Genomic DNA, 71,346 nt, shown 5'->3' with positions numbered 1-71,346 from the left:
GTTCTATTTCTAACTTTTCAAGGAAGTGCCAAATCGATTTCCAAAGTGGTTGTACCATTTGACATTCCCACCAGCAGTGTAGAAGTGTTCCAGTCTCTCCACAGCCTCTCCACCATTTATTATTTTGTGTTTTTTGGATTAATGCCAGCCTTGTTGGAGTGAGATGAAATCTCATTGTAGTTTTGATCTGCATTTCTCTAATGGCTAATGATCGTGAACATTTCCTCATGTATCTGTTAGCTACCTGAATGTCTTCTTTAGTGAAGTGTCTATTCATATCTTTTGCCCATTTTTTAATTGGGTTATTTGTCTTTTTGCAGTTGAGTTTTTGCAGTATCATGTAGATTTTAGAGATCAGGCGCTGATCAGAAATGTCACAGCTAAAAACTTTTTACCAGTCTGTAGGTAGTCTTTTTACTCTTTTGGTGAAGTCTTTGAATGAGCGTAAGTGTTTGATTTTTAGGAGCTCCCAGTTATCTAGTTTTTCTTCTACGTTCTTTATAATGTTTTCTATACTGTTTATGCCATGTATTAGGGCTCCTAATGTTGTCCCTATTTTTTCTTCCATGATCTTTATCATTCTAGATTTTATATGTAGGTCTGTGATCCATTTTGAGTTAGTTTTTGTGCGTGGAGTGAGGTACGGGTCTTGTTTCATTTTTTTGCAGATGGATATCCAGTTATGCCAGCACCATTTGTTAAATAGACTGTCTTTTCCCTCATTTAACTATTTTGGGGCCTTCGTCAAATATCAACTGCTCATATGTGGATGGATTTATGTCTGGATTCTCAATTCTGTTCCATTGGTCCATGTATCTTTTGTTGTACCAGTACCAGGCTGTTTTGACTACTGTGGTGGTATAATAGGTTCTAAAATCAGGTAAAAGTAAGGCCTCCCACTTTGTTCTTCTTTTTCAGTAATGCCTTATTTATCTGGGGCCTCTTTCCCTTCCATATGAAATTGGTGATTTGTTTCTCCATCTCATTAAAGAATGTCCTTGGGATTTGCATCAGAATTGCGTTAAATGTATAGATCGCTTTTGGTAGAAAAGACATTTTTATAATGTTAAGTCTTCCTATCCGTGAGCAAGGTATGCTCTTCCACTTAAGTAAATCTCTTTTGTTTTCTTGCAGAAATGTACTGTAGTTTTCTTTGTATAAGTCTTTTACATCTCTGGTAAGATTTATTCCTAAGTATTTTACCTCTTGCGGGCTACTGTAAATGGCATTGATTTGGTGAATTCCTCTTCGATGTTCTTTTTGTTGGTGTAGAGGAATCCAACTGATTTTTGTATGTTTACCTTATATACCGATACTCTGCTGAACTCTTCTACTAGTTTCAGTAGTTTTCTGGAGGATTCCTTAGGGTTTTCTGAGTATAAGATCATGTCATCTGCAAATAGAGATACTTTGACTTCTTCCTTGCCAATCTGGATGCACTTTATTTCTTTATCTAGCCTAATTGCTCTGGCTAGGACCTCCAGCACAATGTTGAATAAGAGTGGTGATAAAGGGCATCCTTATCTGGCTCCCGATCTCCGTGGGAATGTTTTCAGGCTCTCTCCATTTAGGGTGACGTTGGCTGTTGGCTTTGTATAAATGCCCTTTATTATGTTGAGAATTTTTCCTTCTAGGCCTATTTTGCTGAGAGTTTTTATCATGAATGAGTGTTGAACTTTGTCAAATGCCTTTTCTTCATCAATTGATAAAATCATGTGATTCTTGTCTTTTGTTTTATGTGGTGGATTACATTAATGGTTTTTCTAATGTGGAACCATCCCTGCATACCTGGTATGAATCCCACTTGGTCATGGTGAATTATTATTTGGATATGTTGTTGAATTCTATTGGCTAGAATTTTGTTGAGGATTTTTGCATCTATGTTCATGAGGGATATAGGTCTGTAATTTTCTTTTTTTGTGGTGTCTTTACCTGGTTTTGGTATCAGGGATATGGTGGCTTCATAGAATGAGTTTGGTAGTATTCTGTCCTTTTCTATGCTCTGAAATACCTTTAGTAGTAGTGGTGTTAACTCTTCTCCGATAGTTTGGTAGGACTCTGCCGTGAAGCCGTCCAGAGCAGGGCTTTTTTTTGTTGGGAGTTTTTTGATTACCTTTTCAATCTCTTCTTTTGTTATGGGTCTATTTAGTTGTTCTACCTCTGTTTGTGTTAGTTTAGGTAGGTAGCGTGTTTCTAGGAATTCATCCATTTCTTCTAGGTTTTCAAATTTGTTTGAGTATAGTTTTTCATAGTAATCTGATATGATTCTTTTAATTTCAGTTGGGTCTGTTGTGACATCGCCCATCTCATTTCTTATTTGGGTTATTTGCTTCCTCTCCTGCTTTTCTTTTGTCATTTTGGCCAATGGTTTATAAATTTTGTTGAGTTTTTCCAAAAACCAGCTTTTGGTCTTGTTAATTCTTTCAATTGTTTTTCTGTTTTCTGTTTAGTTCAACTCTAATTTTTATTATTTGTTTTCTTCTGGTGCTTGTGGGTTTCTTTTGTTGCTCTCTTTCTATTTGTTCAAGTTGTAGGGATAGTTCTTTGATTTTGGCCCTTTCTTCTTTTTGGATGTGTGCATTTATTGATATAAATTGGCCTCTGAGCACCGCTTTTGCTGTGTCCCAAAGGTTCTGATAGGAAGTGTTTTCATTCTCATTAGATCCTATGAATTTCTTTATTCCATCCTTAATGTCTTCTATAATCCAGTCTTTTTTGAGCAGGGTATTGTTCAGTTTCCAAGTGTTTGATTTCTTTTCCCTGCTTTTCCTGTTACCGATTTCCACGTTTATGGCCTTATGGTCAGAGAAGATGCTTTGTAATATTTCAGTGTTTTGGGTCTGCTAAGGCTTGCTTTATGACCTCATATGTGGTCTATTCTAGAGAATGTTCCATGTGCACTAGAAAAGAAAGTATAGTTGGCTGCTGTTAGGTGGAGTGGTCTGTATGTGTCTATGAGGTCAAGTTGGTTGATTGTGGCATTTAGGTCTTCCATGTCTTTATTGAGCTTCTTTCTGGATGTTCTGTCCTTCACTGAAAGTGGTGTGTTGAAGTCTCCTACTATTATTGTGGAGCTGTCTATCTCACTTTTCAATGCTGATAGAGTTTGTTTTATGTATCTTGCAGCCCTGTCATTGGGTGCATAAATATTTAATATGGTTATATCTTCTTGGTGTATTGTCCCTTTAATCATTATATAGTGTCCTTCTTTATCCTTTCTGATGGATTTAACTTTAAAGTCTATTTTGTCAGAAATTATTGTTGCCACTCCTGCTCTTTTTTGATTGTTGTTTGCTCGATATATTTTTTTCCATCCTTTGAGTTTTAGTTTGTTTGTGTTTCTAAGTCTAAGGTGTGTCTCTTGTAGGCAGCATATAGATGGATCTTGTTTTTTAATCCATTCTGCCACTCTCTGTCTCCTTATAGGTGCATTTAGTCCATTTACATTCAGGATAATTATGGATAGGTATGAATTTAGTGCTATCATTTTGATGTCTTTTTTTGTGTGTTGACAGCTTCTTTTTCCCACTTGATTTTATGTGCTGAGTAGATTTTCTTTATATATTGTCCTTTCCTCATATTTGCTGTTGTTGACTTTGTTTCTGCTGAGTCTGTATTTTTGCCTTGTATTTTATTTTGATGAGTAGGATAGTTTGTCTCCTTTGTGGTTATCTTATTATTTACCCCTATTTTTCTAAATTTATAACTTTTATTTCTTTGTATCGCCGTATCTTCCTCTCCATGTGGAGGGTGTATGATTACATTTCTTAGCCCCTCTTTATTATTTTAATGTTGTCTTCTTTTATATAATAACATTGCTGTTACCCTGTGTTGGGCTTTTTTTTTTTTTTTTTTAATCTTGCTTTTTTTTTTTTTTTTTGGTTTTCCCTGTCTGGGTTGACTTCTGGTTGCTCTGCCCAGTGTTCTAGTCTTGGGTCGATACCTGATATTACTGATTTTCTAACCAAAGAACTCCCTTTAGTATTTCCTGTAGTTTTGGTTTGGTTTTTACGAATTCCCTCAACTTGTGTTTATTGGGAAATGTCTTAATTTCACCTTCATATTTAAGAAACAGTTTTGATGGATATATGATTCTTGGGAGGCAATTTTTTTCCTTCAATTTTTAAAATATGTCATTCCATTGCCTCCTTGCCTGGATGGTTTCTGCCGAATAGTCTGAGCTTATTCTTATTGGCTCTCCCTTGTAGGTGACTTTTCTTTTATCCCTCGCTGCTCTTATAATTGTCTCTTTATCTTTGGTTTTGGCAAGCTTGATTATAATATATCTTGGGGACTTTCTTTTAAGATCTACCTTATGTGGAGTTCAATGAGTATCTTGGATAGATATCTTCTCATCTTTCACAATATCAGGGAAGTTTTCTGCCAATAAATTCTCAACAATTTTCTCTGTATTTTCTTTTATCCCGCCCTGTTCTGGTACTCCAATCACTTGTAGGTTATTTCTTTTGATAGAGTCCCACGTGATTCTTAAGGTTTCTACATTTTTTAAAATTCTTTTATTGATATTTCTTTGAATATATTAGTACCAAGTGATTTATCTTCGAGTTCAGAAATTCTAGCTTCTACTTGCTCAATTCTGCTTCTCTGACTTTCTATTGCGTTATCTAGTTCTGTAATTTTATTGTTAATCTTCTGAATTTCTGATTGCTGTCTGTCTATGGATTTTTCCAGCTTATTAAACTTTTCATTATGTTCCTGAATAATCTTTCTGATTTCTTCAGTTGCTTTACCTGTGTGTTCCTTGGCTTGTTCTGCATATTGTCTCATTTCCTTCCTGATGTCTTGAATGGTTCTGTATATTAAACTTTTGTATTCTGCATCTGATAATTCCAGGAATACACTTTCATCTAAAAGATCCCTGGATTCTTTGTTTTGAGAGTCTGTTGAGGTGATCATGACCTGTTTCTTTATGTGACTTAATATTGACTGTTTTCTCCGAGCCACCTATAAGTTATTGTATTAGTTTATCCTTGCTTACTGTGTCGTAGCTGCTTGCTTTGTTTTGTTTTGGTAGACCCCTATGGGTTGCTTGAGTGAGCTAGCTTGATTATTTTTGCCTTTGGAGCTCTGGCGTCCTGTCCCCAGCTGGCTAGAGCTGTTGTCAGGTATATCAGTCTATGAGTCCATTCAGTTTCCTTGTATGAATCCAGCTCAGGTTCCTAGGTAGCTGATATCAAGTGTGTGGTACAGGCTCTGTCCTACAGTCTTAGAGGGGCAGGGGTGATTGGGGTATATACCGGTATCTGATTGCAGCAGGGGGTCACACTCTGAACAAGGCAGGGAGCTGAGAACCAGCCCTCAAGTGTCTCTGAGGAAAACACGTCTCTATTCCCTAGAGCATTCTGGTGGGTGGGCTCTGTGGAAGGACCATGGGCACCCAAAGTTTTTGTTGTAAGGACTGGGAGGTACCAGTCATCCCTGGACCCCTGTCGTGGGTGGCTGGGCGACCCAAGTGGAGCCACCAGTCCTTAGGTCCCTGTTGTGGGTAGATGAGGACCTTGTTTAATAGGCAAAGCAATGTCATACGTCAAATACCCACCTCTTCACCGCACCGCTGAAATGTTTGGAGTTTGCCAACAAGGGCCTATTCTCCTGAGATAGGCCCACAGAGGTCCATGCAGAAGGGAAAGGTGCTCAAGGTCCATGGATGGTTTATGCCTGGACAGGAGCCACTTCTGTCCTGAGCTCCCCCAGTTAATGAAGCTAGCAAATTACCTTTTCCCCCCAGTTGCAAATTTTTTTTCTTCCCTAAGGCTGGGAGGATAGCTCCAGGTGTTCATCAGGGTCTATCTCAGGCCTAGGGATTCATCCACTGAAGCCGACTTCGGGGTTGGGGGAGCATGGTAAAATATGCACAAGTACTTAGCTTTTGCCGAAAGCGCCCTTCTCCTCAGATTCCAGAGGTGTGAGTGGGCTGTGTGGCTGGCTGCTTCTTCCTGAGGAAACTGCGGCCTAACTCTAGGATCAGCCCGCTGCCACCGCTGCCCCGGGAATGGTGCCTGAGGGCTCCCCGCGATTCAGGTCCGGTAAGCCCTCTCTGCTCCTGAATGGTCTCTTCCTTCCCCTGCCCCTCAGTTCATTGTCTAAGCTTGCCTTTGATGCTCAGGGCTCCCAGCTTGTCACAAATACCCTCGTTTCACTTGTTTTTTTGGGTCTTTATTGTAAAGAGGGCTCGAGGGAAGCATCTGTCTATTCCGCCATCTTGGCTCTGCCCCCCGCTACTGATTCTGCTCAAGAATTTTTAAAAACCTACTCAAGTCCTTTGTTCTGGGAGACTGGAGAAAGCGTTGCCTAGGCCCTCCTCGTCTCCACTTGCAAGCCTCTTTTAATAAAGCTTTGCTTGTGTGGAAAACTCTCCACGCCTTACCTGTTCATTCTTGGCCAGCAAGAGGCAAGAACCTTATTTAATTAAAGGCGTAGAGGCGCCCAGTAACAGAAGGAAAGTCAGGAGTAGGAGGAGGGTATGGAATAATTGTGTAGAGCCCTGGTGGCACAGTGGTTAAGAGCTTGGCTGCTAACCCAAAGGTCTGCAGTTGGAATGCACTAACCCCTCCTTGGAAATCCTATGGGGCAGTTCTACTCTGTCTTACAGCATCGTTATGAGTCGGAATTGAATTGACAGCAATGCGTTTGGGGTTTTTTGGGGTGGCTAATTGCCTCCATGAACAACTGCCTCCTTTCCCATGAGACCAGAAGAACTGGATGGTGCCCAGCTATCATTATTTAACATTTTGATCAAAGATTCCATAGAAGAACCCAGATCAAAAGGGGAAAATGCAGAACAGTTTTTCAAATTCTCATGGACTCTAGCCTTCCTAAAATCATAAAGGTTGGATGAACCCCTGAAACTACTGCCCTGAGATGATCTTTAAACCTTAAGCCAAAAATGTCCCCTGAAGTCATCCTAAAACCAAGCAACAGTTTAGCTTAACTAGTAAAAATTGCCTTGAGCATTATGCTTTTTTAACAACTGTCTGTATGGGATCAAGCTGACAACAGAAACTCAAAAGATTAGATAGGAACCTTAGGGGGCAGTGAATTTATGTCAGTGGGGGAGGAGCAACTCAGAAAAGGAGGGTGAGAATGGTTATAGATCTCGAAGAATGTAATCAATGTCACTAAATGATACATGTAGAAACTGTTGAAGTGGTGTATGTTTTGCTGTGTATATTCTCAACAACAACAAAATAAATACAATTATACATTTAAAAAAGTTCAGTTGTATAGTACTTAACTGTTTGCACATATATTAAACCAAAAAACTAAACCCACTGCTGTCCAGTTGATTTTGACTCACAGCGGCCCCATAGGGTTTCCAAGGCTGGAAATCTCTTTGGAAGCTGACTGCTACATCTTTCTCTCACCAAGCCACTGGTGGTTTTGAACTGCCAACCTTCGGATAGCAGTTGTATGCCTTAACCAGTACACCACCAGGGCTCCTTTGCACACATATTAAGTCTTGTTTATTCACACAACCCCATGAGGTCAGCATGTGGGGAAATTGAGTTTCAAAGAGGCTCAATTCAATGACTTAGCCACACAGGTAGCAGATGAGAAAATCCAGACCACAGCACTTACTGCTCTAAGTTCAGAACTCTATCCAATATGGAAACATGTTTTTCTCCCTTTCTGAACTCTCCACGGAACACAGGAATGGAAACATAGGCAGAGAAGTGGTCCAAGATGGCGCAGACTAGAAGAGTGCATGAGTCATAACTGAGGCAGTAGTATCCTGACCCAATGCCCTGCCCTGCCTCATGAGCTTCCTCTGTCAACCCATGACCCCTGATGCTCCTACATCTGGACGGTAAGAAGGCTAGGAAGCAGGTTTGCAGGCAGCATGCATGCTGCTAAATGTGTTCTCAGCCTCTATGCCAGACAGCGTCACTGACCACTCCTGGAGGTAGATGTCGACCAGGGATTGAGAGATCATTTAAGTAGGGAGGTGGTGTTAGGGAGGGAGAGGACTGGATGCATTTACAGCTCTTTTCCACCCCAACTATAGATTGGGGTCACCTGGGCTTGGTCTGACGTCCAAGTAACTGTCATGAGAACTGGAAAACCCCATGATGCTAAAACTTAAGACCCAGTTCCCAGAGGCAGGCATGGTTAATGACAGGCCATTCCTTGGGCAAGAGATCTCCCTCAGGTGGCCCAAACCTGCTCCCAAGAGAGCAAAAGTGCCCATGGAGACACTTGCTTATTTCCTCCCTCTTTGCCTCCCTCCCTTCCATCCTTTTACATTTAATAAATACTGACTCTGCTGTGTCCTTATTTTTTTTTTCCAGTTGCTGCCAAGTTGACTCCAACTCATGGTGACCCCATGTGTGTCAGAGTAGAACTGTGCTTCACAGGGTTTTCAATGGTTGATTTTTCAGAAGTAGATCACCAGGCCTTTCTTCTGAGGTGTCTCTAGGTGGACTTGAACCAATAAAATTGTCACTAGCACTTTAACCATTTGGACCACCCAGGGACTTTGCTGCTGTGTCCTAGGCCTTTTAAAGTACATATATATAAAATACTGGCCTTACCTGGCTCTACCTTCAAGGAGCTTGGTTGCTCAGAAAGAGTGGAAAATCCATAAAACTGTAATTACCCTTCAGTGTCACCTCACTGATCCATGTCAGTGGCATCTCTTGCCTGAACCACCGAGGGTCTCCTAACGGCAGCCTCTCCTTCCTCATCTCCCCCAGGGCTACCACATTTCTCTCAGTAACCCACAGATGTGATTGTGTTGCTCTTCTGATTATGACTCTCTGAGAGCCCTGCCTTCCCCACCACTGCCAGCCAAACCTCAGTCATTTTCCACCACCTTTGTGATTCTTGTATTAGCAGACTTTCTCCTTGCTGAAATCAAAAGAAAGTAAATAAAATTGAAAAAGAACATCTTCACCATATTATTCAGTGTTACCCACTGCCGTTGAGTAAGTTCTGACTCATACCAACTCTACAGGACAGAGTAGAACTGCCCCGTAGTGTTTCTGAGGGTGTAAACTTTACAGAACTTGGCTGCTACATCTTTGTCCTGTGGAGAGGCTGGTGGGTTCAAAATGCATTCTCTTGGTTAGCAGCCAAGAGATTTAACCACTGAGCCATCAGGGGTCCTATTCAGTATTACTTCATGCCAAGTCTATGAGTTGAGTACCATTAGGAAGGTATTCCATCCCATATTTTGGGAAACATTGCTTTACGGAAGAAAACCCAGTCTTTTTTGCATGGCCTTCAAGGTTCTTCAGCACCAGTATTTTTTAGCACTTTAATAAACAGTCATTTTTATTTAAAAATACTAAACATGCCAGACACTAAGCTATTCATTGCAGCAACATGGAGTGGCCACTCCCCAAGCATCTCATTTATACTCTGTAATGCCCCCTGGGAAACCCTGGTGGCATAGTGGTTAAGAGCTACGGCTGCTAACCAAAAAGTCAGCAGTTCGAATCCGCCAGGCAGTCCTTGGAAACTCTATGGGGCAGTTCTATTTTGTCCTATAGGGTTGCTATGAGTTGGAATCGACTCAAGAGCAATGGGTTTGGTTTTTTTTTTTTAATGCCCCCTGAAGAAGAAGGATTGGTAATTGAAAAATATGACCTCAGTGACAGAAATAATGCTGGGGATCACATGATAGAACTTTGCAAGACCAACAACTTTTTGATTGCAAATACCTTTTTTCAACAACATAAACAGTGAATGTACACCTGGACCTCACTGGATGGAATACATAGGAATCAAATCAACTACAGAGATGAAAAGAGATGATGGAAAAGCTCAATATCATCAGTCAGAATGAGGCCAGGGGCTGGCTTTGGAACCGACCACCAGTTGCTCACATGCAAGTGCAAGCTGAAGCTGAAGAAAATTAGAAAAAGTCCACGGGAGCTGAAGTATGACCTTGAGTATATCCCACCTGAATTTAGAGACCATCTTAACAACAGATTTGATGCATTGAACACTGATGACCAAAGACCAGATGAGTTGTCAAATGACATCAGGGACATCATAGACGAAGAAAGCATGAGGTCATTAAAAAGACAGGAAAGAAAGAAAAGACCAAAATGGATGTCAGAAGACACTCTGAAACTTGCTCTTGAACATCGAGTAGCTAAAGTGAATGGAAGAAATGATTAAGTCAAAGAGCTGAACAGATGATTTCAAAGTGGCTTAAGAAGACAAAATAAAGTCTTATAATGACATATGCAAAGACCTGGAGTTAGAAAACTAGAAGAGGACAACATGTTTGGCATTTCTCAAGCTGAAAGAACTGAAGGAAAAATTCAAGCCTCGAGTTGCAATAGTGAAGGATTCTATGGGGAAAATATTGGTCAACACAGGAAGCATCAACAGAAGATGGAAGGAACACACAAGGTCACTGTACCAAAAAGAACTGGTCAACAATCAATCATTTCAGGAGGTAGCATATGCTCAAGAACTGATGGTGCTACAGGAAGAAGTCCAAGCTGCACTGAAGACATTGAAGAAAAACAAGGCTCCAGGAATTGATGGAATATCAATTGAAATGTTTCAACAAACGGATGCAGTGCTGGAAGTGCTCACTCATCTATGCCAAGAAATCTGGAAGACAGCTACCTGGACAACTGACTGGAAGAAATCCATATTTATGCCTATTTCAAAGAAAGGTGATCCCACTGAATGCAGAAATTATTGAACAATATCGTTAATATCACATGTAAGTAAAATTTTGCTGAAGATCATTCAAAAGCAGTTGCAACAGTACATCAACAGAGAAATGCCAGAAATTCAAGTAGGATTAAGCAGATGTGGAGTGAGGGATATCATTGCTGATGTCAGATGGATCCTGGCTGTAAGCAGAGAATAGCAGAAAAATGGCTACCTGTTTTATTGACTATGCAAAAGCATTCAACTGTGCAGATCATAGCAAATTATGGATAACATTGTGAAGAATTGGAATCCTAGAACACTTAATTGTGCTCAAGATGAACCTGTACATAGATCAAGAGGCAATTGTTTGATCAGAACGAAGGGATGCTGAGTGGTTTAAAGTCAGGAAAGATGTGTGTCAGGGTTGTATTCTTTCACCGTATGTCTTGGGCTGGGTTCTCTAGAGAAGCAAAACTAGTAAAGTATATATATACATACATATATGTAAATATATAGAGAGAGAAAAAGAGAGAAAGAAGGGTTTATATCAAGGAAATGGTTCATGTGGTTGTAAAGTCTGGAACATCTGACGTCCATGGGTCAAGATAGAGGCTTCTGATTCATGCAGCTGCAGGGGCTTGCAAACCCAAGATCAGCAGGTCAGAGAGCAGGGCTCCTGCTCACAGGCTGTGAAGATCAAAGAATACCAAGATCAGCAGGCAAGACTGCAAGTAAGCTGCTAGCTCAAGTCCCAAGATCTGGAGGTTAGATGAACAGAAGCCAGCTGAAGGATCCAGCATGAGCAAAAAGCCCCCAAGCCTTGCCAGAATGTCTACTTATATTTAATGCAATAAGCTTCCAAGGAAGCTCCCTTTCAACTGATTAGCTACTCACAGTAGATCCCATCATGCGGGTGATTGCATATCAGTTCTCAACAGGGAAGTGATCACAACATTATACAACTGCCAAAACACTGAGAATCATGGCCTAGCCAAGTTGACACACAATTTTAACCATCACACCATATTTATTTAATTTGTATGTTGCACAAATAATCCAAGAAGCTGGACTATGTGAAGAAGAACAGGGCATCAGGATTGGAGGAAGACTCATTAACAACCTGTGTTATGCAGATGACAAAACCTTGGTTGCTGAAAGTGAAGAGGACTTGAAGCACTTACTGATGAAGATCAAAGACTACAGCCTTCAGTATGGATTACACTTCAACACAAAGAAAACAAAAATCGTCACAACTGGATGAATAAGAAACATCATGATTAATGGAGAAAAGATTGAAGTTGTCCAGAGTTTCATTTTACTTGGATCCACAACCAACACCCATGGAAGCAGCAGTTAAGAAATCAAACAATGCATTGCATTGTCCAAATCTGCTGCAAAAGACCTCACACTTGGTAAAGTGGAGGGTCCATGAAAAAGAGGAAGACCCTCAATGAGATGGATTGACACAGTGGCTGCAACAATGGACTCAAGCATAGCAATGACAGTGGGGATGGACAGGAGCCATTTAGTGTTTTGTTCTGTTGTACGTAGGGTTGCTGTGAGTCAGACCAACGCGACAGCACCTAACAACAATGCACTCTGAGAATAACATCTTGTTTCTCTGCTGGAAACAAAGTTCCTGGAGAATTTGTTCTCAAGCCTCAAAATCCAGTCACCTTCTCGGTGAAACTGTGCTCCACTGTTCCCTCAGCTCCCTAGCATCTCACCCCAGGCCTGTATGAGCATAAGGATTCCTGGTGGCAGAGTGGTTAAAGCGGTCAGCTGTTAACTGAATGGTTGGCGGGTCAAACCCACTAGCTGCTCCTCGGAAGAAAGATGTGGGAGTCTGCTTCCATGAAGATTACAGCCTTGGAAACCCTATGGGGCAGTTGTACTCTGTTGTTTGGGATCTTTGAGTAGGAATCAACTGGACGGCAAGGGGTTGTATGAGCATTTACCATTGTCACACGCTAAGACTTAAGTGCATTTCTCCCCAGCTCTAGGGGGTGGAGCACGTCTTAGTCATTGTTAAGGGTCTTCAAGAAGAGCTCTCAGTGCATAGTCCTTCTCTTCCTGCCTGGTTTCCGGACACACTCAATGCCTTAGTTATCTAGTGTTGCGATAACAGAGATAGCACACGTGGATGGCTTTAACAAAGAGAAATTCATTTTCTCACAGCCTAGGAGGCTAGAAGTCTGAATTCAGGACACCGGCTCCAGGGGAAGGCTTTCTCCCTCTATTGGTTCTGGGGGAAGGTCCTTGTCATTGGTCTTCCCCTGGTTATGGAGCTTCTCAGTGAAGGGACCCTGGATCCAAAGGACTCTCTCTGCTTCCGGCTCATCTTGCTTAGTGGTGATGAGGTCCTTCTCTCTGCTCCATTCTCCTTTGTATCTCAAAGGAGATTGACTCAAGATACAATCTAATCCTGTAGATTGAGTCCTGCCTCATTAATATAACTGCCTCTAATTCTCCCTCATTAATATCATAGAGGTTAGGATTTACAACTCATAGGCTAATCACATCAGAACACAAAATGGTGGACAACCACACAATACTGGGAATCATGACCTAGCCAAGTTGACACACATTTTTTGGGGACACAGTCTAACCCATAACACTCAGAAATAAAACGAAAGAGAGGGAGTGGTGATCAAACTTTTTTTTTTTCAGGTGAAGTTTAAATTAAAGGACTTAGCTTTTGCTTGAGACCAAATGGTCCTGCTAAATGAATCCAGAATCAGTAGCATCACCCACCACACATAGACTTCCTAGGACTAGTAGACCTCCCCACGTGAGGAAGAACAGCCTGCCCCTAACGGAATGGCCCAGGAAGGCAGCTCTCTTCCAGGGAAAAAGTGCAGGCTGTGCTCTATAGGCCAGGGTGTTTAGGGAAAATCCCTCCTCACCCAGCCAGCCATGGAATGAGAAAGAAGTGTTTTACCTCCTAGAATTAAGTTCTCAGATGGCTTAGATCACAAAACTTCAGAAAACCAGAAGGATGGAACCTCAGGCATTAGCTATCTTGATCAGTCTGTCCATTTTACATACGGGAAAACTGAGGCCCAGGAAGAAGGAACTTGCCCAAGGTCACTTAATCCTTAACTGAAAATCCTGGTCATTTAAATCTGTAATTTATGTGACACATAATATTAATTAGGACCAGGCAGTGTTTTGTTTTGTTGTACATAGGGTTGCTATGAGTTGGAACCTGCTTGGTGGCACCTAACAACAGCATAATATTAATACATGACACAACTCTCAAGAGCAAGAAAAAGACAAATTTTGCCCCTGGCACCTTCTCCATGCTGCTGGACTTTAACAGGCCCATCCTAGAAGGATGTTTACTCGCACAGAACCCTGGGTCAGAGCCCTGTGAGGGTCTGCCCCAAGAATGCCTTTGCACAGGGCTATAATGGTGGGTTCAGAAAACCAGATCCTTGGCTAATACAATTCTCTCTGCATAGTTAAAGAGGGAGAAGTGAAATGTTGGGAGAAAATATGCATTTAATACATTTTAAAAAGCCCTGCTCATTTTTGAATCCTGGCTTTTTTTTTTTTCTGACAATTCTCGGCTGCTGTAGGGTGGCTATGAGTCAGACTTGACTCTATGGCAATGGGTTTAAAGGGTAGATTAACCCATAAATGATTCTGGAATAGAAAAGGAGCAGAGAAACTGTCCTTAACATTTCATCTTCCCTGGCATCATTTTGGAGCCCTGGAGGCACAGTGGTAAAGAGCTAAGGCTGTTAGCCAAAAGGTTGGCAGTTTGAACTCACCAGCCATTCTTTGGAAACCCTATAGGGCAGTTCTACTCTATCCTATAGGTCGCTGTGAGTCCGAATTAACTTGATGGCAATGGGTGGTTCGCCTCATTTCAGATTTTCATTTTGAATTGTGGCAAGGATGTGCCAAAGTCTTCAGGCCACAGATGAGCAAACTCGTTTTAAAATTAGGAATTTTTTCCCTTATCTTCCCTAAAACTACTAAAGAATGAAGACCTCTCACAGTGCGGATTAGAACGGAAGGCATTTCTAATTCCTCATTAAGCAGGAATACAAACAAAAATATTTCAAAGCAAGTTCTTACTTGAATTCGCTGCTAAATCCACTACATCAAGCTGCTCGTGGGGAAAAAGCACTGACGTTAACGTCATGTTTGGGAAATATCAGTTAAATGCTTTTGTAACATCATCACCATCAACTCAGGGGAAAACATCACCATTCAAACTTATTTGTCCGAGTCAGGAGCTGCTACACCAAGAAAGGAAGAAACCAGAAGCGTTTTTACGAGCTCCTTGAACCACTGGGAGCAGAGCATGTTTGTGACCGCTCTGGGGCAAACGCTGGGCGCCTTAACCACGCTCCGCCGAGGTCAGTCTCCCGCGCCCACTAGCGGAACGGTGCGGTGGCTCAGCTCCAGCTTCTGGCTGCAGAAAAGCCGGCCACTGGCAGACAGCGCCACATCCCGACGCTGTCCGCGCGCGAGCAGCCTCGGCGCCGCTTCTTGCACTCCTTCTGTATCCATCTGGAGCCCAGGGCTGGGGGACTCCAGCCGAGGCGCCAGGGTTCGAGACTACGGCATAGCGTAAGGTGGAGATCCCGCAGCCATTTGGACCTGAGCCGGGCGCACGCGTCTCTGGGACGGTCAGCAGCAGTGCAGCTTCCCCAGGGAGCCAACTTTAGGGATCAGCCTGCCGACTCCGTGCAGGTAGCCGGGTCCTGCACGCGGGTTGGGAGTGTGGCTAGGGATGTTGGGGCCGTCGGGATCCGAGTTGGTGGTGGTGATGGTGGGGTGCCCCGCGCTCCTGGTTTCTGATGCGCATGGGGTGTACTGAGAGATTGTAAAGTGATTGTTCGGGACTGAGGCTCCGAGGTCTTGACGCTCGTCGAGTTCCTGAACGTTTGAGACTGCAGGCTTGGGGAGCATCCCTGCGGGAGGTGCCTAGGCTTGGGGTTCTGGAGACCGAGGTTGGGCGTTCTGGGTAGTTACTGAGGCAGGAGGGACTGCTGGACAGGGGTCCCCAGAAGCAGTTGTTAAGGAAGTTCAGGGGATGCTGGCTGAGCGCCTTACAAACAGGAGGTTGGGAAGGAGGGGGTCAGGGGCTATGAATTCCCAGGCAAGTGGCTGATTGGGAATCTCTGGAGGAAGTAACTGGACTATTTATTAGGAGAGGTAGCTGGTTTGGGGATGCCGCAGGAAGTGGCTGGGCTGAAGGCTCCTGTGGGGAGGTAGCTAGTTTGGGAGTCCTTGGGGGAGGTGTCTGGGCTCGCAGTCCCAGTCCTGGGGGAAGGTGGCTGACTATGACCCTCCCTTCTACCTCGGTGGAAGCGGCTGAGCATCTCAAGAACAGGCGGTCCAAGAGAGGGCTCCCACTCAGTTGCAGTGGCTCAGAGGGGGTACCCCAAACAGGAATTCCTGGGGTGGCGGGAGAGCGACCTTAGGGCCAGCAGTTGTACTCTGGGGTCCAGATGATTGGAGCTTTCTGGGAAGGGGCGCTCGGCTCCGCCCGGTCGCCGACAGAGAAACCGGGCTGCCTTCTCACGCCCCCTGGTTTGTTTCAGGATCAGAGTCAGCACATCCGTCCGCGGGTCTCCGGAAGTGGAGCCCTAGGCGCCCCCAGGCACCCAAGACTGTGCGTCGAACTCCGCCCCGCCGTGCCACGCCTTAAAGGGCGCGAAGGCTAGGGGCGTATGGTGGCCACTATCATGGAGAGCGCCCTCGCAGCCAACTGGAGCGCCGAGGTGGTCAACTCGAGCTGGGCCCCGCCAGGGGCCGAGGGCAACCTCACCGCCGGGCCTCCGCGGCGCAACGAGGCCCTGGCGCGGGTGGAGGTGGCCGTGCTGTGCCTCATCCTCTTCTTGGCGCTGAGCGGCAACGCGTGCGTGCTGCTGGCGCTGCGCACCACTCGCCACAAACACTCGCGCCTCTTCTTCTTCATGAAGCACCTGAGCATTGCCGACTTGGTGGTGGCGGTGTTCCAGGTGCTGCCGCAGCTGCTGTGGGACATCACCTTCCGCTTTTACGGGCCGGACCTGCTGTGCCGCCTGGTCAAGTACCTGCAGGTGGTGGGCATGTTCGCCTCCACCTACCTGCTGCTGCTCATGTCGCTCGACCGCTGCCTGGCCATCTGCCAGCCGCTGCGCGCCCTGCGCCGCCGCGCAGACCGCCTGGCCGTGCTGGCCACGTGGCTTGGCTGCCTGGTGGCCAGCGCGCCGCAGGTGCACATCTTCTCCCTGCGCGAAGTGGCCGACGGCGTCTTCGACTGCTGGGCTGTCTTCATCCAGCCCTGGGGGCCCAAGGCCTACGTCACGTGGATCACGCTCGCTGTCTACATCGTGCCGGTCATCGTGCTCGCCGCCTGTTACGGCCTCATCAGCTTCAAGATATGGCAGAACCTTCGGCTCAAGACGGCCGCAGCGGCGGCAGCCGAGGGGCCCGAGGGCGAGGCCCCCGGCGGCGGGGGGCGCGCGGTCCTGGCGCGTGTCAGCAGTGTCAAGCTCATCTCCAAGGCCAAGATCCGCACCGTCAAGATGACCTTCATCATCGTGCTGGCCTTCATCGTGTGCTGGACGCCGTTCTTTTTCGTGCAGATGTGGAGCGTCTGGGATGCCAACGCGCCCAAGGAAGGTAGTGTGGGGCGGAAACTCGGAGGCGGGAGCGCGGCGGGGCTGGGCGGGGCGCTGGTCTTGCTGCTGCCGCACGTCTAGAGTTATACGGACCTCAGGAGAGTAAGCGGGTCTTGGAATCCTGCAGAGCTGAGTTTGAGTGGCGGCTCTATACCATCCACTGGCCAAGTGACTTTGGACAAGTAACCTCCCTGAGCTTCCAGTTTCTCTTCTGTAAAATGGCAATAATGATTTTTTTTAAAAAAGTACTAACTCTCATTAGGCAGTAGGGGAATGAAATGAGAAAGATGCAAGTAAAGTCCTTAGCGCAGTCCTTGGGCTACATATGGGGGCGTATGGTTAGTGATTCCAGTAACCCAGTGCCGACGAGTCGATTCCGACTCATAGCGACTCTGTAGGACAGAGTAGAACTGCCCCGTAGAGTTTCCAAGGTTAGTGATTAAGGACCAGGAAACTGAGGTTCAAGCGGCACGTCTTTCCCACAAGGTTAGCGATTGGTGGAGGGAAGTTTCGAACCCAGGCGTAAGCTCAAGCTCCTTCCACTTTAAGAGGCTTCCAAGTTAGGGTGTCTCTGCCTAAACTCTAGGGGTTTGGTTTGGATGGGGGGACAGCCGCAGAAGATGGGTGATTCGCCCAACCAAGCGCCGAGAAGGTGCCTGGCGGGGCGCTTTGGGGAGGTGAAGACGGATTCTTGAACCTCTGGTCCGGTGGAGGCAATGAGCCCTACAAGGTAGGGAGGTGAGTACAAGGGGCAGCAGGCAGACTGGGGGCACTCAGGACTGGGGTTGGCAGCGCTTGCACTTGGAAAGGGGGAAAGAGAAGGGAGCAGGGAACCGGACGGGGAAGTTCCGGTTGAACCTGGGAGGCAGGGTGATTTCTGGGAGGGGATTGGGGATAGTGTGTGGAGGGGACGTGCCTTCCAGGTTGGAGGACTGCGGAGGTAAGGGCTTAAAGGTGGAACTGTGCTCCTGAGCCCTGTGGCTGCCGGCCCCTTCTCCGCCCATGGGCTGAGGATGGGGCGATTGTCAGAGCTTGGCCAGTGTTGGGAGGCTGGGTGAAGATGGTAGGGTTGGGGACCAGGTGGGATGGGGCCGGGTGGGGATGGAACTCAGGGGAGCAGAGAGCACCCGGGGCTTGAGGCTGGCTGCGGGGGTGGGGGTGGGGGGGGTTGGGGGGAAGCGCCAAGCAGCTTTTCCTTCCCTCCCCCCAATTCCAGAAATTCATTTGGAAAGTGGGGGAGGAGTGGTCGGTGTTCCCAATGGTACTGGGATGATGAGGACCTCAAATGCTTATAAGGAAAGACCAAGGGGTGTGCTTCACCCTTTCTGCCCTACAGACAGCAAGAATATCCTGTTTCTGGATATGACCACTGCTGCTCCCAACAGTCTCAAATACACAACCACCCTTTTGAAGCTGAAACCAAAATCCCAGCACAAAGCTACCTTCTTTCAGTTTGATAACTTCTCTTTGCTCGCTTCCTGAAACCACAGACTTTTGGCTTTTTGGAGCCTTTTCCAGTTAGCCTAGTGTTTGCTTTTGTGGTCAGGGCACTTGCCATTCAGTATTTATTGAGTGCCTGCCCAGAGAAGTGCTGGATGAGGATTGCTGTGAGGACTCAAGAAGAAAAGCCAGGCTGGCTTCATAATGCAGTCCTAGGCCACACCTTGTGGGGGGAGGGGGTGGGGGGGATGGATTCCAGGGCCCAGGGGAGGGGAAGGCACTTGCCTCAGGTCACACAGCAAGTTTGAGTTAGAGCAGTGACTAGAGTCAAGGTTTTCTGACCCCCTTCTTATGAAGGGTACTCTGTGAGGAAGAAGGATTGGTCGAAAGCCAGCAAAGAATGTTTCTAAGTGAGGTGTCAGGCCACACCTGTCTCCTGAGAGGCCAGACCCAGGTCTTGAGAAGCTCACACACCAACTGTTGAGGAAATGAGAAGATGCTTGCTTAGGGCAGACACTGGGAGACCTGGGATCTAGTTCCTCCCTCCAGCCTCACTAGCTGTGGGACTTTAGGCGAGGAAGCCCCTTTTCTGGTTTGATCCTTAGTTACTTTTAAAATGAACACATTTCAGCATTTGGCTTATTCGTTCCATGAGCATTCCAGCTTCTCTGTGCTCTGTGCACTCCCGTCACCTTGTCACCTCTCCTGTCTGTGAGTCCCTAGTGATTTTCTCCCTCATCCCTTCCCCTGTCCCTCCTCCTGGGGCTTCCTGGTGTCCAGCCCCCTCTCCTGCCCTCCCCTTTCTCACACTTTCTCTCTTCCCTAAAGCATGAGAGTGTATGGTCAAAGCACAAGTAACACTCCCTGAATGACATTTGTTTTTTTTTTTCTACTTTTAAAAGTACACCAGACAATTCACTTTTCTATCTGAAAAACAAAACACAGAAAAGAAAATACCTTAAAAAGGGAGCTCACGAGGGCTGTGGGGACCTTGGCCTCGGGGAACACCTAGTTCAATTAGCATAATGTAGTTTATAAAGAAAATGTTCTACATTCTACTTGGTGAGTAGCATCTGGAGTCTTAAAAGCCTGTGGGTGGCCATCTAGGATATTCCACTGGTCTAACCCCTTCAGGAGCAAGGGAGAATGAAGAAAACTAGAGACACAAGGGAAAGATTAGTCTGAAGGACTAATGGGCCACATCTACCATGGCTTCCACCAGACTGAGTCCAGTACAGCTAGATGGTGCCCAGCTACAACCACTGACTACTCTGACAGCGATCACAGTAGAGGGTCCCTGACAGAGCTGGAGAAAAATGTAGAACAAAGTTCTAACTCACAAAAAAAGACCAGACTTACTGGTCTGACAGAGACTGGAGAAACCCCAAGAGCATAGTCCCCGGGCACCCTTTTAACTCAGTAATGAAGTCATTCCTGAGGTTCACCCTACAACCAAAGATTAGACAGGCCCACAAAACAAAATGAGACTAAAGGGGATTACCAGCCCAAGGGAAAGGACTAGAAGGCAGGAGGGGACAGGAAAGCTGCTAATAGGGAACCCAGGGTCCAGAAGGGACAGGGTGTGGGGTTGGTTACCAATGTCATAAAACAAAATGCATACTAACTGTGTAATGAGAAGCTAGTTGGTTCTGTAAACCTCAACTAAACGGCAGTGGGTTTTAGTGCGTTAAAGTACAATAAAATAAAATTTAACATAAAAAAAATAAGGAGCCCAGCTGAGGTGGGAGCTGTGGCCCTTGTGCACACATGGTCCCCAAGGATCTTCCCAGGCTTGAGACCTTGAGTAGAGATGAGGCCCCGCCCACGCTCTAGGGGCAAAGAATCAATCAGTGGACCTTAGGAATGTCAGACCCTAGTTCCCTTTGCTTCTTTGCTAATTCCGAGGAAAGGGTGTGTGTCACAGGCAAAACCAGGGCTCCTCTGGGTCCTGCTTGGCATTCTTTATTCGGGGGAGACCAACACGGGGATTTATGACCCTGTTGCTGTCAATAGAGGACCCCCTGTGTCCTCGAGTGTTTGCCAGGAGCTGGAGCCCCATCAGGTGTGAGAGATCTGTGAGCACAGAGGTGAGGCGTGGGGCTCTGGTCACCAGCCTGGCCAGGAGTCAGGGTGAGGGTGGCCAGAAAATACGCCCTGTGCCCACTGGGTATTAATTTGCTTAAGTGCCAGTAGTAGGCGGGGCCATCAGAAATCTGTTTGCAGTCACTTAGGAGACACACACAGTCAAGAGAAACACAGTGGGGCTACTCAAGATTCTGGTCGGGAGAGTAGAATGAATGGCCAGCTCCCCTTTCCTCTTCAGGAGAAACAGCCTTTGCAAGAGATGCAACAGCTCTAGACCAGGGCACCTTGCTCTGCTCGCCTCCTGGGGAGTCAAAATTGGAAGTTCGTGGAGCCCGCTGGTAACCAGGAGACGTTATTTAGGGAAGCCCATGGGTGGAACAGGCTCAAATGGAGGCAGGAGAAAGGCGAATGCTGGCTATCTTCCTGCCAGCAGCTTCATGATGAAAGCCTCTGGGAGGACTGGCTGCTCTGCTTCAGATGAAGGGGTGACAGACAGGTGGCAAAATCACACTGGCCTTAGCAGCAGACCCCCTGGCCCATGGCAGACCCCTAAGTCCCACCCTGTATCAGCATTCATCCACTAGTGCTCTCTTGAAACCCAAATGTTCCTTTTAACATGTCTCTCCCTTGAAACACATTCTCCCTGTATACCTTCACTCATACCAAGCCAAGCACTGTCTTTATGGATTTAGAGCTCATCTTGTTCCAAAAATAATCTGGGGGGAGGGCACAAAATTTAAGGTACCGTGACAATAAAAGAGATATGAGAAAACTGGGATGAAGTGGGAAAAAAGGAGAAGAGAATAAAAAAACCAAAACTTTTGCCATTGAATCGATTCTGACCCACGGCAACACCATGTGTTGCAGAGTAGAACTGCTCCATAGGGTTTCCTTCGTTGTAATCTTTACAGAAGAAGGTGGCCAGGCCTTTCTTCTGCAGTGCTGCTGAGTGAGTTTGAACTGCCAACCTTTAGGTAAGTAGTGGAGCACAAGGGATCTGCACCACCCAGGGACCTTAGGAAAATAATAATATTATAATAATAGTAATAATAATAGGACAAATAACGGTAATAAAGATTCTGTGGATAGGTGGGCTGCGCCTGTAGCTCTGAGGCTCGCAAGAGCCAAAGCAAAGGGGAAAACTCTCAGTTTCAGTATTTACATTGTTTAGAAGAAAAAAGAGTGAGAGAAGAAAAATCTAAGAAGCATCCTAGTGATTTCGGGAGTTTTCCCTCTATGGTGCAGTGGTTAAAGTGCTCATCTGCTAACCAAAAGGTTGGGGCTTCGAACCCACCAGCGGCTCTATGGGAGAAAGATGTGGCAGTCTGCTTCCATAAAGTTAACAACCCTGGAAACCCCATGGGAAAGTTCTACTCTGTTCTATGGGGTGGTTACGTGTCAGAATTTTTTTTCCCCCCTTCAAAGTAGCCAGGTTGCTGTTGGGGCCCTGACTTGGTGACATTGGTAAAAGGCACTGCAGAAAGAGGTTGTGGGGGTCAGATACCCCCTGGCAGGTTTGACGAGCTCTACACATATCCTTCTGAATCAACTTCCACAGCCAAAGATTGACACCAGCCCTCTCCCTTGAGCTCAATGGAATTTTCTTTGCTGCTAGTCCCAAGGGTTCTGACTGTGGGATGGTTCTGACTGTGGGATGGTTCTGACCGTGGGATGGTTCTGACCGTGGGATGTTTCTGACCCTGGTGTGGTTCTGACCCAGGGGTGTTCTGACCCGGGGTGACCGTAGGGTGGTTCTGACCCAGGAGTGATTCTGACCCGGGGGGTTCTGAGTTAGGAGGGAGGTGATAAAAGATGAAATGGGAGTTGGGTGGGGAGAGGAGGGTGTGTTTGTTTTTCCAGGGGTTGGTTGATGCTAGCTGGGTAAGGTTGGGGAAATTTGTGTCTTTGTCCCAGGTTTTCCCCTTCTGCTGTCTCCTCTGTGAAATGCCCAGTCCAGTGGGCAGGGGTAAGAAAGAGGGGGCAGGTGAGTATGTGGTGTGGGCCAAGTGTGCGGACTACCTGTCCGCAGCAGAGGGCCAAGTGTGGTTCCCATCTGTTCACTCTTCTCAGATGTCAGGAGCCTAGGGGAGAAGCTTCTGGATTAAAAAAAAAAAAAAAAAGAAGAAGAAGAAAAAAAAGCAATCTCATTTCATAGGTGAGCCACATCTGTCTTTCAGAATACGTAGTGTTCTTTTCTCTCAAGCTTGTTGATTTCCACTGGAGTAGGAAATTGCCCAGAGAGTAATAGGCTGGGAGCTCTGCTGGACAAAGACTGGGGAGGGCAGGGTCTTTCTGCCTGGCCAGGAGGGAGTCTCCCTGCAGGTCTGGCCCTGGAATCCCTGCAGTTGGAGCTGCTCCGCCCCTTCCTCCTGTGTGTCCTTGGGCAGGTTGCTTCGCCTCTCTGATACTCGGCTTCCTCCTCTGTATAATGAGACAGCAAAACCCACCTTGTGGGTTACCGTGAGGATTAAATGGTGTGGCCTGTGGAACTTAGGGACACATGATCAATGTCACTCTTCCCTTCATCCCCCTCCCTTTCTACTTTTTAAAAGTTTTGTATGCATCTTTGGGTTTGAGTTTGAGGATCTCAGCAATTACTCCTCGTAGAAGGGATGGACATTTTTCTCTGGAGAGCTTGGATGGAGGGGGATGGGGAGATAGCAGCTAGAATTACTGGAAAATAGGTGGGTGTCTGGGGAGGTTTGTTTGTGCAGGAGAAGCTTGTGATGGCCAGAGAGGTGGATCATGAGCCCTGTGATGACAGGGTCCCTGCCTGTCCTGTTCACTGGTGTGTTCTCTGTGCCCAGCACAGGGCAGGCACCCACGGGGGCTCAACCAGTGCAAGTTGAACAAATATTTGGAATATGGGAGGAGGAAAGGGCCCTAGATGGTCAGGGATAAGGATGTAGAGTTCGACCCAATAGAAATAAGGACTTTTTAAGCAGCCGTCCAACAACAGACCTGGCTGCCTGATGAAGTAGTGAGTACCCCATCACTGCGGGTAACCAAATGCCTCTCAGGGGTTTTGTATTAGAAGGAAGGTTGGAATGCACAGGAGACCCAGTTTGAAGCGCTTCCCTATCTGTAAAATGAACTTCCCAACCCCTTCTTGTTTCTGTGGAACTTGGGACCCTCTGGAGTGGCCTGCTTACTACCTGTTCATGGAAGCTGGGCCTGAGGGGTGGTGGGACCATGCACCTTGGAGAGCAGTGGGAGACAGTGGGCTGGAGGGAATTGAACAGATTGTTCATTCGTGGCCAGGAAGAACTCTGAAGCTTGGCCCTCCTCGCTGTGAATTGCAATTAGATGGACAGTTAACGACCACGCTCTTGTCTGATTAAGCGATTATGCAATTGTGAGTTCTTTTATGCTCTTGGCTAATGCTAATATTTTCCCTTTGGGCTTCTGCCCCAAGGTGACTTGACTTTTTTTTTTTTTTTTTTAAGGTTTGATTAATAGCAACTAAAAAATCTTTTGGATGGGATTTGGCTGCATATTTTTCCCCCCTTGGATGGATGTCTGAGTGGATTGGAGAAGGGGCGGGGTGCGAAGAGGGAGTTGCAGGGAGGTGAAGTAGAGGGTGTGGGAGGGTCTGGAATGGGAGTAGAGCAGGCCTCACCTTGGCTGCTTTTAGGGGCCAGAGGGGCTGAGCTGGGCCTGGAGCATGGGAGGCATTTGTCTGTGCTGTCAGTGGGGCTGGCTACCCTGTGGCCCCACCTCGTCGCACTGGCATCTGTTGGAAGCAAAGGGAGCCCACAGCCTCACTCCCAAGGAGCTGGAGCTGGGTAGGGGCTGAGCTGACTCTGCCAGAGCCTATGGAGAGGGTACAAGGAAATGGCAAGAGTCTCCATCAGAGTCCTGGTCTTGTTGCCACCTGTGCAATTTCTAATGTGTCTCTTGATGGTCTCTGGGCGTCTGTCATTCCCTTCTGAGCAGTGGGGATAATAACTCATGAGGGGCATCAGTTTTTGTGAAGTGAGCAGTGGAATTCATAGATAACAGCAGTCACCATCTGTTGAGTGCTGTGGAGCTCTGGTGGCACAGTGGTTAAGAGCTCAGCTGCTAACCAAAATGTCTGCCATTTGAATCCACCAGCCACTCCTTGGAAATCCTATGGGGGCAGTTCTACTCTGTCCTATAGAGTTGCTATGAATCGGAATTGACTCGACGGCAATGGGTTTGGTTTGATTTGGTTGAGTGCTGTGTGCTAGACCCCACGTCCAGTACCTTCTACACATCTCTGACTGTCACCCAAACACAGCAAGGTAAGGTGGCATTATCCCCATTTTACAGATAAGGAAACTGAGGCTCAGAAAGGCAAAATTTGTGCAAGGTCACTGTTAGGTATGTAGTGGAGCTGGGATTTGAACCCAGGTCATCTCAAGCCTGAGACTGGCAGATTTCACTGGCCTTCCTTCCCCAGGTCAGCATTTTTCAAAGGGTGGTCCACCACACTCCACACTGGAACTTCCTGGGGAGCATCTTAAAAAGCTGATTCCTGAGCCCAACTTCAGAATCAGCCTGTACCCTCTCTGTGGCCCCAACATCCCGACATCTGGACCCTCTTCCCCATAACATATAAGTGCACACCCAACCCAGCAGCACCTCCCTGTATATCTGACAATTCCGTCATTCCAGCTGCACCATGTCTCTCTTCCTTCTATTACCACCTTCTTGTTTAGAACAAAGTTTCTCAACCTGGGTGCTATTGTCAGTTGGGGCCAGATAATTCTTTGTTGGGGGGAATCTCCTGTGCTCTGTAGAAAGATTAGCAGCATCCCCAACCTCTATCCACTAGATACCAGCGGCATCCCCCCTTCTCCTCAGTTGTGACAACCAAAAGTGTTTTCAAACATTGCCCAGTGTCCCCTAAGGGGCAGAATCTCCCTTTTGAGAACCATTGGTTTAGACCCATTGTGTAGGCCTGCCTGAACTAATATCTGAGAGATGAACCACCCCCTCGTTACCTCTGCCTTGGATGCTGGACAACTTGCCTAATCTACTCCCACACAGGCTACATGATTTATGTCCATTACCCACTGCCGTTGAGTGAATTCCAATTTATAGCGGCTCTATAGGACAGAGTAGAACTGCCCCACAGGGCTTCCAAGGCTGTAATCTTTATGGAAGCAGACTGCCACATCTTTCTTCTCTGGAGTGGCTGATGGGTTCAAACCACCGGCCTTTCAGTCAGCAGCCAAGTACTTAACTGCTGCGCCATCAGGGCTCCTTGATGACTCACTCCTTCCCACAAATTCCTTTTGCTTTGCCACCTGTCTTAGTTTCTTAGTACTGCTATAATAGAAATACCAAAAGTGGGTGGCTTTAACAAACAGAAATTTATTTTCTCACAGTTTAGGAGGCTAGAAGTCCAAATGCTGGGCACTGGCTCTAGGGGAAAGGTCTTTCTGTTGGCTCTGGGGGAAAGTCCTTGTCTTTTTTCAGCTTCTGTTCCTTGGTTCTTTGGTGATCTTCATGTGGCATGGCATTTATCTTCCCCCATCTGTCCTTCCTCGCTTTTGTGACTAATCTGCCCCTTTCATATCTCAAAAGTGATTGGGTTTAAGATACACCCTACACTGATATGGCCACATTAATGTAACAAAGAAAACCCTATTCCCAAAGGGGGTTATGTCCACAGTATAGGGGTTAGGATTTACAACACATATTTTTTGGGGACACGATTCAACCCATAACACTACATTTACACCTCGCTAATACTGTTCCCACCACAGGAATGTCCACTCCTAATCTCTTCTGTGGAGATCCAGCCTTTGAAGGCCAAGTTTAATGCCTAGGTTGCTTTGTGACAAAACTCCAGAGAGCGCCATTAACATCACAGTCTGTGAGGGTGGAGCCCCCAGGAGTGCTGCGGTATGCACCCTGAACAGCTGGACATGGCAGTGCTGTGTGCTTACCTAATGCTCCCTTTCCTGAATACCCCCCTACCTCCCCAGCTGGGGGACTCCCTTCTTCCTCTGGACACCAATGCAGTCATTCCACAAACTGTTGTTGGCTGCCTCCCGCAAGGCTTCTGTCCCTAAGACCTCTGCTTTGACCTGTCAGCTCTCTAGTGAGGAGAGTTTGCAAGGAGCCATCCCCAGTCCCTCGCCCGCCCTCCTGTGGCCAACAGCTGGCATGTGTAAACGGGGAGTATCAGACCAAGGTTGGTCACAGGGTTCTAGGTCTTTCTCAGGCTTCTGGGAGGGACACCCCCAGTTTCTACCACAACAGAGTCAAGATCTTGTGTTCCAAGGGTTGCCAGGTGAGCACAGCAGCCCTAGGGACACATGGTGGGAAGGAGAAGTGACCAAGGCCATTTTTGCACTAAATGTAGGTAGAGAAGTGGTCCAGATGGGAGTGTTGTGAGTTAGTTTACCTGCGCTATAAAAAAAAAAAATTTATTATTTTTTTTATCGGGGCAGATTTATGACAGGTCTCCCACTCACGGCCTGTGTGAATGTGCAGGGACTGACCTGCCCTGGAGCCCAGTTTTCTGGCATTGAGAGTAGGTCTTGAGTTGTGGGGAGGGTGAAATGAGCCCATAGTCCAGTGTCTGACACTTAGTAAGTCCTCGATAAATGTTTGCCTTAAAAAAAAAGAAAGAGAGAAATTTCAACAAGGGTCAGGGCCCTGGTGTAAGTCAGTGCAGCCAAGGGATGGAAGGCATTTTGAGCACCAAACCCATTGCCACTGAGTTGTTTCAGACTCATAGCGACCCCATAGGACAGAGTAGAACTGCCCCATAGGGTTTCTGAGGCGCAGCTGGTGGATCCGAACTGCGGACCTTTTGATTAGCAGCCGAGCTCTTAACCACTGCGCCGGGGCCCCAGGAGGAGGGATTGTGGAGGTTTGGCAAAGAGGTTGCACTTTTAGTGGAGGAAGGGGGCAGCAAGTCTGACGGTGCTGGGGACGAAAGTGCTGGGAGGTGAAGAGAAGCAAATGCCTTACCTGGAGGAGAGGTGGGAAGGGCCTAGCTCTGAGGTTTTAGAAGTGCCTTGGAGGGGACCCTTACATGATGTGTGGGTGGTAGAGAAGTGTAACCAGGTGGTCTGCAGTATCGCAGCCCCAAGGTCGTAATGGTCCTGTGATCCTGAATCCTGGCTACTAAGGGGCAGCCTGGGTCAGTGCCTCCTTTGGTGCTCAGCAGGGACCTGGTGCCCTCATCCTTTTCCCAGATGTCTTCAGTGACACGGGCCTCTGCCCTCCTGGGCCCATACCTCGCATCTTAAGGGTCACCCTTGTTCGTTCTGTGTCTCTCTCCACCTGACCTTGATATCTGAGCATATACCTAATTTTCCTAGATGGAGTTGCATTTGGCTTCAGTGATATTGTTAGGGTGCTATCTCCTATTGTGGAACAGGGAAATTGTCTTTTTGCCTTTCCAACACACCAGTGGTGGTTGCTGATTTACCAGGACTTCCTGTCTGCTATTTTCATTCTTCACTTCAACTCAGTTCCTTCCTGAGCTCGTGTTTTCCAGGCATTCTGCAAATGGCCAGGGACAGAGCCACACAGGAGACACAGTCCCCGGCAGAGGAGTGTAAACATAAAGAATGATAATTTAACAGGCTGGTGCTGTAATAGAAGTTGTACTTATTTATCACGTACTGTGAGGGCCTCAAAGAGGCACCATTGATTCTGTCTCTCTGGAAAAGTCAGGAGGATTTCACAGAGGAAGCAACATTTGAAAAGGGTTTGGAAGGGTGAGTAGGAGCTGGCCATTCCAAGAAGCAAATGGATATGGAAATTCCATGTTGAGATAGTTGGATAGTAACTTTATTATCTTTCCCCTTAGTCTCCATCTGTACAATTTAAGCTGGTTGGAGGAACGTTTCTCAAACTCTAATGTGCACTTGAGTTACGTGGAGATCTTGTTAAAATGCAAATTCTGATTCAGTAGGTTTGGGTTGGGGCCCAAGAGTCTGCATTTCTGGCAAACATCCGGGTGATACCCATGCAGCTGGACCCCTGGTTACACATTGAGTAGCAAGGCTTTAATATATTACTATCTCTTTTACCAAAACCCTGTTTGCCTTTACACACGTGGCCCAAATTGGCCGCAGGGCCCTGTAGTTCCTTGCAGGGTATGAAGAGCTGGCTGCTTGTAGTAAGGCCCCAGTATCCAGAACGTGGTTTTTCCTCACATCCAGCTCAGTGGGTCCAAGATGCCCCTCACATTTGAGCAGTGACTTTTTTTTTTTATTGTTCATTGCCGTGGAGCCAGTTCCAACTCATGGCGACCCCGTGTGCAGGAGAATGAAAATGTTGCCAGGTCCTGCACCGGCCATGCTCTTGGTATGCTGGAGTCCATTGTTGTGGCCGATGTGCATTCTGAGTGCCTTCCAACCTAGGGGACTCATCTCCCAGCACTATGTGGGGCAATGTTCTGTTGTGATAGGTAGGGTTTTCACTGGCTGATTTTCAGAAGTAGATCCTCAGGCCTTTCTTGCTACTCTGTCTTAGTATGGATGCTCCACTGAAACCTGTCCACCATCGGCAGGGGTAGGTTATCCAATAGGTAAGGTAAGCACGGTAAGATCATCAGTAGTGAACAGTTTCACTACAGATTAGTAGGTAAGCACAAGTAAGATTGTGCTTACCTTGCTTACTGGGTCATCTGCCCCATCAGGGATTGAAAATTTGAAAAGAGGCTTTAAATCTGCAGGAAGGTTCTATGGGGCTGGGAGAGAGACATGTGCCAGCCATACCTAGAAGCAGAATCTCTGATGTGGTGAAAAAATGTGAAATTGTTCACTACAGATGATCTGGTAAGTGAGGTCAACGCCATGCTTACCTTGCCTATTGGATAACCCACACCAACGTGGGTAGCCCTGCTGGTATCTGAAAAGCCAGTGGCATAGCTTGCAGCGTCATAGCAACACACAAACTACCACAGTACAACAAACTGACAGACAGGTTGTGGAGTGACATGCTGGAAGCCCATTTTAAGCTCTGTAGCTCACAAATTTAGCTCTTAATCCTGACATTTTGATACATAGGGCGATCACACAACTGTGATTTTTAGAACAATCACAATATTGTGAAATTGGGATTGAATCTTTACATAAACATAAATTCCCCCGATTTTTCTTTAAGGCCTTTCTTAAACCATGGGCCCCAAGTTCCTACAAAGTCCTCATAGGAGTAAGGGATTGGAGCTAAATTCTTGATACCATTGGGAGGAGGCTTTATATGAAGCAAGGGCCTCTTATAAAAGTTGATGGGCTTGATTTAACGCAGATGAAATCAGACAAACGTCTTTGAATTGTATATGAAACACGTTCACTGCCTCAGGAACCAAACAGCCCAGAAAGGCTGTGGCCGGTGGCCAGTCAGCTGTTCTGGGCTATTTTGGGCCTTCAGTGAGCTGGGAGGGTGTGCCGGGAAATCTGAACAGGGGAGTTCTCTTGAAGTTTGAGTAAAGCCAGGCTAATAATCAGATGGAATCTCAGTTCATACTGTCCTCCTGTGGCCCTCTGCCTCCCACCCCTCCATGAATCTTGACTCTGCGTGGAAATACAGCGTTGTTTCTTGTCTCCTGGGGGCAAAATTGCCCAATGGGTGATGTTTGCTTTTGGTGAGTGGTCTTCTGTGCTCATGTCCCCTGCTTGGCACCTTGGAGCCTTTACTCAAAGGACCACCCCTCTTCTACCTGCCCCATCCCCTCCACCAACCCCGCCCCCAAATGCTGTAATTCCCCCATTTAATTTTGTGTTTGTCTTTTGCTTGTCTCTTTCCATCACAAGTTGTAAATAAATCCTCTGAGGACAGAAACTCAGAGTTCCCCTAAGTTTCTAGTGTCTGCTCAGTGCCTGGAGCAGAGTGGAAACAGAATGAAGGGAAGGATCAAAGTCTGCCTCCTCTCTTTCTCTCCTTCCCCGCCTCCTCTTGATGCCTAAGTGAGGCTGAGCAGGAGCAGAGCGGGCGGGCAGGGGTGAGGGCAGATTCACAGTGCCGACCCACAGTCACACGTGGGAGGTGTTACTTTTCTGGGGGGCTAGACTAAGTGGGAGAGACTTGATTAGAATTGGCTCTTCAAGTGAAGACCCTAAAACCCTTCTTTTGCCCAGGGTAGGAGCTGCCTTCCCTTTTGAGTTTCTTAGGTCACTGGCAAGGAGCCTTGGTGGTACAGTGGGAGGGGATTCAGAACCCAGGCATTTGTCTGTCTCCTCATTCCCTGCCTCAGAGGTAATGTAAAGGATGCCCCCAGCAATGACTCAGACGAAAGCTCTTCAGACACAGCTGGGTTAATCTTGTCAGATGCGGGTAGAGGGCATAATGGTTTTACTAGGGTGGGTGGCCTAGCAGACAAAGATGGAGTGGTTCCTTCTAATGGGAGTAAGAGAGTTGATTCTGCTGGCAAGAGTGATTCAACAGAATTTAGTGCCTCAGTGTCCCCAGCTTCTTCATTATCTGCCTATATGTCCCCACGTCAAGTTTCAGGATCCCATTTCTTCCCAGTCAGTGTCCTCACTTTAACTTCAGATACCATTCGAGGTTGGGAATTCAGTTGGCATTGTAATTCAGCCACCCTTACAATAAGACGTTAGTTTTGGTTTTTGGCAATATCAGTTCTGTAACTACAAGAAATAAGGCTTTCAGGGCACAAATGGCAACTTTTGAGTCTTTATATGGCACTTGAACTGTGACTCTGAAGCTCTGAGCTCATCTCTTTCTTTCACTACCTTGACTAGTGAAAGTAGGACCGACCAACCAGCCTCCCTATACTTCTCATTCTGACAAAATTGTAGAAAAGTATCAAATATGCAATTACCCAGAGCCTTCTTTCCCACAAATATTTGATCCTTTGGTGGTGATATTTTGTGTATTTATATTGCCACCTCATGCCATGGATTGGCACTGCATTCTTTATTACTGGAGGCAGAGTTATCGGCACCTTTAAGACTAGACAGACTTGAGAACCAATTCAGAAAACTCATCCTTATGATTTTGTTCCTCTGGAACCTCTCTTGGTACCAAATGTCTTAGGCTGGGTTCTCTAGAGGAGCAAAACCAGTGAAGCATATATATACGTAGAGAGAGAGAGAGATTTATTTCAAGGAAATGGCTCATGCAGCTGTGGAGGCTGGCATATCCCAAGTCCGTGGTTCAGATATCAGGCTGGAGGCTTCTCCTGACTCACGTGATTGCAGGGGCCAAGAAACCCCAAATCAGCAGATCAGATGGCAGGCTGCTGGCTCACATCCCAAGAACCACAGGTCAGAGAATGATAAGTCAGATGCAGGATCCAGAGAGGACCAGCTTTGCCAGAACATGTATATGTATTGGGTTCAGGCCACACCCCCAAGGAAGCTCCCCTTTCAGCCGATTGGCTGCTTACATAAGATCATAAAATGGAGGATGATTACGTACTATCTGCTAAACCACTGGGAATCATGGCGTAGCCAAGCTGACACACAACCTTAATCATCACAAAAAAAGTCCTGGATGTTCAGTTAGCTCAAACGAACAACTGTTAACAGTAACTAATTCCGCACAGGCATCGACAATTGTTTATCTAATTTCACCTTAAGGCACTCTGGAACTGAACACTTCTGACACTTTTTTCAATCATCTTTTTTTTTTTTTTTTTATTAACTTTTATTAAGCTTCAAGTGAACGTTTACAAATCCAATCAGTCTGTCACATATAAGTTTACACACATCTCACTCCCTACTCCCACTTGCTCTCCCCTTCTTGAGTCAGCCCTTTCAGTCTCTCCTTTCGTGACAATTTTGCCGGCTTCTCTCTCTCTCTATCCTCCCATCCCCCCTCCAGACAAGAGTTGCCAACACACTCTCAAGTGTCCACCTGATATAATTAGCTCACTCTTCATCAGCGTCTCTCTCCCACCCGCTGACCAGTCCCTTTCATGTCTGATGAGTTGTCTTCGGGGATGGTTCCTGTCCTGTGCCAACAAAAGGTCTGGGGACCATGGCGGCCGGGATTCCTCTAGTCTCAGTCAGACCATTAAGTTTGGTCTTTTTATGAGAATTTGGGGTCTGTATCCCACTGATCTCCTCCTCCCTCAGGGGTCCTCTGCTGTGCTCCCTGTCAGGGCAGTCATCGATTGTGGCTGGGCACCAACTAGTTCTTCTGGTCTCAGGATGATGTAGGTCTCTGGTTCATGTGGCCCTTTCTGTCTCTTGGGCTCTTAGTTGTCGTGTGGCCTTGGTGTTCTTCATTTTCCTTTGCTCCAGGTGGGTTGAGACCAATTGATGCATCTTAGATGGCCGCTTGTTAGCATTTAAGACCCCAGACGCCACATTTCAGAGTGGGATGCAGAATGATTTCATAATAGAATTATTTTGCCAATTGACTTAGAAGTCCCCGCAAACCATGTTCCCCAGACCCCCGCGCTTGCTCCGCTGACCTTTGAAGCATTCATTTTATCCCGGAAACTTCTTTGCTTTTGGTCCAGTCCAATTGAGCTGACCTTCCATGTATTGAGTGTTGTCTTTCCCTTCACCTAAAGCATTTCTTATCTACTGATTAATCAATAAAAAACCCTCTCCCACCCGCCCTCCCTCCCCCCCTCGTAACCACAAAAGTATGTGTTCTTCTCAGGTTTACTATTACTCAAGATCTTATAATAGTGGTCTTATACAATATCTGTCCTTTTGCCTCTGACTAATTTCGCTCAGTATAATGCCTTCCAGGTTCCTCCATGTTATGAAATGTTTCAGAGATTCGTCACTGTTCTTTATCGATGCATAGTATTCCATTGTGTCAATCATCTTTGTCTTCTTGCTTTGCACTGAATTGTATTCATCCACATGGCAGGGCTTCACGTGCCTCTCTAAGTTCCCTGCGTGGTCTGTATCCATATCTGTGTTGCTAATTTTACATATGCTTTTATTTATAACCTTTTCATACATGAAAAATTCTTGATATGAATTCAAAGACTCAAGGAATAAGAAGTAATATTAACATTATTGTTGTTAGGTGCTGTCGAGTCGGCTCTGACTCATAGCTACCCTATGTATGACAGCACAAAACACTGCCCAGTCCTGCGCCATCCTCACAATTGTTGTTATGCACGAGCCCGTTGTTGAAGCCAATATGTCAATCCATCTTGTTGAGAATCTTCTTCTTCTTTGTTGGCCTACTACTTTACCAAGCATGATGTCTTTCTCCAGGGATTGATCCCAACTGATAACATGTTCAAAGTATGTGAGACGTACTGTTGCCATCCTTGCTTCTAAGGAGCATTCTGGTTGTACTAGATTTGTTCATTCTTTTGGCAGTCCGTGGTATATTCAATATTCTTCCCCAACACCACAATTCAAAGCTGTCAGTTCCTTTTTGGTCTATCTTATTCATCATACAGCTTTTGCATTCATATGAAGTGATTGAAAACACCATGGCGTGGGTCAGGTGCACCTTAGTCCTCAAGGTGACATCTTTGCTTTTCAACACTTTAAAAGAGGTCTTTTGCAGCAGATTTGCCCAGTGCAATGCGTCTTTTGATTTCTTGACTGCTGCTTCCATCGGTGTTGATTATGGATCCAAGTAAAATGAAATCCTTGACAACTTCAATCATTTCTACATTTACCATGATGTTGCTTATAGGTCCAATTGTGAGGCTCTTTGTTTTCTTTGTATTGAGGTGTAATCCACACTGAAGGCTGTGGTCTTTGATCTTCATCAGTAAGTGCTTCAAGTTCTCTTCACTTCCATCAAGCGAGGTTGTGTCATCTGCATAACACAGGTTGTTAGTGAGTCTTCCTCCAATCCTGATGCCCCTTTCTCCTTCATATAGCCCAGCTACTGCTGTTATTTGTTTCACATACAGATTGAATAAATATGTGAAAGGATACAACCCTGACGCACACCTTTCCTGAATTTAAACCACTCAGTATCCACTCGTTCTGTTTGAACGACTGCTTCTTAATCTATGTACAGGCTCCTCATGAGCACAATTAAGTGTTCTGGAATTCCTGTTCTTCACAATGTTATCTGTAATTTGTTATGATCCACACAGTCGAATGACTTTGCATACTTGATGAAACATGGTAAACATCTTTCTGGTATTCTCTGCTTTCAGCCAGGATGGATCTGACATCAGCTGTGATATCCCTGGTTTCATGTCCTCTTCTGAATCCGGCTTGAATTTTTGGCAGTTCCCTGTCGATATATGGCTACAGCCACTTTTGAATGATCTTCAGCAAAATTTTACTTGCATGTGATATTAATGATATTGTTCAATAACTTTCACATTCGGTTGCATCACCTTTCTTGGGAATAGGCATAAATATGGTTCTCTTCCAGTCGGTTGGCCAGGTAACTGTCTTCCAAATTTCTTGGCATAGCATCTCTTTGTTGAAACATCTTGATTGGTAGTCTGTCAATTCCAGGAGCCTTGTTTTTTGCCAGTGTCTTCAGTGCAGCTTGGACTTCTTCCTTCAGTACCATGGGTTCCTGATCATATGCTACCTCCTGAAATGGTTGAACGTTGACCAATTCTTTTTGGTATAGTGACTCTGTGTATCCTTTCATTTTCTTTTGATGCTCCTTGCTTTGTTTTATACTTTCCCCATAGAATCCTTCAATATTGCAACTCGAGGCTTGATTTTTTTCTTCAGTTCTTTCAGCTTGAGAATCACCAACTCCACTTTGAGGAGGCAGCTTTTCCCCAGTCATATTTTGAGTGCCTTCCCACCTGAGGGGGTCATCTTCTGGCACTGTATCAGACAGTGTTCTGCTGCTATTCATAAGGTTTTCATTGGCTAATTCTTTTCAGAAGTAGAAAGCTGGGCCCTTCTTCCTGGTCTGTCTTAGTCTGAAAGCTTAGCTGAAGCCTGTCTGCCATGGGTGACCCTGCCGGTATTTGAATACCAGTGGCATAGCTTCCAGCATCACAGCGACATGCAAGCCCCACAGTATGACAATCTGAAAGACATGTGGGGGATATTAACATTAGGGCATTTTTTTATAGTCACTGTATTACATTGGAAACTCTGGTGGCGTAGAGGTTAAGTGCTACAGCTGCTAAGCAAAGGGTCGGCAGTTCGAATCCGCCAGGCGCTCCTTGGAAACTCTATGGGGCAGTTCTACTCTGTCCTATAGGGTCGCTATGAGTTGGAATCAGCTCAACAGCACTGGGTTTGGTTTTTTTGGTTTGGAGACCTGGTGCTCTAGTGGTTAAGAGCTCAGCTGCTAACTAAAAGGCCGGCAGTTCAAATCCACCAGCCGTACCTTGGAAACCCTATGGGACAGTTCTACTCTGTCCTATAGTGTCGCTTTCAGTCAGAACCGACTTGGCGGCACCTAACAACAACAACGTATTACATGACAGTAAAAACAAGCTTTAGACTTTGATAACATAAAGAGAATAGAATGCATAAATACATTTGTAGAAATGAATTAGAGCTGGTATGTATTAAAATGCTTCTAGCCATGTATCAGAAGCCCTGGTGGCACGATGGTTAAAGTGCTTGGCTGCTAACTGGAAGGTCGAACCTACCACCCACTCTGAGGGAGAAAACCGTGGCAGTCTGCTTCTGTGAAACCTTGGAAACCTTATGGGGCAGCTCTACCCTGTCCTATAGGGTTGCTATGAGTTGGTATCAACTTGATGGCAGTGAGTTTGTTTTTTTGCTTTTAGTCATTTATTGTCAGTATATTAGAAAAATCGGAATAACTTTGTTTTCATGTTCACAGTGTTTGCTGATTTCTTCCATTCGAGGCTCTACTTTACAACATTCTCATACATGTATGCAGCAGCTTTGGAAGGAAAATCTCACTTCATAGTAATGCCATCAAGTTGTTTTCAGTGAAATAATGGCATATCGCAATTGAAACATTAATTTTCTTCCTGCTAGTTGCTGATGTTTGGTAACATTTCGATTTGTGAGATAAATATAAGATTTAAGCATGTAAGTATAGAAAATGTGTGTTAGTACATTTACATCAAGATTGAACACAAAAATGGAATCATCAAAAAATTATACACTATTTTCTATTTCTTAAATTTAAATACGACACTTAAAAATGTGAGTTATGTACTTTTAAAATGTTTACAGTCACTTGGCAAATTTCTGTTCACATGAAACTCTGTTCAGAACTTGATGCAGTATAACTAGCTCTTTCCGATTTCTAACTACGAGTGTTCTGTACCGCCAAACATTCCTCACATCTTTGGCAGGCACAGCTCATGTTACTGTGAGAGGTCAAGTACAGAGCGGAAATAGCAAACCCTGACTGCCCTGTGAATCGTCTCGTGTAACAGCAGTCATCACCTATAACTGCGGCTGTACAGAGTTGCTGGCCGAAGCAATGAACTGTGCCCTTACCATGTGCCAGAGAAGCATTCAGCATACATGGACCCCAGATGCAAATCAAACAAGTGATCCAATGGTGTTGCTTACAACTTAAGATTTATCATTGAACTGAAAATAGTGTAGTGAAAAAAATAGCATTTTTTTATTTTGGTTTGGGTTCAGAAAAACACTTTTTTCGATTCAGGTTTGTTTCACTCCAGTGAAAATTTCGTTTTTTTTTTAGTTTCGGCTTTTGGTTCTGTTCTGGTTCGAAGCCCTGTTTTCTCTGCACTGACTTCATCATTGCTCCACTTTTGTGGTGGGGATTTAGGGAGGGGTAAGCTACCTCTCAGACCTTGAGGACTACCAGAAGAAAATGTGATCATATGAGTAACAAGAAGCAGTCCCTTCTGCTTCCCTTCGGTTTCTCCTTCTGGCTTGACAGTTTCCTGTATACACGTAGGGGTCCCTGAATGGTGCAAACAGTTGACCTGCTCGGCTGCTGTGATGGTTAAGATTGTGTGAGTACTCTTTATTTACTGGTTTTTCTTCTCTAGAGAATCCACCCTAAGACATTTGGTACAGAGTGTGGTCCTAAAGAAACAAAATTGTAAGGATAAGTTTTCTAAACTGGTTCTCAAGTGTGGTTAGTCTTAAGGATGTTAATTATTCTCCTTTCAGCAGTAAAGAGGGCACTGCTAATCCATGGCATAAGGTAGTGATACAAATACTCAAAATATCACCACCAATAGGTCAGGTATCAGCGAAAGGCGAGGCTCTGCGTGAACACATGTGTGATATCATTCTACAGTTTTGACATAATGAGAAGTATAAGGAAGCTGATTGGTTAGTCCTACTTTTGCTAGACAAACTGATGAAAGAAAGAGATGCACTCAGGGCTTCCGAGTCAAAGCTCAAGTGCCTCATAAATGACCTCAAAGTCTCCACTTGTGATTTGAAAGAAAGCCTTGTTTCTTGTAGTAACAGAGCTGATATTGTCAAAAACCAAACCCAGAGTCTTATTTTAAGAGCAGCTGAATTATAATACTAATTGAATTCCCAACATCAAATGGTATGTGAAATTAAGGTGAGGGCATTGTTCGGGAAGAAATGGGATCCTGAAATTTGGGGTGGTGACTATGGGCAGATAATCAGGAAGCTGGAGACACTGAGTCCCCAATATGGCACCATCCCTCAAGGTGATCAGCCAGCAACCTGGTGGCAAGTTGATTACATTGGATGACTTCCATCATGGAAAGGGCAGCATTCTGTCCTTACTGGAATAGACACTTACTCTGGGTATGGATTTGTCTTGCCTATAAGCAGTGCTTCTGCCAAAACTACCATCCTTGGACTTACAGAATGCCTTATCCACAATTGTGGTATCCCACACAGCATTGTTTCAGATCGAGGGACTCACTTCACAGCAAATGAAGTGTGGCAGTAGGCTCATGCTCATGGAATTCCCTGGTCTTACCACGTTCCCCATCATCCTGAAGCAGCTGGCTTGACAGAATGATGAAATGGCCTCCTAAAGACACAATTACGGCACCAGCTAGGTGGCAATACCTTGCAGCGTTGGAACAGTGTTCTCCAGGAGGCTGTATATGCTCTAAACCAGCGTCCATTATATGGGTGCTGTTTCTCCCATAGCTACGATTCATGAGTTCAGGAATCAAGGGATGGAAACGGGAGTGGCATCACTCACAGTTACCCCTAGTGATCCACTCACAAGATTTTTGCTTCCTGTCCCCATGACCTTATGCTCTGCAGGTCTAGAGATCTTAGTTTCAAAGGAAAGAATGGAGATACATCACTGATTCCATTGAACTGGAAGCTAAGAATGCCACCTGGCCACTTTGGGCTTCTTATGCCTCTGGATCAACAGACAAAGAAAAGAGTGACCATATTGGCTGGTGTGACTGATCCTGATTACCAAGAGGAAACTGGATTGATACTACATAATAGAGGTAAAGAAGAGTATGTCTGGAATACAGGAGCTCCTTTAGAGATTAAATCAACGGAAAACTACAGCAACCCAACTCTGACATGACTACTAATGGCTCAGATCCTTCAGGAATGAAGGTTTGGGTTGCCCCACCAGGCAAAGAACCATGACCAGCTGAGGTGCTTGCTGAGGACAAACAGAGTACCAAATGGGTGGTGGAAGAAGGTAGTTCTAAATACCAATTACGACCACATAACCAGTTGCAGAAATGAGGACTGTAATTGTTATGAGTAATTCTGCTTTGTATGTGTGCATCAAATATTTTTTTTTCTTCACCTTTAAAATATAAAATGTAAACAGAGCCAGTACATTTTTGGTTGTATGTGTGTCCGTTGTATCATGTCAGGTGTAAGTATGGCTTTATAATTGTCTATATTGAGAGATTATGCATGGTTTAAGGAGACGTGTACATGTGTACACGTCTGTGGACTGTGATGGTTAAGATTGTGTGTCGACTTGGCTGGGCTGTGATTCTCAGTGTTTATATGTGATCACCTCCATGATGGGATCTGCTGTAAGGAGCCAGTCAATTGAAGGGGAGTTTCCTTGGGTGTGTGGCCTGCATCCAGATATAAGCGGATGTTCTGCCTTTTGCCTGCGCTGGATCCTGCAGCTGGCTCTTGTTCATCTGACCTCTGGTTCTTGGGACTTGAGCTAGCAGCTTACCTGCCAGTCTTGGGATTTGTTGATCTTAACAGCCTGTGAGCAAGAGCCCTGCTCACTGACCTGCTGATCTTGGGTTTGCCAGCCCCTGCAGCTACATGAATTAGGAGAAGCCTCTACCTTGATCCACGGACTTGGGACATTCCAGACTCAACAATCACATGAGCTGTTTCCTTGATATAAATCTCTCTCTATATATATTTTTACTCTTTATCTACTGGTTTCACTTCTCTAGAGGACCCAGCCTAAGACAGCTGCTAACTGAAAGCTTGGAGGTTCTTGTCTACCCAGAGGCACCTCGAAAGAAAGGCCTGGCGATCTACCTCCAAAAAATGGAGGTGGCTGCACTGAAAACCCTATGGAGCACAGTTCTGCTCTGACACACATGGGATCACCATGAGTCTCGGTCGACTTGCCAACAAGTGGTTATTTTGACTTTGTGGAACCCAGGTATCCCCTGTGCCCTCCCCAAAGATAGCCTATCTTTTCAGTCTCTTTAAACCTACCCAAAAATTACTAGCTGAGAAGGGCAAATCAGCCGTGAAGGCTTCCCGGGTGGTGGAGCCTTTTGAGCTAGAGGAAGAATCTATGTATTTGCTGACCTTCTTGCCCTGCAGTCTGGCCTAAGAGCTGCCCTGGACAGACACTGTCAAATGGCAGGGCAGCTTCCAGAAGCTCAGCCATGGGCCCATGGTCTGTGCCCCACCCTGGGCTGGGGCAGATTCCAGGACACACCCCAGCCCTGGGAGCAGCCTTTCTCTTTTGTTTCACATGGGTTAGTCTTATCGAGAAGAAAAATAACAAATACTCATTGAGCACTTACTTATCATTATAGTAATAATAGTTCTTATTGTTGCTGTTGGGTCAGCTCTGGCTCATGGCGAGCCCATGTAAAACAGAACAAAACATTGCCGGGTTCTGCACCATCTTCACCGTCATTGGCATGTTCGAGTCCATTGCTGTGGCCACTATGTATTTTGGGTGCCCTCCAAACTAGGGGGCTCACCTTCCAGGAGTATATCAGACAATATTCTGTTCTGATCCATAAGTTTTTCAGTTTTGTTGGCTAATTTTCAGAAGCAGGCCTTTCTTCCCAGTCTGTCTTAGCCTGGAATCTCTGCTGAAACCTGTCCACTACAGATGACCCTGCTGGTATTTGAAATACCGGTAGCATGGCTTCTAGCATCATACCAAACCAAACCCCACTCATAGCAACCCTGTAGGACAGAGTAGAACTGCTCCTTAGGGTTTCCAAGGAGCGCCTGGTGGATTCAAACTGCTGAGCTTTTGGTTAGCAGCTGTAGCTCTTAACCACCATACCATCAGGGTTTCCCCTAGCATCATTGCAGCATGCAAATATCACAGTACAACAAACTGACAGATGGGTGGTGGAATAATGACAGCTGCTAAGCTTTATTAAGTGTTTACTGTTATGAAGTGCCAGGAATCATGAATCACTTGGCATCTTACCTATTTGAGTCTTGCAGTGGTTCTGTGAAGAAACTCTTTTTATTATTGCCATTTCACAAATGGAGAAACCGAGGTTAAGAGCCATTAGGTGTCTCACCCAAGGACTCACAGCTGAAAAGTAGCAGAGCCAGGATTTGTGCCCGGGTCTGCGTGACTCAACAGCAAAAGCACCGCACAGTTGTGCTAATTATAGTACGAGGAGAAGTGGTCGGAGCTTGACTTTCAGCCTGCCCCCTCTCCTTTCTGTGCCCCTTCCCACCTGCTCCTCCTACAGGCGTCTACATCCAGGCCGGCTAATTTTTCTGAAAAGGGCCAAACAGCAAACATTTTGGGCTTGTGAGGCATATGGTTTCTGTTGCAACTACTGTACTCTGCCCTTGCAGTGCAAAAGCAGCCATAGACAATACGTAAGTGAATGGGCATGGCTGTGTGCCAATAAAACTTTATTTACAAAAGTACGCAACAAGTGGATTTGGCCCCTGGGCTGTAGCTTGCTGACCCCTGATCTAGATCCTGAGACACTCCTGCCAGGAAGGACGGAAAAGACAAGGTGTTTCCCCTTCTAGGTCTAGTTGGATTTTAGAAGACTACCATTGGGCAGTAGGCAGTGCCTGCCTCCTGGGAAACTAAATTTGTTATAATAACAGGCAAGTGGCCTTCTCCCTGATGCCTCTGAAATCACACCTGTGGCAAGGCCTAGCCTTTGCTTTGGGCCTGAGAGGTTTCACTACTTGCAGCCAACCTGACATGTTGGAATGCTAGCCTATTTCTAAAAGGAAGGAGACTTCATTACTTTCAGGTAGGAGAACACGGTGGCTTACTGTGTGCCCTGGGTAAGGTCACATGCCTTCTCTGAGCTTCACTTTCCCCATCTGTAAAATGGGGCTAAGACTGCCTTGAAAGCCGTACTGCTGTGTGTCAGCTTGAGCAGTGATTTCCACGAACAGCATTGCTGGCTTGGTCACGCGCTTCTGGAAACAAAAGCTTGTTTTTGTCCTAACAGGTGCGTCCATCAGTTGATTAGACCAAGAACAGTACTTTCTGTGCTGTGCTCTGTTCTGCCTCCTCTGCAATCCTGGAAAACCTTTCTAGCTCCCAGAAAGGACGATGTAGCCTGAGCAAGATGAAGCACAGAAAGCAGGTTGAGGTGGAAATGGTTGTTCTTCTGCTCAAAAAACCATCAGTTGCTCCCTATTGCCTAGAAAGTTGAGACTCCATCTGAATTCCAGGTCCTCCTCAGCCTGACTCTAAGCCATCTTGCTGGCCTCTCCTTTCGTGAAACCCCCCTTCCCTACCCTTTGCCCATGGCCATTCCTGAAAGGTTCTGGACTTTCTCACCTAACTATTTGTATTCCTGCTGCTTCTTCCTTTTGAAATGGATTCCATAGCCCTATTTCTTATTCCCAAATAGCTTTCCTCCTGGCTGATTTGGAAACCCTGGTGGAGTAGTGATTAAGTACTACAGCTGCTAACCAAGAGGTCGGCAGTTCAAATCCACCAGGCGCTCCTTGGAAACTATAGGGCAATTCTACTCTGTCCTATAGGGTCGCCATAAGTTGGTATGACTCGATGGCAGTGGGTTGTTGTTTTTGTTTGTCCTGGCTGATTGTGGAGGCTTGAAATTTCACCGCCGGAGACTCATGTGTTTGCGTGATAAGGATATTGACAAAAACATCCAGATGTGTCCTCCACGTCTGGTAACTTGATGTGACCAGGTTCAGTTTACAGAGGTCATTCTTCCCCTCCAGGAGCCAGAACAGTCCGGCCATTTGCATCTGTGGCCGCCAGGTGGGGACAGAGATAGGCTGGTCATGGTCTAAACTCTTGCAACCAAGGCTGGCCACTTGGAGGTAGAGCAGCTTTCAGTGCTACTCTGGAATTCATTAGCTGTTTACTTTTTTTGTTGTTGATGTTTATCTAGGTTTTTTGTTTTTTTTTTATAGGGAAACAGTTAAAGAGCCAAATATAAAGAGCAAGGCAAGTAGCTTAAATGGACAGGTAAGGTTTTATCATGTAACCAAAAAGAAACTCAAATCCATCGCCATGGAGTTGATGCTGACGCCTAGTGACCCTGTAGGACAGAGTAGAGCTCCTCCATAGGGTCTCCAAGCTGTAATCTTTATGGAAGCAGACCGCCACGTCTCTGTCCTGCAGAGCAGTTGGTGGGTTCGAACTGCCAACCTTTTGATCGGCAGCTGAGCGCTTAACCACTGAGCCACCAGGGCACCTCTATAACTATGTACAACTAGGTAAAAATTTGGTGCGTTTCTGGCCAAGGCTTAACTTCATTTTTTTAATAAATTTTATTGTGGTAAAATATATATAACCTCAAACTTGCCATTTGAACCATCAGTAAGTGTATGATTCAGTGGCATTAATTACATTCACCATGTTGTGTAACTATTTCCAAAAGTTTTTTTTATCAACAAACAGAAACTCTGTACTCATTAAGCAGTAACTCCCCATTCTCTGCTCCTGGTTACCTCTAATAAACTTTTGTCTCTATGTATTTGCCTGTTCTTGATATTTCATATATCTAAGTGGGATCCCCCCACGTGTCTGTCAGTTTGTCATACTGTGGGGGCTTGCGTGTTGCTGTGATGCTGGAAGCTATGCCACTGGTATTCAGATACCGGCAGGGTCACCCATGGAGGACAGGTTTCAGCTGAGCTTCCAGACTAAGACAGACTAGGAAGAAGGACCTGGCAGCCTACTTCTGAAAAGCATTAGCCAGTGAAAACCTTATGAATAGCAGTGGAACATTGTCTGATATAGTGCTGGAAGATGAGCCCCCCAGGTTGGAAGGCACTCAAAAGATGACTGGGGAAGAGCTGCCTCCTCAAAGATGAGTCGACCTTAATGACGTGGGTGGAGTAAAGCTTTTGGGACCTTCATTTGCTGATGTGGCATGACTCAAAATGAGAAGAAACAGCTGCAAACATCCATTAATAATCGGAACCTGGAATGTACAAAGTACGAATCTAGTAAAATTGGAAATCGTTAAAAAAATGAAATGGAACACATAAACATTGATATCCTAGGCATTAGTGAGCTGAAATGGACTGGTATTGGTCATTCTGAATCGGATAATCGTACAGTCTACTATGCTGGGAATGACAACTCGAAGAGGAATGATGTCGCATTCATCATCAAAAAGAGCATTTCAAGATCTATCCTGAAGTACAATGCTGCCAGTGATAGGATTATATCCATATGCCTACAAGGAAGACCAGTTAATGGGACTATTATTCAAATTTATGCACCAACCACTAGGGCCAAAGATGAAGAAATAGAAGATTTTTATCAGTTGCTACAGTCTGAAATTCATCAAACATGCAATCAAGATGCATTGATAATTACTGGCGATGGGAATGCGAAAGTTGGAAACAAAGAAGAAGAATCAGTAGTTGGAAAATATGGCCTTGGTGATAGAAACAATGCCGGAGATCGAATGATAGAATTTTGCAAGACCAATGACTTCTTCATTGCAAATACCTTCTTTCACCAACATAAACGGCAGCTATACACACGGACCTTGCCAGATGGAACACACAGAAATCAAATTGACTACATCTGTGGAAAGAGACAATGGAAAAGCTCAATATCATCAGCCAGAACAAGGCCAGGGGCCGACTGTGAAACAGACCATCAACTGCTCATATGCACGTTCAAGTTGAAACTGAAGAAAATCCAAACAAGCCCATGAGAGCCAAAATATGACCTTGAGTATATCCCACCTGAATTTAGAGACTATCTGAAGAATAGATTTGATGCATTGAACACTAGTGACCGAAGACCAGATGAGTTGTGGAATAACATCAAGGACATCATCCATGAAGAAAGCAAGAGGTCATTAAAAAGACAGGAAAGAAAGAAAAGACCAAGATGGACGTCAGAGGAGACTCTGAAACTTGCTCTTGAGCGTCGAGCCGCTAAAGCAAAAGGAAGAATTGATGAAGTAAAAGAACTGAACAGAAGATTTCAAAGGGCCGCTTGAGAAGACAAAGTAAAGTATTATAATGACATGTGCAAAGAGCTGGAGATGGAAAACCAAAAGGGAAGAACACACTCGGCATTTCTTAAGCTGAAAGAACTGAGGAAAAAATCCAAGCCTCGAGTTGCAATAGTGAAGGATTCCATGGGGAAAATATTAAACGACGCAGGAAGCATCAAAAGAAGATGGAAGGAATACAGAGTAATTATACCGAAAAGAATTAGTCGATGTTCAGCCATATGAAGAGGTGGCATATGATCAGAAACTGATGGTACTGAAGGAAGAAGCCCAAGCTGCTCTGCAGGCATTGATGAAAAACAAGGCTCCAGGAATTGGTGGAATGTCAATTGAGATGTTTCAACAAACAGATGCAGTGCTGGAGGTGCTCACTTGTCTATGCCAAGAAATATGGAAGACAGCTTCCTGGCCAACGGACTGGAAGAGATCCATATTTATGCCTATTCCCAAGAAAGGAGATCCAACGGAATGTGGAAATTATAGAACAATATCATTAATGTCACACACCTGCTCATCTGTTGGAGGGGCGTATCTGCAGTTTATCAGGTTTAAGACCATTGACAATAACCCACATTTCCCCCCTCTACTGGGAAGTACCTAGCATTAGGATTAGGACTTTTTTCTTCCCCCTAGAAGCTTACTTTTGTGACAAACTATGTCTTGAAGTTGATTTTGCATTAATCTTGAAGTTAAATTAAAATTAATTAATTGATCTTGGATTAATGATTTTGGATCATTAATTTTGTCTGAAATGTAATGCAATGAATTCTCAATACGATAGCTTCTACACAGTGATTCACTTAATTTTAGTGTCCCTTTTTCCCCCACAGAGGTGTTGTTGTCACCCTGAAGCAGTGCTATAAGGGATGTCTTCACAGAAATGCTTTATATCTTATCAGTTGCGAAGATATTTACTCCTTCTTGCCACCATGCCTTTGCCTGTGCCATTTCTTCACCCAGACCACCCTCCCTCTCCTTCGCTGCATGGAAAACTTGTAGACATCCTTCAGAAATCCACTTAAATGCCCTTCTCCTGGGGAGTCGTCCATGTCATGTCCACATCATGGTGGCATTACTCATCTTATTTTGTTTATTTTTGTGTCCTCGGTGCACAGTCTGGTGCCTGGCATGTGGTAGTGAGAGCAGCTACCATTTATTGGGCACTTACTGCATACCAAAACCTAGTTGCTGTCAAGTCGATTCCAAATCATAGTAGGCCCCTGTGTGTCAGAGTAGATCTGTGCTCCATAGGGTTTTTAGTGGCCGATTTTTTGGAGGTAGATCACCAGGCTTTTCTTCTGAGATACCTCTGGGTGGACTTGAACCTCCAACGTTGCGGTTAGCAGACAATCATGTTAACCATCTGTACCTCCTAGGACTCCTACTATGTAACAGGCACGCCTTACTCCTTATGGCATTTCTCTGAGGGTTGGGTGCTGGTGTCATCCCCATTTAAAGATTAGGAATCAATCTTGGAGAGTTAAAGTAATTTGTTGCTGGTGGGGCAAGAATTCAAACTAGTTCTGGCCATTTTTGAGATGCTGTGCTCTAAGACCCTGTGAGTAGTAAGTAGGCCCTTGAAACTTGCTGTGTGGATGGTGAATGAACAAGTGCCTGTGATAAGTACAGCTTCCACTGTGAGAAATACACAATAGGTAAGATTTTTTAAACATAATTTGTTGTTGTTGAGAATATGCACAGGAGAATATACACCAATTCCACAGTTTCTACATGTACAGTTCAGTGACGTCGATTACATTCTTTGACTTGCGTCACCTGCATTCTCACCTTCCTTTTCTGAGTTGTTTCTCCCCATTAACATAAACTCACTGCGTTCTAAGGATTCTATCTAGGCTTTCAAGCTGCTGTTGTCAATTTGATCCCATATAGATAGTTTTTTAAAAGAGCACAATGCTCAAGGCAGACGTTCTTTACTAGTTAAGCTATACTATTGTTTGGTTTTAAGAAGACTTTAAGGGGATATTTTTGGCTTAAGTTTTAAAGATCATCTCAGGGCAATAGTTTTGAGGGTTCATCCAGCCTCCATGGCTCCAGAAATTCTGGATTTCATGAAAATTTGAAATTCTGTTCTGCATTTTATCCCTTTTGATAAGAATTCTTTTATAGAATCTTTGATCAAAAAACATTTAGTAACGGTAGCTGGGCACCATCTAGTTCTTCTGGTTTCATGGAGAAGGAGGCAGTTGTTTTTGGAGTAGGTAAACATTTGATGGGAGAAAGGGCAGGGAGAATTCCAGGACTGGGCTGATCCTGGGAGGGCTTGAGGGACTAGCAGATATCATTCCCAGAGCAAGGATATGGAAGGAAGACAAATTTTGCCACTTTTGCACTTCATCTTGAGACCCAGAACTTGGTACCTGGTGTAGACCATTGCTCTGGAAGCATTGGTTAAGCCAGATAGATCTGGGAGTGTTGCCACCTCAGGAACACGCCAGTAATGATGCTCTGTTCTCTCTTCTTCCTGCACCCCTACCCTCCAGCCTCAGCCTTCATCATAGCCATGCTCCTGGCCAGCCTCAACAGCTGCTGCAACCCCTGGATCTACATGCTCTTCACGGGCCACCTCTTCCATGAACTTGTGCAGCGCTTCCTCTGCTGCTCCTCCAGGTACCTGAAGGGCAACCGGTCCAGAGAGACAAGTGTCAGCAAAAAGAGCAACTCGTCTACTCTTGTCCTGAGCCACCAAAGCTCCAGCCAGAGGAGCTGCTCCCAGCCTTCTATGGTGTGACCCTGCCCGAGTCAGTACTGCCTCCTGAGGCTTGATTGTTCTGACAGAGACAGACAGTCCTCCCTTGGTGGTTGTGTACGTATGTATATAAGGTAGCCAGTAGTTTATATCCTTCCACACCTTGGAGTAGCTCAAGTGGGGGTTCTGCCATGAGGTGAGGGAGTGGCCTCTGACAATCAATCCCCTGGGCTTCTTATAAGCATGTCTGCAACCCTGACCTCACTGCTGCCCTTGGCTGGTGGGTGTGTTGTTTTTTGCCTGGATCTGTAATTTCACTCCAGTATTTTTCAAATCCTTTATTCTGGGATCTTGCAAAGGGTGATAGTAAAGTACAGGATTGGTGAGCAACTAGGTCAGGAAGCCCAGTGTTCTGAGCTTGGGGTAAGGAGTGGAGATGGGACCACAGATGGAGAGGGTGGTGCTAATATCCTCCTGACCTCAGAGTGCATCTGTGTTTGAGTGGACAATCCGAGCATCCTTGGGCACCAACTTGTCAGAAGAAAGCTCTAGGAGTAGGGAATTCATTTATGAGACTACCTGGCACAGGGAGCTAGCTAATGCTTGGGATAAAAATGTTTAAGAAGTAATGTTTAATAAACAAGTGGCCAAGAAAAATAAATAAAAGGAATCCAGTTTGGGAAGAAAGAAATAAAACTGTATTTGTAGACGCCATGGTCTTATATATAGAAAATCCTAAGGATTTCATTAAAAAAAAAAAAAACCTATTAAAGCTAATACACTAATAAATGAGCTCAGCAGGGTTGCAGGACACAAGATCAGTATACAAAAGTCAATTGTATTTCTGCACACTAGCAATGGTCAACACAAAAATGATACTAAGAAAAAACTTGATTTATAATAGCATCAAAAAGAATAAAATACTTAGGAATAAATTTAGCTAAAGAAGTGTAAGACTTGTACACTGAAAGCTACAAAATATCACTGAAAGAAATTAAAGATTTAAATAAATGGAAACACATCTGTTTTTGGATCAGAAGACTTCATATTGTTAAGATGACAATACTCCTCAAATTGATCTACAGAGTTAACACAATACCTATCAAAATCTCAGCTGGCTTCTTTGCAGAAATTGACAAGTTGATTCTAAAATTCATATGCAAATGCAAGGGACCTAGAATAGCCAAAAACAATCTTGAAAAGGAACAAAGTTGGAGGACTCAGACTTCCTGATTTCAAAACTTACCACAAAACTGCAGTAATCAAAATGGTGTGGCATTGACATAGGGATAGACATATAGATCAATGGAATAGGATTGAGAGTCTGTAAATATATCCTTACATTTCTGACCAATTGATTTTCATCAAAGATGCCAAGACAATTCAGTGGGGGAAGGAATAATCTTTTCAGCAAATGGTGCTGGGACCGTTGGATATTCACATGCAAAAGAATGAAGTTGAATCCTTACCTCACACCATATAAAAAAAATTAACTCTAAAATGCATCAAAGAGCTAAATGTAAGAACTAAAACTATAAAACTGTTAGAAAAAAGCATAGGAGTAAATCTTTGTGGCCTTGAATTAGGCCATGGTTTCTTATGTATGACACCAAAAGCACAAGAAACCAAAGGAAAAATAGATAAATTGGATTTCATTAAATTACAAACTTTAATGCTTCAAAGGACACCATCAAGAAAGTGGAAAAATAGCCCATGAAGTGGGAGAAAATAGTTGCAAATCATGTCTGAGAAGGGACTTTTATCCAGAATAAAGAATGATTATAATTCAACAATAAGACATACAATCCAATTTAAAAATGGGCAAAAGGTTTGAAAAGACATTTTCCCAAAGAATGTACACAAATAGCCATTAAGAACATAAAAAGTGCAAGTCAAAGCCATAATGAGATTTCACTTCACACCCACTAGGATGGCTGTAATCAAGACGATGGAGAATAATAAGTGTTGGTGAAGATATGGCGAAATAGGAGCTCTCATACATGGCTGGCAGGAATGTAATATGGTGTAGCTGCTTTGGAAAACAGTTTGGGGGTTCCTCAAAAAGCTAAACAGCTACCATATGACTCAACAATTCCACTCATAGGTATTTATACCCAAGAGAATTGAAAACTTATTTCCCCACAAAAACTTGTACACAAATGTTCATAGCAGCATTTCATATTAGCCAAAGAAGTGGAAACAACCCAGATGTCATCGAATGATGAATGGATACAATCATAATGAATAAATTAATTAAATTCCTCAATGGAATATTATTTGGCTGTAAAAAGGAATGAAGCACTGATATGTGTTACAGCGTGGATAACCCCGGAAGGCACTGTGCTAAGGGAAAGAAGCCAGTTGGAAAAGTCTACGTATTGTGATTCCATTCATATGAAATGTTCAGCATAAGCAAGTCTGTAGAGACAAAATGTAGGTTAAAAGTTGCCAGGGCCTTGGGATTGGGGGAATGGGAGTGACTTCGAATTGACATGGAGCTTCTTTTTTGGGGTGATGAAAGTATTCTTAAAGAGTGGTGGTGGTTGCACAACTTTGCTAAAATACACTAAAAACCACTGAATTATACATGCTAAAAAATAAAAACTAAAACAAACCAAAAAACCCCAATGTTTATTAGCTGATTAAGGGAAGGTTGGAGACCCTGGGTAGCGCAAATCGTCAATGCATTCAGCAGCTTACTGAAAGGTTGGCGGTTTGAATCCATCCAGAGGTGCCTCTGAAGAGAAGCTTGGTGATCTACTTCTGAAAAATCACCCATTGAAAACCCCGTGGAGGACAGTTCTACTCTGACGCACACGGGGCCACCATGAGTCAGAATTGACTCGAAGGCAACTGGTTAGAGGGAAGACTGATTTGATGGATGAGTTCCTTGGAATCTCTTACTTCCCAGAGCTTTTATTTTTCTGCGTGATTCACCACTTCAGAGGGATCTCATGATCTTCCTACTCAGTTTTTCTTCCAGAGATTGTGTTTCCCGCTTGGCGAGAAGTAACAGCAGTGCTGATACCCCGATCCTGCTTTAGTAAAGGCACTAGCGATGCGTTGTAGCTGCAGTCTGTTCGGTTTTATTTAGAATGGCAATTCACCAAGGGTCTCAAAAGGATTTTCTTACCTGGCTGGTAAACATGTTCTCAACTGTCCTATCAGCCTTGAGGACAGGGTGTGACAGTGCCTAAGAGATGACTTTAATAGTTGTTAAAAAAAAAAAAAAAAATTTTTTTTTATGTAGATTGGAGGTTTTCAGCCTGGGACTGGTCAGCTCACTGGGGCACTCTGGGACCTTGTTTCTAAACCAGTTTTTATTTCCAGACACTTTTGCTGGGACGTAGTAAGAACACTTCACAATAGCCACAGTTCCACTCTGAAACATGCTTTCCTCCCCCCAACCCACAACTGTAGTACACACATACCACATACACACACATACACACTCAGTCACTCTCACACACATACACACAGTCTCACATACACCGTACATACCCTCTGTCACACAAACACACCACATATACCACACATACTATCTCTCTCACACATACACTTTTCTCTCTCACACACACATACGCACACCACACATACACCACACGCACACACACTATCTCACACACACACACATACACCTACACACCACATCACATTCTGCCTCACACACTCTCTCACTCCCTTACACACATACCACATAGTCTCTCTCTCAAACACGCACCACACATACAGCACTCACACACACTGTCACACCCACACCCACACACACCACATCACATTCTCATACACACACCCCCACCCGTACACCTCACACACACACACCCGTACACCACACATACACACTCTCTCTCACACACACCACACACATACCACATGCACACACACACACTGTCCTGTACACGCACCACAAACACACCACACACTATCTCTCTCACACACACTATACACTCAGACATAACACACACACCATACACATGCTTGCGCACACACACACACACGCATACTCACACACCCGCAGAAGCGGTAGAATGAGCGCTAACTACCATGGTCTAGAGAGGTGTGCACTTAACTGTCGGTGTTCACAGTCTAAGAATCCAGTACAAGGCTTTCAGTACTAACTGCAGACTGAAAACCGTATCATCTTGGGACTCAACGCTGTTGTACACTGTTGCTATGACACACACTTACAATGTTGACACCAGTCAGTCCTTGCTCTTTGGGAAGCTAACGGGATGCTGGTTCAGGTCTCAGCCCCCACACACTGGAACGCCAGGGTGCTTTGGGTGCAAACACTGTGATGACAGGGTGCTGTTAGCATCTGGACCTCCCTGCTCACTAGCCTGAGACACCCTGAGCCTCCATCAGTCCGCCAGCAGAGGCCACTAGGGATCAAGCAGTCAGCAGCTCACAGTACATTTCCTAACCAGGGCGCCTTCCTGGAGTCACAAGATACACAACCGTCTTTCTTGGGCTTAGGAACCCACTGGGCCGCTTTCCTCATTCTCTTCATGTGAAAGCTCTGAAGGAGACCGTGGATCTCATTGTGGGCAGAGGTTTGTGTTTATAGCAAATAAGTGACAATTGATTTCAACAGTTCCACTGGATACACTCCCCTCCCCACTCTAGTTTGTCCTAGTCTGTCCCCCACCAAAGCCTAGAAGAATGAATGTGGGGAGTTCCACAGGCCACGTGAAGTTCAGCCATTTCTGTCCCCATGCCTGAGGCTCCAAACCACCTTCTCCCCCAATTTTAGACCTGCTCACACATCAACATGTGGCTGGAGCTGCCGGGAAATTGCACGTGCAGGTTTTCTTCTGGGATGTTTCATTGTTCTGATGGAGAAGTGAAATGGCAGCACTTGGTGGATTCTGAGAAAAAACCTTCGTCACATAATTTGGTCTCCTCTTGGGATGGCTCTGGAGGCCCTGGGTGGCACAAACCGGTAGTGTGCTCGGTTGCCAACTGAAAGGTTGGAGGTTCAAGTCCACCCGGAGGTGCCTCAGAAGACAGTCGTGGTGATCTGCTTCAGAAAAGTCAGATACTGAAAACTCTGTGGAGCACAGATCTACTCTGACGTACGAGGGGTCGCTGAGTCGGAATCAGCCTGGGCTGAGTCTGGGGGTGACCTCAGGAAACACAAGGGGATGATGCAGGCTGCCTTTTATAAAGATCTTGGTTTCAAAGTGCTTACGATTTTTGCATTTAATTGCAGTGAAGCATCGCTTAGTGCGAACTGTGAAGTCCTCACCTGTCTTCTGCTGTGGTAACTGTGTGGTGTCCCCGTATACTGGGCCAACAAATGAATGATGTGGCCAGTCACACGATGTCTGCTCTGTTACCTGCTTTATAAAAGGTGCACTTAATAAACATTTTTTTGTACATTGCTCTTGCCCTTGACTGTCTCTGATGGTGTGGAGACTTAATTTCCCTCCCACGGGTGCAAACTTATCTGCCTGGTTACAACAGTGGTCCATTTGGGCTGTCTCGGGGGTGGGAGAGGACACCTGGTCTTATTTTCTGGGATCACAGGTACACTGGTTTTTCAGAGTTCTGTCAGAAGATGCTTCAAGACTCAGAAACAACTCTGTGTGATGTAGCCTTACTCACTGTGCTGCAGTCTAACTGTGGAAATAGTAAGATTCCAGATTGTCAGCCAGTAGAGACCCTAAAAAAGATTTCTTCAAGTGAGATTTGGGGACCACCTGCACCAGGATCACAGATGGATTTGTGTTAAAATGCAGATTCCCGAGTCTCACTATCGAATAAGACTCTGGAACCAGGGTCCCAGAATCTGCATTTTAAACAAGAGTCCTTGATGATCTTTATGTATCCAATGAGAGGGCTTTTCAAGAGCAGACACTCACTCTGCCACCACCCAACCTCGTCCATTCTCTTCACACCCCCAAAGTGCTTGTCTGCACGCTGCTCCTCACGGCGCTTTCTGGAAGGAACAGAGCTTCTATAGGCATTTAAAATATGTGTCCTTTCTCGAGTTCCATTATGGGTAATTGAGCGTCTGCCATAGTCTGCCCCCAGAGAAGGTGAGCAAAAGCTTGGAGAATTGGAGTCCTTGTCAAGTCCAGTTATAACAAATGCCAAGATGGTGACCATCTCTGCCTAACCCAAGGTTCCAGTTCTAAAACTGATGCCCTAATGATTTCAAGAGCTGTTTGAAAGGGCTGGGAAGCCCTTCACGGAGGAGAGAGGTAATAGTGGCCTTAATCATTTGCAGCAGGAGGTGTCTGGGCTTTCTGAGTGCACTCGATAATGTGGAGGAGCCCCAGGGTAGAGAAAAGTGGTGGGCTGGAACCCAGAGTGCTACCTTGCCTAGCTGTGAGTCTTTTGGCAAGTGTGCTGACTTCTCTGGGCTATCAGTTTCTCATCTGCAAAAACAGGGATAAATGGTGACGTGTTTAGGGGTAGGAAACCCTGTTGGCATAGTGGTTAAGTGCTACCACTGCTAGCCAAGAGGTCAGCTGTTTGAACCCACCAGGCACTCCTTGGAAACTCTATGGGGCAGTTCTATTCTCTCCTGTAGGGTCGCTATGAGTTCGAATCGACTCGATGGCAGTGGGTTTGGATTGGTTGGGTTTAGGAGTAAATTGTACTGATATCTGCCTCTTACCTAGAAATGCATAAAGAAAGAGGGACTGAGATGGATAGAGGGATGGATAGGTGGATAGAGATGTGCTAAAGCGAGAACAGTAAAATGTAATCATAGTGTCTAGCGGTGGGCGTGTAGGTGTTCACTGCAAATCCAACTTTCTCTGTGTTTGAAAATTTCATAATTAGATGTTAAGAAAAAAATTAAAACATAAAATTTTAGAGCAGATATCATTTTATGGATGACAAGATTGAGGCTAGAGAAGGTAAGAAACTTGATCAAGATCATACAACTAGGAGCAGAAAAGAAAAAAAATATTTTTTTGGCAGTACTAAAACAGAGGTCCCCTGCGTCAGGGCTCCCAATCCAAGTGCAGTCCACTCTACCACACCACCTTCCGTGGTCCCCTTGGGCTTATAGCCAGGCCGGGATGGAACGATGCCTCTGAAAACCTGTAAGCCATGTTCCGTGGAGCCTTAATTCTATGAACTTTTACTGGCTGTTGCATGGGAAAAAAAAGGTTAACTAGGACTGGGGGGCTATAATCTAAAGAGGTTTCTTTAGGGAAAGGTTTATCAGAGCCTTTAACGTGCCAATATCTATTGAAAATCTCTGAGAGAAGTATGCAGCGTTTCTCCTCCCTCCAAGAAAAAATTGACCACAAACACAAAAAGCTCCTTCCCTTGCTTTTTTTGAGGAAGCAGCCCTAAAGAATTTAAGATTGCCGAGTTTTTTTTTGTTTTTGTGGGAAGGGGTGGGACATGCCATTTCTGTTGCTTTTAACTGCCATGGTGAGTCCAGGTGTGCACAAAGTGGACCTCCCACCCCCTACACGTTTCTTAGGGTTGAAGGTGTATATGGTCAAGTGGCCACGACAGGTATGCCAGGGGCTTGGCATCTGGGGGAGTCAATGGGAAGGCTCAGAGAGGCTTCAGCTCAAGCCCTGCCCTCAGAGATACCCAGTGATGCCCACCAGCCCTTGCCAGCTCAAGGGTCACTTCCCTCTGTTGGTGACCACTGGCTGGCCCGGGTCATAGCTGTCAGTGGAAAATAATCTCCCAAGGAACATGGGGGAGCAAATACCTAGCAAAAAAGAATCCCAAGAAAAACCAACGTCTATTCTGATCCTTGAATTTGGTCAGGAGAAGGGCCAACCAACTTTTCCTACTTCTGTTTCTCAAGACAGTGAACTGTATTTTCTCAGAAATACATATTTGTGAAATATATACGTTACAGGTGGCATACCAACTTTATGGATACACATAAAACAAGGAGTCCCTGAATGCAGTCAAAACCCTTTATTAGAGCCACCCTCCTAACGCCAACAGTCCCTGGGTGCTTTCCTGGGTGTGCGTGGACAGGCTGACCCCGGCTTTCTGCCGGTACAGTACCAGTGAATGCAAAGACTTGCAGTAGCTGCCCTCTTAGCAAATGATCTTCCCTTGGCCCCGGGTCACAGGGGGCATCGTAGAGGGGAAGGGGCAGAGGGAGGGACCCTTGTGCTTCTGTGTGGCTGGGCTGCCTTTTCTTCCTGGCTCCCCTAAACCGTGTGCAGTCCCTAAAGAGAAAGCATGCCCTAGCAGAGCAGTACCGTGGAGCAGTCCCGTGGGGCCAGGTAGCCTGCCTCCCCCTGCCCCGCCACCCCCATCACCCCACCTGGCTTCAGACTTCCTTCCGCAGCAACACCTTGATGCTGCTGCAGACCTGGCCCAGGGCGGCGAAGAGCGGGTTGCAGAAGGTGCGGATGCAGAGGGAGTAGATGTGGCTGATGCACTGGATCTCGATCAGGTAGCTCTTGATGCAGGGCACCACCGCCCAGATGTGGCAGAAGGAGATGCAGGCGAACAGAAAGCCCCAGAGCAGGGCGAGCGGCACGCCCAGCAGCGTGGACAGCAGGCGGTAGCACCAGTACTTGGAGACGGTGAAGGTGGTGTAGCTCACCTTCCACACGCTGTCGAAGCTGTAGGTGCCCACAGGCTCGGCGATCACGTCTTCAAAATCCACCTACAGGGGCGGGAAGGGGTATTGTCAGTGCCGCCATTTTCCCTACTTTTAGAGCCGCTTGGAAACCCTGGTGGTATAGTGGTTGAGAGCTATGGCAGCTAACTAAAAGGTGGGCAGTTCGAATCCACCAGGCGCTCCTTGAAAACTCTATGGGGCGGTTCTTCTCTGTCCTATAGGGTCGCTATGAGTCGGAATTGACTCGATGGCAGTGGGTTTGGCCTTGAACTTTTGCTTGGTGTGTCAGCATCCCTTGGAGGGGAGGCTTGTTAGACATAGATGGCCAAACCCCACCCCTAGAAATTCTTTCTCAGCAGAGCTGGGATGCGGCCTGAGAGTCTGCACTTCGGACGACTCCCAGGTGCTGCTGGTGCTGCTGGTTCAGGGACCACACTGACTAGCTCTGCACTGGAGCAGAGAGGGACCACAAAGAGCCCGTCCAACCCTTCATTTGATGGATAAATGCCCTGAGAAGTTAGTTAGAGGCAGAGTTAGAATCACAGCTGGCAAATTCTATCGTTTTAGGATTCTAAGGGAGTTGAACAGACAAATACAGCCCACGAGATTTATTGGGTGCTTTTTTATGAATAAAAAAAAAAATTTTATTTTATTTTATTTTTTGTGAATAAAGATGGAGACCCTGGGAGGTGCAGATGGTTAAGCATTCTGCTACTAACTGAAAGGTTGGAGATTCGAACCCACCCAGAGGCCTCTCGGAAGATAGGTCTGGGGATGTGCTTCTGTGAAGGTTTAAAAAAAAAAAACCCAAACCCGTTGCTGTCCAGTCGATTCCGACTCATAGTGACCCTATAGGACAGAGTAGAATGACCCCATAGGGTTTCCAAGGATCAGCTAGTGGATTCGAACTGCCGACCTTTTTGGTAACAGCCGAGAGCTCTTAACCACTGTGCCATCAGGGCTCCTGTGTGAAGATGACAGCTAAGAAAACCCTATGGAGCAGTTCTACTTTGTAACACATGGGGTCGCCATGAATCAGAATAAACTCGACAGCATGGCTTGGTTTTCCCAGAGAATAAGCTGGTCACAGCTTGAAACATTCTGGTTTACTAATGACATCACCCTTAATCCCATTCCTCACACATGGGTTTTTTCTAGCTTTGTTTAATCTCAGTCCCTATAAAGAAAAGTGCTTTTTCCCTAACTCTTTGCTGATCTATGTTTCTTTCTAGCATTTTCCCTATTGTACCCCCCCCACTAGTACAATAATCCATTCTCCCCCCCACCCTTTTCTGAATAAAGCCTCTCCCTACCTGAATCTGCGTGTGTTTTGATTTGACAACACGATGGTGAACTGGCAAGGTTCCTGCCCTGGCAGAGTGTACGGTGTATGGCAGGCAGCCACATTAACTATACTATAGGGATAAGCGCTCACTAAGGGAAGAGCAGGGGCTGCGTGCACCCACCCCCAGCCTGGCAGTTTTCCTGGAAAAGGAGACTTCTGGCTAAGCTGACACTTGATGTAGCCAGATGGACACATCTGGTTAGGGCTGTGGCCTGGCAAAGAGTGTTTAGGGCACAAGAAGCAGTCACTGCCAGGACTAGTGGGGTAGACACTGTGTGCCCTCAGTGAGATGCAGATGATTCCAGAAGGCCAAGTGCAAGCCAAGAATGGCCGGAGTGAGGCTGGGCAGGAGAGACAGAACAGAGCTTGGGGCACTGGGCAGCCTGGGAAGGTTTCTGTGCAGGGATGACTTGGTAGGGCCTGGGTGTCCAGCAGCCTATTCTGGGGGTGCAATTGGGAGGTGGCAGGGGCAGGAGTGAGGATGGATGTGGCCGACCAGTGGGAGCCATTGCAGTGCTCAGATAGGAGATGACGTGACCTAGTTTAGGGTGCTGGCCGTGAGTCAGAGAGGTGCTTTAGGATCTGGGATGTGGCAGACTGACAGCCACACCATCCCTGGGACGAACCTGTCTGGCTAGTAAAGGTACCTCATCTCTGACTGTGGCCGAGCTGGCCTGAAGGAACTGCATCTGTTTTCCTTGCTCTAGTAATGCAGCCACTTCAGGCTTTCCTCCCTCCCCTGCCCACCGCACTCCTCCCTTGATGCTGGAAGGAACATTGGCACTCAGTGACCCTGGTCACCCATTACACTGATGACGTGACTGAGGTTCCATTTGGGAAGTGGGGGGGGGGGGTGGGAAACAGTGGAACAAAAAAAAACTGTTCTCAGCCAAGTCACTTAACTAACTTTCCCTGAGTCCCTGCTGTGCCTTAGGCACGATCTAGGGGCTTTCTCACATGTGACGTTTAGTGTCACTAAGCCCTAGCTGCCTTGTGTGTAAGATGGTGCGTGGAGGGGTAGTGTGAGGAGGAACAAATGCTGTAAAAGCCACCCGAGGATTGACAAGCCCCGTGGGAACCTGAGGACTTAACTACCTACCTGCCAATGGTTACTACCAGGTAGGTCCTGGTGCGGGGGGAATTAAGCGCTGTCTGCTGCCAAGTCAGCTTTTCTGCTTTAAACCGTTGTGTGATATTTCTTTCTGCAGTGCTCCTGGGCTGTTTTAATACAAGTGGGTTGAATGAACACACAGTTGATGGCTCAGGAACGCGGGGCTAATAGGTGGGAGGGACCAGTGGGTCAGAACTGAAACTTCAATCTTCCAAACTTCAATCTTTGGGGGTCGGTCCCTTTCCCACTTCTGTTAGAGAAGGGGATCCTCTCCTCTAAGTTTATCCCTTGCCGTCGAGTCGATTCCAACTCATAGCAACCGTATAGTTTTGATTAAAAGTACTTTTCATTATGAAATAGCATAGCCACATTACAGAAAATTCAGAGAAGTGCATAAAGCAAGCAAAACTGTTCCCAATTTGTATTTCTCTAGTACTAAAAATATTATCGTTAGCTGCTGTTGGGTCACCCCTGACTCATGGCAAGCCCATGTACAACAAACAACATGCTGCCTGGCCCTGGCCAGCCCCGTGATTGGTTGTGGGTCAGACTGTTGTGGTCCGTAGGGTTTTCACTGGCTGATTTTTTAAAGTAGATTGCCAGTCCTTTCTTCCTAGTCCGTCTTAGTCTGGAAGCTCTGCTGAAGCTTGTTCAGCATCGTAGCAACTATCTAGCATCCGTTGACAGATTGGTGGTGGCCGAGGATAAGGGGCATTGCCAGGAATTGAACCTGGGCCTTCCTATGGAAGGTGAGAATTCTACCCCTGAACCACCACTGCCCCCCAAAATATTGGTACTTCTGTGCATTACTTCCTAGTATCATGGTTTTTTTGGGAAAGAGTGAATATACCCATGTTGTATGTACAATGTTGCATCCCCTTGTCTCACTTAACTTGGACTCTGAGCTCCCGCGCACTGCCTTGGATCCCTGCATCCCCTGTGCTTGGTGGCTGGGGCAGCTGAGGAGGAAACCGTACCCAAGGGGCAAAGTCAACAGGGTGAGATTCCAGGCTACAGGCCATATGGAGAAGCTGCTCTGGGGAGTCAGGAGGGCCCAGCTTTCTATTCTGGGGGTCTCAGCAGAGATCACTTAACCTCTGAAACATGGCCCTGTGTGGGAGGAGAGGGTTGGAGGGAAGCATATGGGCCTCACTTCTCCCTAGAGAGCTTCCAGGAGGTAGTGGCTGGCTAGGAGTTTGTGGGACTGTGGAGTTTAGAGGCAGGGATGGAAAAGTGGTGTGCTGGACATTTGGAAAAGAAGGCCCAGGTTGGTTGGGGGACATCTCATGGCTTTGGAGAGCAAATGGAAAGGGCTGGCATCTTCTATGTCTGACTTACATCAGGCAAAACTCCAGAGAAGCTTTTTCTTCTTGGGGCAGCTTTCCAGGCTGAGAAGCTGGGGAGTATAGGCCCAGGGGACCATTCTAACCTTGACTTTGATATACCTTCACGGTTATCTAGTTTCATTCACCTCCCCCAGAGCCTGGGTCCTGCCTGATTGCAGCCTGCTCCCACCCCCATCATGGCCCATGCCCAGGCCTATGCCAGCAGCTGCCTCTTAACAGAGGGTGGGTTCCTAGGGACCTGCTGAGGCCTCAGGACTTTATCAGCAGAGGGAAGTGTTTAGGCGCAGGCTTGCTTCCCTGCCTTTGTCCCAGCAGACCCGAGTCCTCCTTCCTTCCCGCCCCTCTGACTGCTGGCCTACTCAGCACCTGGTGGTCCCTCCTGCCTTTCCCGTGACTGTTACTTAGAACAGTGCCCCCTACTAACAGATAGCCCAGTCCTGCCCCCTCACCTTACAGGTGAGCAAATGGGCCCAGATAGGGGAGGTCCCTGGTGTAGGCTCTCACAGGGGGTTGATGGTCAAGCCCAGACTGAATCAAGGTGTCCCGACTCTAAACCCGTGTCCTTATATTGCCCTACCTGGGGTTGGACTCTGAGGTAGATGTTGGCAGCCCTGTGACTGTTGGGGGGAGTGGCTGCCCCCTCCCAGGCCTGGCTCTATTCATCCAGAGACACCTGCCCCAGTGCAATGTCCATGACTCCTTCTTCCCAGCCACCCTCCCACTCCAACCTGCCAGCAATTTTCCAGCCCCTCTGCAGCCCAGCCAGCTTTGCTCCTTTGTCCCAGCATATTCCTCCATCAACATATTTTATTATTTGTGTCTGGCCTCTAGAAGGCAGCACAGTGGAAAGGGCCCTGGCTATAAAGTCCCATGACTTAGGTTCAAGTTCCAGCTCTGCTACTTATGGGCTGTGTGGCCTTAAGCAAGTTACATAACCTCTCTGTGCCTCATTTCCCTAGTATTTATCTCGTAAAGGTTATCGGAGGATGAAATGAGTTAAAACATTTGAAGTACTTCGAACATTTCCTACACAGAGTTCCTGACTGATAACTTAGCTGTTGGTGGTGGTGGTTGTTATGTATATAGTGCTTTATTCAAATAGGAAGCTACAATGCCAACCGTGGCTTTGCATGTCAGTGCGGTTGCTGACCAGATGAGTGACTTTGGCAGGTCGTGAATCTCTTGGAGCGTCATTTTCTCATCTGTAAAATGGGGTTAATAATACCAACCTTGCTATTTCTTACAACCTTGTTGTGAGGAATAGAGGTAATTTTTTCTTCTGTTCATCCACCCATCTACCCACCCACCCATCCATATATCTATTTGTCTATCCACCCACTTATCTCTCAGTCCATCTAAAAAAACAAACAAGCAACAAACAAACCAGGTGCTGTCAAGGTAAAGTTGACTCTGATTCATGGCAATCCCATGTGTATCAGAGTAGAACTGCTCCACAGGGTTTCAAGGGCTATGACATTTCAGAAGTAGATTGCCAGGCCTTTCTTTCAAGGCATCTCTGGTTGAATTCGAACTGCCAACCTTTCAGTTAGTAGCTGAGTGCTTAATCGTTTGTACCACCCAGAGACTTTAATCCATCTTACCACCCAATTATCTATCCATCTATCCACCTGCCCACCCATCCGCTCACCCATCTAAGTCTCCCTCCCTCCTTCCCTCCATCCATCCATCCATCATCCATCCACCCATCCAAACAAATATTTACTGAACACCCTCTTTGTGCTAGGCACTATTTTCACTATCTCTTGGGCAATGTTTAGCATGATACCTGGTGCTTCATAGATACTCAGTGATGGTTTTTTGCTCAAATGCTTTGAAGCGCCTATGAAAAGCTATCTCAGAAATTCTGTGGACACCCAGATCACAAGTATATTAATTCTCCAGCTCAAGTAGTCATAACTGTGTGTGTGTGTGGTGTGTGTGGGGGGGAAGGGTGTCTTGGTCTGAGCCAGTAAGATGGACGGAGTTCCTTCTCTCATTTTCTACTTGGGTAACAATCCCACCCCCCAAGGATCTCTCTGTCGTGCGTTTTAATCATCATTGTTTCGAAGAAGCCTCTGGTGTTGCCTTTGAGTAATTTGCCGTGAATTGTCCTTGGGGCACTGAGTGTGGGTGACTGCTGCGTTTTCTGCGGGTCAGCTCTCCCCGAGCTATCAAAGGACTGGTCTGGGCTGGGAGGAGGCAGCTGTTCCCCTAACTTGGATTTGAGAGTGGAGAGGGCTTTGGTGATAGCGCGCTAGTAGGAAGAGATATTTATAAGATCCGGTGCAGGCAGCCCTGGGCGGGCGTGCCAGTTTATCAGAAGCGCTCAGTGACTTCACTTCTCAGTTTCCAGAAGTGGCGGGCAGACGGCTTTTTCTTGGAGGGTGGTGGGGGCGCTGAATCCACTGCGCCAGCCTCTGGAAGGAGGGGCCTGGGGCGGGAGGGGGAGAATGCCTGCTGCTGGTTCAGTGGCTGCCGCTTCTCTGATTTATTTATTTTTGGAACAGCAAGAGAGCCAGTGGATTAATCGGAACCAGCCGGTGCACGAGCCCCGCCCAGGCGCAGGCCAGCAGGGCCAGGCTATTGCCCCAGGGTGCGTGGGAGGTGAGCCGCCACCCCTGTCAAAAATACTGCCCTCAGATTCCTGCGTGACTCAGTCCCGTGGGCGGAGGTGTCCAGAGGCCCGGGCAGATTCAGACAGGGTATCTGTGGGCGGGTGAGGTAGCTCTGGGCAGGGGAGAGAGCTGCTCTGTGATTTTGGCCATGGTGCTTTCCCTCTCTGGGCCTCTGGTTTTTTGCTTTTTTCCCAGCTGTACACGGAGTGCATTGGGCCAAGGTCCCTAGTGAAATGGAATTAGCTTTGGAGTCAAAAAACCCGAGTGAATGGCTTTGCTTTGCTTGGTGTGTCCTAGCCTGCTACCTTGTTACCACAAACCAGTGCAGACCCCAGGTAAGTTCTGAAATTGGGAGGCAGTGGTTAGGAATGCCCACTGAAATTTGGCACAGGGATTTTGAATCTAATAATAATAAATTGAAGCTTATATTGCACGTGACTTTTTATTTCACTTTTCTAGCCATTTTTATTGTTTGTAAAAGTATTGGCATACAAGAAATTGGAATAATAATAAAACTGGTCCTTTACCAGCCTCTGCCTTCAAGAGACTCGGTGCAGGTGGGAGTGGGGAGCAGTAGAAACAGCCCCAGGTTGGGTTCTAGGCTTGGTTGTGTACCACCTTTCTGTGGGCTGTTAGCTAGTCCCCAGAGGACCCCATGAGTCATGCTTCTCAGTGTTGTGTCCGTGTACGGTCTCATCCGTTGACTTGCTTTATCCACCAGAATGTGGCAGAAGTGTCGCTGGGCCATTCCAGAAGGATGCCTTAAGAATGCCTGGCAGCCTCTGCAGCTGGGTTTTGGAAGCCCTGGGCCACCATGTTAGATGTCCATCTAGCCCATATGGAGACCAGTGGAGGGTCCACGTGAAGGAGAGGTCCTGAAACCATGTAGAGAGAGAGGTCCTACTGGTTCAATGCCCCAGCTAAGCCAGCCTTCCAGCCATCCCCCTGGGTGCCAGCCCTGTGAGTGAGCCACCGAGGATGGTCCAGCTCAGTGGAGCCCCCATATGATTGCAGCCTCGGCTGGCATCTGACTATGGCTACGTGAGAACTGCCCTGCTGAGCCCACTCAACCCACAGAATTGGGAGCAATCATAAAATGATTATTGCTGGGTGATTTGTTACACAGAATTAGATAACTGAAATACTGTGTCATTAGGAAAACAAGTGATAAGTCTGGACCCCGGTTTCTCCTCTATAGGATGAGGGGGAGTAGTTTGCTGACACCCAGTCTTGAAAGTATAAAACAGTTGTCCAGGGTGCTCACCAGCCCTGCTGAATAAGAATTTCTGGTGGTGGGACCCAGGAATCTGCATTTTAACAAGCTCCCCAAGAAAGAGGACCACATTTTGAGAACACTAGACTAGTTGATATCCAGAAGTCCCTGTAACACTGAAAAGTCATCAATACTTCAGTGTAAATTAGTCCAAAGTGTCCTTTCTTAGGGGTAATTGATAGAAAAGGCAAGACATTTCCAAAGGAAATGGTGGATTGGATAACTCTCCATAATTTAACCTCAACCTGCCCTTCCTGCCTTCTCTCCCACAAATTCTTTTTCAGATGATCGGCCCTAGTTCAATAGAACAGCTCATTGTTCTGCAGACAGAGTAGCAAAGAGGTTTCATTTGTTGTGCCAACTCTGACTGGTTGGTGGTGTGTGGCTTCCTGGAACAGTGCTGTGATCGGTTAGTAATGTCTGCTGTGAACACAGGAATGGGATGTCACAACATGCTCCCTCACATTTGCCAACTCTGCCCAACATTCCTCCTGATGTTGTGAAAAGCCTTCACACCTTTGCTAATTTTGTTTCCTCTCATTGGAAAGCTTTTTCCCCTTCCCACGTTTTAAACGCTTTCCATTTTTTACACACCTTGGAGACTTCTCCCCCCTGAAGCCAGCGCCTGATTTCCCCAGGTGAAAGGAGTTTTCTTCTCTCCTAACCTCCCTTGACACTTCATCTAGCCCTAAATTATGGCGTTAAGCACCTTCTCTCATATTATCATCACTTTAGCGTTATCTTCTCTGTGGGATTGAATTCTTTTCAAGAGGAGGTAATGGTTCAGTTTCCTCTTTGTGCAGTAGGGTGTCCCAGAGGGGCCCAAGCTGGGAGCAGAGCTTGCAGAACTGGGGAGCTACTGGTTCTTCTGGCATTTATTAGTCTGAGCTGATAGGCAAAAGGGTGTTTGTGTTGTTGAAGGAGGAGGGAGTTTTGTGAAAGGTGTGGGTTGGAGGTGGGGTGGGACCTAGCATGGTGGGGGGCTGGGATTGTGTCATCCCCCTGTCCTGTTTGAAGGGCTGCCTTTGCATTCCTGAGGAGAGGAGCTTGAGGCCAGAAGCTGAAGGATGTGGGTGAGCCTCTGAGCTTTAGCACCCAGGTGACTAAGTGTGAGTAAGGGAGAGAGATGAAGCTACTGATGAAGTAGCTCTGAGGCCTCTCAGAAATTACTCGGGGTGACTTTGGGGTGGGGCTGGGGTACCATAGGCATATCTGGGGGAGGAGGTTAGAGCCTTTTCAACATGAGCCTGAAGGGAAAAGTGACCTCAGGTATACCCACTGGCAAGTCAAAGAGCCCTGGGGACCTGTAGTGTACATTCTCACCCCCCGGCATGGAGGCATACATGACATGCATCTATCTTGTTCTTCACCCTCTCCTCTGAGAGCACAGTGCCTGGCGCATAGTAGCAATTCGTGGAATCAATGTTTGTGATGATGGTGGGGTGGTGACGGTAAGGAGGGATGGGGGCAGGGCTCTCTTCCCATGTCCCCAGCTCTAACCCCATTGAGCTTTGGCTCTGCCCTGGCTCTAGCCCCACACCCTGTACAGGGCTTGCCTTCTACCTTTTGGCACTCATTTTCCAGCCTGGCTCAAGGGCAGAGCCAGGCCTTGCTTGGGACAGTTTTGACAGAGGAAAACCAAAAGCAAGTTCCTCCCCTGGCTGGGCATCAAAGCCACGGACATGATGGGTCTCTCTCCTCTCTTCATCCTTGACTTTTCTATGTGAAACTGCAGCGGCTGGTGGCTGCTGGTGGAGGACTGGGCCTCCCTCTTTCCACCCAGCCTCTGTCTGCACCAGGGACTCAGGCCCAGAGAGGGAAACGGATTTGCCCAGAATTACACAGCAAGCTCGTGTCAAGGCCAGGACCAGAACTTGGGTCTTGGTAGCCTGATCCAACATCCAGCATTCTTTCTGTGTCACTCGCTCCCAGCCCACATGGAGCCTATCACCACACGTGAAGCCACCCCTGATGGGTGCCACCGAGGCCTTCCAGCCTTCACCTCCACCCGTCTTCATTTCTCTTTCTTCCCATCTCTTTGTCTCACTCCCTCTGTCCCTCAATTTTCCTTCCTCCTCTCTTTATCTTCGCTTTTCCCCAGTTGATAAAAGAAACCAGGTGATCAGCAGGTTGGACAGGTGAAGACAGAACGCCCTTCCCCCTCTAGCCACACCCTCTTTCTTCCTTTTCCTTATTCTCTAACTTACTGTAAAACTGAAGTCTGCTTGAACTTATTTGTGATCTTTATTCAACTTTATTTTATGCTCCCTATGAGTTGGAATCGACTCGAAGGCACTGGGTATTCTAAATATCAGAGCCCTGGGGGCACAGTGGTTAAGAGCTACAGCTGCTAACCAAAAAGTCAGCTGTTGGACTCCACCAGCTTCCGGAGAAACCCCGTGGGGCAGTTCTACGCTGTCCTGTAGGGTTGCTATGAGTCAGAATTGACTTGGCGGCAACGGGTTTGGTTTATTCTAAATATCTAAACGTTTTCATTTCTCACTCATTAAAAATAAAAGAAAAAGCCAAATAACTCCTCAACCCAAAGGGGGAGCCATTGTTTAGGAAGCACTGAGTAGCTATTGGAACCCCTGGTGGAGTAGTGGTTAAGTGCTACGGCTGCTAACCAAAGGGACGGCAGTTCGAATCCGCCAACCACTCCTTGGAAACTCTATGGGGCACTTCTACTCTGTCCTATGGGGTCTCTATGAGTCAGAATCGACTAGACGGCACTGGGTTTGGTTTTGTTTTTGAGTAGCTGTTGTGATGGAAAATTTGGCAATGAATACTGGTGATGGTTGCACACAGACCAGACCAGAGCATGTCCCATAAATACCAAATCACAACCTCTTTTCATCAAAATTATTTGCTTTTTGCTTTCGCCTCTGAGTAATGTTTTCCTGAGGCAAGGGGCCCCCAGCGTAGGATAGCTCTCAGCCCCAAGGGGAGGCTGCAAAAGGTGGCTTGTCTCTGCTGCCTGATCCCACCCCTCCCTCCAGATTAGAATTTCACTCCGGGCTCAGCAGGACCCAAGAGCCCCCTCTACACTGGCACCTGCTGTGGGTCTCCCTGGATACCATGTTCACCCACGGGGTCCTCTTCTCCACCCCCTAGCAACCCCCCCAGGGGCCATCCAGGGGATGTTGTCATTGTCAGCTGCTATGGAGTTGGTCCCTGACTCATGACGACCCTATGCACAGTGGACCCTTGTGACCAGTACAGCTTCCGTTGGCTGATTTTTGGAAGTAGATCACCAGGCCTTTCTTTCTAGTCCTTCTTAGTCTGGGTGCTCCACTGAAACCTGTTCAACATCATAGCAACACGAAAACCTCCAATAACAGGTAGGTAGTGGCTGTACATAAGGAGTGCTGGCTAGGACTCAACCCCAAGTCTCCTGCATGGAAGGCGAGAATCCTACCCGTGAGCCACCACTGCCCCACCCAGGGAACAACCTGGGTGTAAACGCTGGCCCATGGCTGAGTTCTCATGTCCTCCGGACTGTGAGCTCCCGGACGTTTCTATGGAGCTCGCCTTTGCCATACTCTTGCCATGTGCCAGAAACTGTGAGGCACTTTCAAACCCCTCAGCTCCTTTACCCCTCACATTCCATTTCTATTGCACAGTGCTGCTCTGAGATTCATTTACCCCCTGGAGGTGAATTATATTATTCTCTTTTCACAGGGGGAAACTGAAGCTCAGAGAACTTAGGTGACCCGCCCCATGCCATTATTTTTTCTGTAGGAGATCCTAGATTTGAAATCAAGTCTGTTAAAGTCAAGGCCAGTCCTATTCCATTGACACCACACTACAGAAACCATGACTAATAATACTTCACATTTATATACGAAGTGCTTTTCAGTTTGCAAAATTTGTTCCCTAAGTTTCCTGTGACAGAACTTTTCACACCGTGCTGTAATTACCCTGTCTCCATCGCTAATGATAGATACAAAGACATATAATACAGTATGTGCTATTGTGGTGGCACAAGCTGTTTGGTCTTGTCTACTAACTGAAAGGTAGCAGTTCAAACCCATCCAGAGATGCAGTGAAAGAAAGGCCTGGCGATCTGCTTCCTTAAAGATTACAGCCAAGAAAACCCTATGGAGCAGTTCTACTCTGTAACACAGGAGGTCACCACGATTCAGAATCAACTGGATGGTAATGGGTTTGTGTTTTTTTGTGTGTGTGCTGTTGTGGAGGAATGCCCTGAGTGAATGAGGCGGAGGGGAGAGAGCATCTGATTGGTGAAGTTGGGGAAGGCTTCCAGGAAGAGGTGACATGACATTCAAGTTGGGCCTTGAAGGCGGGCATTCCTGGCAAAGGCATGGTAGTGTGTCTTGGTTGGCATGGCTGGTCCTGGAGCAAACAAGGCAGAAGAAGCAGGTTGGGGCCAGAATGTGCTGGGCCTTGAAATCCACGTGGAGAGTTTAGGCTCTATCCACATGGGAGGTGCCCCGCTGAGAAGGGCAGTCCAGGGGCTTGCTTCAGAACAAGCCCTAGAGCCACTGTCTAACATGGTGACTGTCAGCTTTGAGCTCTTGAAATGCAGCTAGTATGATGAGGAATTTTAGATTTCATTTAATTTTAATTAATTGGAACTAAATCCTGGTACTCGATTCTGTTATTGGAAAACTTTTGAGTATGTCTGGAACAATGAATCTATTTTCAACTGTGAATTATGAAATCCAAATTCAGAACAAGTACTTCAAATTGAGACGTACCCTAAGTGTAAAAATAATACACACTGAATTTTAAAGATGAAGAAAGAATGTACAATAGTTCATTGAGAATTGATTACATGTTGAAATGGTACTATTCTGGATATATTGGGTTAAATTAAAAAAATCACTAAAATTAATTCCACCTGTTCTCCCCCCACCATTTTTTTTTTTAACGTAGCTACTAACCAAAAAAAACCCAGCTGTTGTCCAGTCAGTTCTGACTCATAGTGACCCCATGTATGCAGAGCAGAGCCTCCCCATGGGGTTTTCAATGGCTGTAATCTTTCAGAAGCAGACCACCAAGCCTGTCTTCCAAGGAGCCTCTGGGTGGGTTCCGCCCACCACTCTTTTGGTGAGCAGTCAAGTGCTTAACCATTTCTACCACCCTGGGACCTCAATGTGGCTACTAGAAAATTGAAAATTAGTAGGTGGTTGCCTTCTATTTCTATTGGAAACAGTGCTAGTGTGAGATTATGACCCATTCAGTTGAAACTGGAAACCCCAGTCACCCACACTTTGAAAGCCTCCTCCAGTGGCTCTGAGGTTGGTGATCGGGGACCCTGCTCTGAGGAATTCGACTCTTAAAAGATTCTTCTGGCTATGGTGAAGAGGCTGGGTGGGAGTGCATGGGCCTGGGGGCAGCTAGGCCGCTGGAGTCATCCAGGTGAGGCCAGAGGCCTGGTTTCAGGCAGTGGCCATGGGGGGCCTCCTTTTAGGTCAGACATTCCTTTTCAGGGATGGCACCCTCTGAGGACGCCTCTGCCCTGCTCCTGGCTGGCCGACCAGGGAGGCCCCCTTGGCTTGGCAGCCAGACATACAAGTGCTGGGCAGAGCTCTGGGAGAGTGAGTGTCACTTTGCGGGACTGCCAACTTTTCTAGAAGCCATCCTCTGGAGATTAACCCCTCGCCCACTGTGGAGACCGCAGAAATTTCCCCTGGCACAGAAAATAGCCCAACTTGGCCCCTTTTCTTGTTCCTTCCAGGACGAGGGCCAGGAGCGAATGGGAGAGTTACAGAGAGTGGGAGGCACTTTCCCCATAACCTGCCTCTCCTGCCCTGATCAACCTGGGCTGTGTATGTATGTGCCAGGAATTTTTTGCTCCTGTTTGTGCTAAAGGCTCTTTGGGGGCTGCACATGCCTTTTGGGGGGGGGTGAGAAGGACAAAACAGAGTCACAGACCTCTTTTCAGGAAAGTTAATTGTGCCTGGAGCAGAAACCATCCCGTTCTCCAAAGGTGACACCTTCAGGGCCAGGCAGGGCAGGCCCCGCCAAGGGCAGCGGCCCGAGCCTACCTTGACTATGTCCTCGTTAATGTTCTTGGGGTCTCGGTTCACCAAGTCGATCTCTTTGCAGTGAATGTCCTTGACGATCTGGGCTTCGAGGTCGAGGTCCGTGTGCTCTTCAGCCATCATAGCGGAGGTGGGTGGATCCGCCGGAGGAGATCCGCGCCGCGGGGCTGGCGGGGCAGAAAACGCTGGGGCAGAGAGACCAGCTCAGTGTCCCCAGACTTGTGCCCCTGCCGGCTAAATAGGCCCCACCCAGCATGCCGGCTGACAGCTGTCCCACATAACTTCGGCCTGCCTCTTGTTAAAGCCTCCCGTGGCAGGCCTCCAAGCTAAAATTAAGACTGGAGTTCTGCAGGAAGGCCGAACACTTCTTAAAGAAGGTTGCTGCCAGGCACAGAGCCACCACAGAGGGAGCAGAGACCTGGCATTCCCGAAGTGGCACCGGGGTGGGCATGGGTTTTGGGGGGGGGGCCTGGAATGTACTCCACACTGTCAGCGTAAGGGCTCCTGGGAGAAAAGGCTGGGGGGCAGGGTGGAGAGGGAGGCAGCAAGCTTGGTCCCCAGCTCTGCCTCTTGCTGGCTGTGTGACCTTGGGTGCACTTCACCTCTCTGGGACACAATGTGCCCATCTGTAAAATTGGGCACGATAATAGCAATCGAATGCCTTTGCATAGTCAATAAAACACAGGTAAACATCCTTCTGGTATTCTCTTCTTTCAGCCAGGATCCATCTGACATCAGCAATGATATCCCTAGTTCCATGTCCTTTTCTGAAACCAGCTTGAATTTCTGGCAGTTCCCTGTCGATATTCGACTGTGTGGATCATAACAAACTACGGATAACACTGCGAAGAATGGGAATTCCAGAACACTTAATTGTGCTCGTGAGGAACCTTTACATAGATCAAGAGGCAGTTTTTCAGACAGAACAAGGTAATACTGATTGGTTTAAACTCAGGAAAGGTGTGCGTGAGGGTTGTATTCTTTCATCATACCTATTTAATCTGTATGCTGAACAAATAGTCTGAGAAGCTGGACTATATGAAGAAGAACGGGGCATCAGGATTGGAGGAAGACTCATTAACAACCTGTATTATGCAGATGACACAACCACAATCTTGCTTGCTGAAAGTGAAGAGGACTTGAAGCACTTACTAATGAAGATCAAAGG

General features: G+C 46.4%; 2 protein-coding genes across 2 annotated transcripts; one reads left to right on the top strand and one right to left on the bottom strand.

Moving 5' to 3' along the window:
* The first annotated feature begins 15,176 nt into the window (after positions 1-15,176).
* Positions 15,177-48,620, top strand: OXTR (oxytocin receptor). Its single transcript, XM_049863215.1, has 3 exons — positions 15,177-15,345; positions 16,200-17,265; positions 47,709-48,620. Exons 2-3 carry the CDS (start codon positions 16,329-16,331, stop codon positions 47,954-47,956), a joined length of 1,185 nt encoding a protein of 394 aa, XP_049719172.1. The 5' UTR covers positions 15,177-15,345; positions 16,200-16,328; the 3' UTR covers positions 47,957-48,620.
* Positions 48,621-56,180: 7,560 nt separating this feature from the next.
* On the bottom strand, positions 56,181-70,380 carry CAV3 (caveolin 3). The gene is made up of 2 exons (XM_049862753.1): positions 70,182-70,380; positions 56,181-56,522 (listed from the first exon to the last, which is right to left on the bottom strand). The coding sequence occupies exons 1-2, from the start codon at positions 70,299-70,301 to the stop codon at positions 56,181-56,183; spliced, it is 462 nt and encodes a 153-aa protein (XP_049718710.1). The 5' UTR covers positions 70,302-70,380.
* Positions 70,381-71,346: the final 966 nt, after the last annotated feature.

Source organism: Elephas maximus, chromosome 20 (genome assembly GCF_024166365.1).
Source record: "Elephas maximus indicus isolate mEleMax1 chromosome 20, mEleMax1 primary haplotype, whole genome shotgun sequence".
NCBI classification, from domain to species: Eukaryota; Metazoa; Chordata; class Mammalia; order Proboscidea; family Elephantidae; genus Elephas; species Elephas maximus.
Note: the sequence above shows the minus strand (reverse complement) of the source record. Positions and strands in the feature narration are given on the sequence as shown.

Coding starts and splice junctions, on each gene's coding strand:
- OXTR (XM_049863215.1), top strand. CDS start 16,329: ATGGTGGCCACTATCATGGAGAGCGCCCTCGCAGCCAACTGGAGCGCC. Junction 17,266..47,708: donor TGCCAACGCGCCCAAGGAAG/GTAGTGTGGGGC, acceptor CCTACCCTCCAG/CCTCAGCCTTCATCATAGCC.
- CAV3 (XM_049862753.1), bottom strand. CDS start 70,301: ATGATGGCTGAAGAGCACACGGACCTCGACCTCGAAGCCCAGATCGTC. Junction 56,523..70,181: donor TTAACGAGGACATAGTCAAG/GTAGGCTCGGGC, acceptor CCGCCCCTGTAG/GTGGATTTTGAAGACGTGAT.